Source organism: Ascaphus truei, chromosome 2, assembly GCF_040206685.1.
Source record: "Ascaphus truei isolate aAscTru1 chromosome 2, aAscTru1.hap1, whole genome shotgun sequence".
Classification (NCBI taxonomy): domain Eukaryota; kingdom Metazoa; phylum Chordata; class Amphibia; order Anura; family Ascaphidae; genus Ascaphus; species Ascaphus truei.
In genome coordinates this window covers 223,242,440-223,314,528 of record NC_134484.1, presented here as the reverse complement: position 1 = coordinate 223,314,528, position 72,089 = coordinate 223,242,440, and positions in this window count along the sequence as shown.

Sequence of the window (72,089 nt, the reverse complement as noted above, 5' to 3'; positions counted from 1 at the left end):
GACCTTGCTGCCTTTCACCTGCCTTGACCCCTTGCCTGTTGTCTGGACTTTGCACCAGTGCCACCTGCCCTGACCTTTTGCCTGTCCCCTGGACTCCGCACCATTGCCGCCCGCCCTGACCCCTGCTTCCATATCGACTACGAAAACTCTTACAGGACTCTGTTCCAGGGCTTTAGTTGGTTTATTTACATTCCTACTACAGCCCTACGGGTCCGCCTCCTGATTTGCAAAGAGCAACATCACATTTATTGACCCATAACACAGAGGAACCCAACCTTTTGGTTCCCAAGGGGACCTTTTTCAGGGTATTCAATTTTCTACATTTAAGAGCAGTTTCTAGAGCTTCAAGGCAGTTTTATTTCATCTACTGTAAGTAAGTAGAGACAGAGGGAACAGCTTTTCTCAATGCATCATAGTAAAAACTCTTGACTTGTGTGAGAAACATTATATGTTTTGAATTAGCCACATACACCACTGTAGGTAGTCAGTTTTAAAAGCGCCACTATGAGTCAATAATTCCTCTAATCCAACTTCTGAAAAAACGCTATCCGAATCCCAGGGAATCAGCAAGCTCTTCTCCAGTGAGTTACGGAACTCAATCCGCTGCCATCTTCGGTGAAGATCCTGACCAGGTAACAAAATTCTTCTTTCTTTCATCTGGTATCACCATCTTATTTCTTCATCTGTGGCCATTTCTTTCATTTCTTTATCTTCTTTCTTTATCATCTTTCTTCATCTTTCAATCCAACCCCATGTTAAATCCACAATGTTGCCTCGCCGGCTTCTTGAGTTCAAATGAGCAATCATGGCCTTAAATATGGCCTGTGATATCACATTTAATTGGCAAATGGTTCTCACGCCTATGACTGGCTGTGGGAATCATGTGCCTTTTTTTTTTTGGAAAGTGACATCATGTAAATGAAGGGAAGCCAGCCAATCATAATGGCTGTGCTTTCTTTCCCTTTAACATGATATCACTAAATCTAAAATGGCTGCCGTCACATGGTATTTCAGCCAATCAGATTGTGGGAACTATATCCACAATCTGATTGTCTGTAGTAGACCAATGTGACGTCATCTTAAAGGGAAAGGAAGCACAGCCATTCTGATTGGTTTTAAATTATGTGGGAGCATGGGGTGGGTTTTGTATTGGTGCTTACTAGATATTTAATATGAAACATTACAGAAATGTAGCAGGGGTCCCCGGAGCAGAACCGCATTGGTTTCAGGTCTGGGGAGCCCATATTTCCCGAGATACAGGCTCCGTTATGTGGTGCCGGTATCGCCTATGCATGGAAATGTCTCGCATCACGTGATCGGGACATTTCAATGCATGGGAGATACTGGCACCCCATTGTTTAAAATGAAATAAAAAGCCTGTGAGAGGCGCGCATTTAAAGTGACTGGTTCAGCCTCTTACTGCGCGTCTATTACTGAAAGGCAAACCTCGGTAGGACTCACACAGAAGGAACCCCTGCTGTGTTAATCCGATGGGCCATTATGTCTGCAGCTGCAAAACTTGTGAATATATCTCAACCTACATGCGGCACAATGCAAAATGTACCCGGGTAAATTATCAGATAAAGGCCGCTGCATCTGTACAGAAGGAACTTGGGAATCATTTCCTTTTCTAAGTGTTTGAGTGGAGGTTTTCTTACATTTACATATTCACTTATCACTACAGTATGTCACTTTAATTATGTTTATAATTCACTTTATTATGTTATTACTGTAATTCACTGCAATACATTTGCTTGAGATGTTATTCACTATTTAATGTATTTTATAATCTAATTCATTATCATGGCACATCACCCTATATATTTTATATTTAGAATCACTGAATATATTATATTGCACTTATTAATATTTTATATATAAAATAAGGTTTATATGTGGGAGTGCCAACATTGATGCCTTTTTTGTTGCCGCACATACAAACTGAAACAAATATGTACAATTCAATATATTTTTTGTTTGATCAAAAGAATTTCAAATCCAATAAGTAACCAACACTTTTTTGTCATTTGTTTGTGTGCTCTTACTCAGGATTCTGATGACCCAGTGAAAATAGAAACATTTCAAGTTCAGAAATAGTTATCATACTGTTACTTTAGAATAATAAACAATAGAATAAACAGCATTACTGTGAAAAATAATGTCAAAACAAAACATTTGTTCAAAATGCCTACCCTTGTATAGTGTTTTCTTTCTAACATTGTAACCTTTATGCTATTTTGAAATAAGCAAGAACTGAATTGAACCATTTTGGAATTTGAAGGTTTAAATAATAGAAATCAAGTAAAATGTTACAGTGGGGTTTTAAGGAATGACAAATAGAATGTCAACCTAGTTTTATACAGTATTTAAAAAGGTAAAGGGTAAAAACATATTTTAAATACTTCATGTATTCAAAACACACTCCATTGCATTAGATAGATATTTGACACTTAAAATCAAAGCATGTGTCAGTAGATAAGAGCCACTTGGACAATATACTGAAATGTGTTCATTTTAATATGTGATATCCACAAATAAAAAAAATAAAATCTTAAAACCTAGACATGCTAGTGTGGAGCTCATAGCTAAAAATCAATAATTCTTATAGTATTCTGGGACATGTCTAAATCTATAGCAGAAGAGAAAGAAACTTACTGCTGCGGCACATCTGAGTCTAACACATCGCCGGTTTTTCCCTGGCTTTTTCCTGGAATGCGACGCACTTCACCTGGCGCATGCCGCATTCATTTTGCATTCCCAGCCATGGGTCATGCACGGCTGATGCGTTTATTGAGAATGGTTCGGATTTAATAGGTTGCAATTCTTCGCGTGTCCGCCAGATGGCAGATATTCATAAATTGTAATGCGCATGCACTTCAGGAATGTGTCGACTTGCAGGTGTTTCGTTTAAAAAAGATACCACAGTGTGCTATTGTAACTTGGCCTTGAGACTGAAGGAAGAGGTTGCAAAAATTTATCAATTTAGGCTTTTCATATTAAAGAAAGACAAAGACCTTGAGTGTTCAAGTGCAGCCCGCTTTCCAAAAACCCGACAGAAGTTACGCGTATTTGATATGGGCCGCGATTAATGCAACAGAGGATAAGATGGCAACAGTTGTTCAAATTTATCAGTATTTTGTCGAAAACTATGACTTTTACAAATTTTCGCCAGCTCCTCATACGTGGAAGCGTGCAATAAGGAAAAGGTTATGTAGCGATCCCTGTATTTATCGTATTGAGCCACAATTTGTTGGAGGGTATTTGTGTGGTTCACCGGCTTTTTCCTGTATCTATGATCATGATGACGGCAAAAGGCGAAGGGTCGTGTTAAAACCAACTAAGAAACGACAGTCGCTGCCAAGCAATGCACCAGCATCGGCTTCCAATGACGGTCCCGCCGCCAGTGACAACCCTGAGCCTGAGCCGGATTTCGCGTGCAGTTTCGATCAAGCTTGCATGTACCTAAGCAATTTCCAGCCTCATCAGCTGACTACAGGTGGACTAGTCCCGCTGCAAACTATCGACGTGGATGATCAAGAACGCTGGACTGGCAGTGGACTGGCGCTGGCGCCAGCTGAATGGGAAATTCTATGGTGAGTATTGTTGCCGTATTATTTTCTGTGTTTTTTTTATTTTGACAATACAGTATCAATATCGGTGCGATTCAAAAGTCCAGCGATTCTCCTGTAAGCAATATTATTGGCTGAGTGGCTTCTACAGTACGGTAATGCAGATACTGAACTACTGTATTGGTGGAACGCTAGGCGCATGCGCATTGGAACCTTCTTGAAACGCATACAGTATGCGTGTCATTACATCGACTGTAGGCGCATGCGCATGTGAACAGGAGACGCCCCCGAGAAAATTATTGGTGGGACTGGCTGGGAACTTCTTTAGGGGGCTGACCATAACAGTAAAACCTTTCTTTTTGTTTTTCCTCAGAAAAGAAAACGGCTAACGGAGGGATTTCGATGGATAATATCGCTTTGTGTAACAATGCCTGCTGAATCGGATTTAAAAAACCACGTACCGGAGCCTACAGTTTAGCGGCCGTATTTATTGATTAGGATAGAATACTGTAATATTGTACCTGAAACAGTATGCTGATGTTTTCCGGCCGTACAGAATACTGTACAATACTTTTTTATATTCAGTACAGTAAGGGTGTAATAAACCCGAAAAAATAAAAACTATGCATTTATTCTATATGTATCACATACATTATGTGTCTTCTACAGTATACAGTGCCAGTACATACAGTACAGTTTGTGTCTTCTATTTTTTTTAATACTTTTATACTGAGCATGCCTACAGTATACAGTGCAGTATGCCTCGACATTCTAGAAACACTGTATTTTGTTACAGTAGCAAAGGAGCAAATGGAACAATGTAAAACAAATCAACATGTTCTTTTATTGGTGGAGTAAGAACAAAAACATTTATTTACAAATACTGTACAAGGTAGAAATATTTTAAGTGCACAGCAATTCAAAACATCAACAGGTGTATGGTTTACTGCTACATTTGTGAAAACATTTATGTCAGTTAGTATGGTTTACAGTCACATGTTTTAAAAACAAATTCTTTATTCATAAAATAATCAAAACACAACATCTCCTTTATTAAAGAACGGCAAGTCAAAACATATACTGTACAGTGGGATGGTGTGCAAAACAGTCTGCACCAGTACAGTCCTTGAGGGCAGAAAACAGGGCAGGTTTTCAGTACAACCTTGAAAACCGTGCCTGTTTGCGGCCCTCAGGGACTGGAATTGTGCAGGTCCTATGTGTGTGGACAGCAAGTTAAAACATTTCTGTATAAATACAAGTAAAAAAACACACAACAACATCTCCTTTATTTAAGTACAGCAGGTCAAATCATGTAGAGTACAATACAGTTCAGCACAACAGTATGGTCATACAGAAAGTCCTCCACATTGTCCGTCCATGGCCGATTCCTTGCATGGCGCAAAACGCCATTAATGCAGTCTCGAACGCCTTTTAGTACAGGATCTGTAATTGGATAAAAGCGCCGCATTTCATCCTGAATGTTCTTTCTTAAATTGGCAGGAAGCGCCTTTTTAACGTGATTTCCTTCGTAGTTCACTCTGAAGGCCTAGTCGCAGTACAACGAGTAGGAAACATGGTGCTTAAAAAGTAACATGGCATACTTGTGGGGTGCACCAGCACTCTTCACCCTATACTTCTCCCTGAGCGCCGGTGGCAGATCGCACAGGGTGAAGTCGGGCACAGTATCGAAGCGAGCGAATGTAGGTCTTTTGGGAGCGGGTGTGCTTGAGGCGACGGGTGATGGTAGGTTGTCTGGGAGGAAGCCTCCTCCAGTCTTGGTCGCCGTGTTGTCTCCTGGCGTGGTCTTGACGGGGTTGTCATGTCCTCCTCAACGGCATACATGTAGACTACATCTTCTGATGGAGGGGGTGCGCTTGGTGATGGAAGGGGGTCGAAGGACCCATTCATCACATCCATGTCACCCCCCTGCTCCAGCGTTGGGGAAACAGGGGCATTAACACCAAGCAAATAATGTATGCCCGCTATGTCAGCCTCTATCTTCTCCATCCGTCGATCCATCCGTTGATCCACATGTAGCATCCATTGATCCATATGTATCATCCGTTGATCCATATGTAGCATCCGTTGCCCCACATTTTGCTTTGTCTCCAGAAGCAGATCTATCATTGCTAGCACAATAGAATTCCCGGGGAGATCCACAGTTATCCCATTCAGCATCCGGTCTAACGAGCTGCTTCGTGTGCATGGCGTGTGAACATCTTGGTGGATTGGTGCAATGGAGAATGAGATGGGGGTTCCATGGAGAGAAGCGGCAGCGACGTCGAAGAAGAGTGGAGGAGGTGACCTGTGGATATCCGGTAGAGGAGAAGCGGCAGCGTCGTCGACGAGGGATGGAGAAAGTGACCTTTGGATTTCCAAGTGAGAAGCAGAGTCATCTAAGAGCAAAGGAGAAAGTTACCCGTGGATTTCTGAGGCAGCGTCGTCGGATAGAACCGGAGAAGATGGCCTGTGGGTTTCCGGTAGGGCGGCAGCAGCGTCGAGGACAAGGGGTGGAGAAGACGGGCTGAAGATTTCCGGGACAGCGGCGGCAGAGTCGTCGAAGCGTGAGTGAGGAAGTGGTCTGCGGGTTCGATGGGTTAGCTGCCAATCGTTTTGCGTCGAGAGTACATCACTGTATATCTTCTTGACATAATAAGGCTGACATCTATGAAAACCCTTAGTCTTTGGGGTTAGCAGAAGGTTTTCTTTATTGGCCTTAGCCTGTTGCTTTTGCCTTGGCGTGGAAATGGCAACCGCCTTTCGCTTTTTCTGCTTGACAGGCACGGCCGAGGTGAGTGGGTTCCTGCGTCCGTAGAATCAGGGTTGCTCCATGGAAGCAGGTGGCACAATGCAGTTTCTGGACAAGGGCAAGTTCAGATAAAGATCATCGAGTGGTGGGCTATGCAAAGGGTGTAACCTTTATGCATGACGACCAGGTACAGGTGTTGAAAGTGGGCGTACTCTAATGTGAGTCATTTCTGTATAAATACACCATCCATTTTGTGGATTCACTGCACATTGAATACACATCGACTAAACATCAAATATACATTCTTGTGTTTGAATTTCTTTCAACTCGCAGCAATGGTTGTTAAAAATATTTCCAAGGAGCTCAGCATGCGAATTAAGGACATGTTCACGAGCGGACAACGAATTGCTGATATCCAAAGTTGGTTAGCTACTTCTGGCATCGTTGTGCCTGCAACCACCGTGAGCTACTGTATCATGCACACGGAAAAAACAGAGACCGCAAAAGGGCACCAAGGGTAACTAACGCGTAAGTATATTTATGCAACTTAAAACATTTTTTCATTTTAATTAAAATCTAATATTTTTATTATTTTTGTTGATTTATATTACAACAGTATATTTTTTTTTATATTTATATTTATATCAGTACAGTATATATATTTTGTATATTTATATTTATATTACAACAGTATATATATTTTGTATATTTATATTTATTAAACTTTGATAAAAAAATGTGATCCAAAAATGTACTGTACATCTACAGTACTATATCTAATATTTTTGTTTTATATTACAACAGTATATATGTTTTGTATATTTATATTACAACAGTGTATATATTTCGTATATTTATATTTATATTACAACAGTATATATTTTTTGTATATTTATATTTATATTGGAACAGTGTATATATTTTGTATATTTATATTACAACAGTGTATATATTTTGTATATTTATATTTATATTACAACAGTGTATATATTTTGTATATTTATATTTATATTACAACAGTATATATATTTTGTATATTTATATTTATATTACAACAGTGTATATATTTTGTATATTTATATTTATATTACAACAGTGTATATATTTTGTATATTTATATTTATATTACAACAGTGTATATATTTTGTATATTTATATTTATATTACAACAGTATATATATTTTGTATATTTATATTACAAAAGTGTATATATTTTTTATATTTATATTTACATTACAACAGTGTATATATTTTGTATATTTATATTTATATTACAACAGTATATATATTTTGTATATTTATATTTATATTACAACAGTGTATATATTTTGTATATTTATATTACAACAGTATAAATATTTTTATATTTATATTTATACTTCAACAGTTTTATATTGCTGCATACTGTATTAATAGAACAATATATTGTATCCTCTTGATCTACTGTCTCTAATTTTTTTACTTACCGGAATGTTTTTCTTTACATTGTAGGGAGACAACTCTTCTGGTTGACAAAATAAGTGAGGAGAATGAGGAGAGGAGTGCATTAAGGGTCAAATACACTCTGCAGGAAAATCACAATCTCGCTGTATCCGAGACCAGCATAAAGAAGATGAGACGCAGCATTGGATGGAAATATGGACGTGTGAGGTTAGTACTGGACAGCACAGGAGGTAAAAGTGTTGTTTAGGAAACTGTACTGTACCGCTAAAATTATTTATTCCTTGTCATTACAGAGCGTACCCCATGATACGGGACGCAAACAAAATCAAAAGAGTGGTCCAGGCTCAGGCATGGATCGACAGTGGGGAGACTTTCCAGGATTCCATCTTCACTGATGAGTCTACTGTGTCGCTGGAGAGATTTGCAAGCTTTGCATTCCACAAAAAAAGCCGCATATCTTTCAAGCCGCAGCCAAAACTCCCTGTGAAGCTGCATGTGTGGGGTGCCATCTCTAGGCGTGGACCAGGATGAATTGTCATCTTTGAAGGTAAAATATATCAAATATAATGTAGCCTTATGCACTGTACTTTACTAATGTAACCTTACTGTATGCACTGTACTGTACTATTGTGCAGTTTTTTGAACACTTTTCTTTTCTTGCTATAGGAATAATGAATAAAGCTTTCTTCCAAGACAACATTGTCCCTGAGATAGTGCAATACATCACACGCGAGTTCCCGAATGGTCACCGCTTCTACCAGGACAACGATCCGAAGCACACCGCGTCAACAGCGAATATCCTTGAGCGCGGTATCAACTGGGTGAAGACGCCAGCGGAGTAAGTGCAATAGACCATGTCTCATTTCCCCCCCCACTGTTTTTACTGTGTACTGTATCTCTTAAACTAATTGTACTTTTTTTCCAATGACAGATCGCCAGACTTCAATCCGATCGAAATGGTCTGTCATCAGCTGAAGGACCATATCCGGAAAGTGTCGAAACCCTCCAAAAAGGATGAGTTGTTGAAAGGCATAATGAGTTTTTGGAACGATGTACTCACCATGGAACGCTGCAATAAATATATAGACCATATTGCGACTGTGTTGCCCACTGTGATCGCGCGTAATGGGAAAGCATCAGGAAAGTAGTATTGTGCAGTAGTATTGTAAGTACAGTATGATACAGGTAAGTATGGCACAGATTTTTTCTTTCCCAATAGTCAGAGTATACAGTAGAGTGGTTACAGTTTTTTTCTTTACAGAGAGAGCAGCACCAGCCATCAGGTTACATACAGTAGTATTTAACAGTAGTCAGAGTATACAGTAGTTCCAGTATACAGTAGACTAGTTTGACAGTAGTACAGTAACTGCCTACTAACTGGTCATTTTTTTTCTTTTCAGAGAAAGCAGCACCAGCCATCTAAATTAGTACTACATATCACACAATGCCATAATACAGTACACACATACAGTAACTAAACTAATTTTTTATTTTCTTGTCGTTTCAGGAAAAAAAGGTGGCCTGGGGGGAGGTGGGGTGTTGTGTCCAGTCTAATCTGCTTGTACAATCAAATGTACAGTATATAAATAGCAGTATTGATGTACACAAAACCTCTTCTCTCTCAATGAACTACTGTACTGTTCACGGAATGAGGAACAAGATAACGACGGAAAAAATAATATTACTCTGTACAGTATTCTATATATATAAATATATATATATATATATACAGTATACATATATTATACATTACAGTGTATATATATTATTACATAATATTCTTATAAATGTGCATAATTCATGTTTCTCTATGTTTTACAAATGTTTTCTTAATGTTTATCCAATTTCAATCTGCCAGAAGAACTTAATAAAAACTGCATTATGTATTATTCATGATTATTTTTATATTTGTATTTTTTTGTTCCTGATGAAATAAAATAAATATTTATTCACATTCCTGGTAACCATAATCATTGACAACAACCACCCCCCCCCACCCCTACAGTATAAGAATGAATGACAAAACAACATGAATCAGTTAATGGTTTTTTTTACTCTCAATTCTCACAATGCTGTGCAAATCAGATTTACATTTCAAATTCGAGAAGGGATTTTCCAAAGTGTTACCATAAACAAAGCCTCAAAGGGTTGGGGGGGGGGTTGGGTGAGTCATGTGCAGTAATCAGCTAGCTTCCATCTCAAAGAGGCTTAGAATACACGCAGGTGCAGTAAGGCGATTGACGCTCGGCTAGGGACGGATTAAAAATACAATGACTAACTTCAGAAAATGAATGACTGTGGAGGTGTCTGTCGAATTACTCTGTGGAGAGTTGGGGTTGGGTGACTCATGTGCAGTAATCAGCTAGCTCCCATCTCAAAGAGGCTTAGAGTACACGCAGGCACAGTGAGGCGATTGACGCTCGGCTAGGGACGGATTAAAAACACAATGACTAACTTCAGAAAATGAATGACTCTGTGGAGGTGTCTGTCGAATGACTCTGTGGAGAGGGGGGGGTTGGGTGACTCATGCGCAGTAAGCAGCTAGCTCCCATCTCAAAGAGGCTTAGAGTGCATGCAGGCGCAGTGAGGCGATTGACGCTCGGTTAGGGACGGATTAAAAACACAATGACTAACTTCAGAAAATGAATGACTCTGTGGAGGTGTCTGTCGAATGACTCTGCGGAGAGGGGGGGGGGGATTGGGTGACTCATGCGCAGTAATCAGCTAGCTCCCATCTCAAAGAGGCTTAGAGTACATGCAGGCGCAGTGAGGCGATTGATGCTCGGCTAGGGACGGATTAAAAACACAGTGACTAACTTCAGAAAATGAATGACTCTGCGGAGGTGTCTGTCGAATGACTCTGTGGAGAGGGGGGGGTTGGGTGACTCATGCGCAGTAATCAGCTAGCTCCCATCTCAAAGAGGCTTAGAGTACATGCAGGCGCAGTGAGGCGATTGACGCTCGGCTAGGGACGGATTAAAAACACAATGACTAATTTCAGAAAATGAATGACTCTGTGGAGGTGTCTGTCGAAAAGAGTTTGTGTGTGCGTGGGGGAGGGATGAAGGATTAGTTGTGCTGCAGTTCAAAGAAATTACATACTGTAGAGTAGAGTACAGTAATTTCAAAAGGCAGTTCATCATAATAATTTGATCAATCAACCCCCAAATACAACCCCCAAATACAGTACATAAAAAGCAAGTCACTTTATCTCCCTGTGCCTCAGGCACCAAAAACATACAGTAGATTGTGAGCTCCACGGGACAGGGAGGGACCTGTGCCTGCAAAATGTCTCTGGAAAGCGCTACGTATACTGTAACTAACAGCGCTATACAAAAACATGCTATTATTATTATTATTATTATTTTTATTATATCAAGGTGATGCTCTGTGCAAATCAAATTCGAGAAGGGATTTTCCAAAACGTTGCCGTAAACAAAGACTCAAAGCTCCTGTCTCAAAGGGAATTACACGCAGGCACAGTGAGGCTTTGTACTGTAGCTCGGCTATGGACGGATTAAGAACACAATGGCAAAATTCAGAAAATTAACGACTCTGTGGAGAGGGGGGGTTGGGTGACTCATGCGCAGTAAGCAGCTAAGCAGCTAAATAGCTCCCATCTGAAAAAGGATCACACACAGGTGCAGTGAGGCTTTCAAGCTTGGCTATGGATGGATTAAGAACACAATGGCAAGATTCAGAAAGTTAACGACTCTGTGGAGAGGGGGGGTTGGGTGACTCATGCGCAGTAAGCAGCTAAGCAGCTAAATAGCTCCCATCTGAAAAAGGATCACACGCAGGCGCACTGAGGCTTTGAAGCTCGGCTATGGATGGATAAAGAACACAATGGCAAGATTCAGAAAATTAACGACTCTGTGGAGAGGGGGGGTTGGGTGACTCATGCGCAGTAAGCAGCTAGCTCCCATCTCAAAGAGGCTTAGAGTACACGCAGGCGCAGTGAGGCGATTGACGCTTGGCTAGGGACGGATTAAAAACACAATGACTAACTTCAGAAAATGAATGACTCTGTGGAGGTGTCTGTCGAAAAGAGTTTGTGTGTGTGTGCGGGAGGGATGAAGGATTAGTTGTGCTGCAGTTTAAAGAAATTACATACTGTAGAGTAGAGTACCGTAATTTCAAAAGGCAGTTCATCATAATAATTTGATCAATAAACCCCCAAATACAACCCCCAAATACAGTACATAAAAAGCAAGTCACTTTATCTCCCTGTGCCTCAGGCACCAAAACCATACAGTAGATTGTGAGCTCCACGGGACAGGGAGGGACCTGTGCCTGCAAAATGTCTCTGGAAAGCACTACGTATACTGTAACTAACAGCACTATACAAAAACATGCTATTATTATTATTATAATATCAAGGTCATGCTCTGTGCAAATCAAATTCGAGAAGGGATTTTCCAAAACGTTGCTGTAAACAAAGACTCAAAGCTCCCGTCTCAAAGAGAATTACACGCAGGCGCAGTGAGGCTTTGTACTGTAGCTCGGCTATGGACGGATTAAGAACACAATGACAATCTTCAGAAAATGAATGACTCTGTGGAGGTGTCTGTCGAATGACTCTATGGAGAGGGGGGGTTGGGTGACTCATGCGCAGTAAGCAGCTAAGCAGCTAAATAGCTCCCATCTGAACAAGGATTACATGCAGGCGCAGTGAGGCTTTCAAGCTCGGCTATGGACGGATTAAAAACACAATGGCAAGATTCCAAAAATTAAAGACAGCCGCATGAAGTTCAAAGCTAAAGACATACTTTAATTTCAAAAGGCAGTTCATCATAATAATACACCCCCAAACACAGTACGTAAAAAGCACAGGGTCGCAGACAAAAGCTACTGTACAGCACAGATTGAATCTCGTAATACAATAAGATGGTTTCTGCAGGTTTGTGGTTAAAAAAAAAAAAATGACAATAAAAAAAAAAAATTTCACTCACTCAAGCAAGCAGTGGTGGGTGAATTTACAGGCGCATGCACAGTAAATTTCTGCTGTCAAGCAGGGATGTGATTGAAACCAGACACACGTTCAAAGGAATGGTGTGGGAGAGATGTACTGCATTGCACAGAAGATAAGAAGTTGAAATACCCTGCAGTGCAGTTAATTATCCCGAGCAAGGGGAGAGCGCTGTATATGCCGAAATGTGACACTTTTACAGTACAGTACACGCCTATGCGTTTCAACAATTTTCAAATGAGACACACTGTACTGTACTGCAGAACAGCACTGCAAATCCATGTATACTTTAAATATGCAAATTTACAACTACTGCACGCGCACACACAGACTGTGTACTGACGTAGGTTGAACCACGAAGGTATTAGACTTCCAAGACAACAGCTCGGAAACGCCCCCTGAGTTTTTACACAGCATTGCAGTATTGCAGACAGCGAGAATAAAATGCTAATATCACGAGCGCGAAAATAACACAGTTATCTCCGGGCGAAAACGACACAAAACCGCACATAACCGGGATAATCTGAAAATTGCGGATCTAGCCGATTTAGACTCAGGTCGGCCGCCACTGTAGTCAGTTTTTTCCCCCAACTTTTCAAACCTAATTTTTTACTGGGAGCAAAATCTTCTGACCATGCTGACCCGATTGCTGCTTTTTCCAATTTACCTTGTGCTGCTCCTAAATACTTTCCAAGTTTAATGATATATGAGAAAACTGATATAAATAATGTGACCCACAAAGGGTCATAGAAAGGGAGAGGGAAAAGAACGGAGCACTATCTCCAGTGCTGTAAAAAACAGCCAATAAACCACAGGGTATGCGTTCCCAAAATAAAGCTATTTAATGGGTCAAAAAATCAGGAACAAAGCACACCAACGCGTTTCAGACCTTAGTGGTCCTTTATCAAGGTGATAAAGGACCACTAAGGTCTGAAACGCGTTGGTGTGCTTTGTTCCTGATTTTTTGACCCATTAAATAGCTTTATTTTGGGAACGCATACCCTGTAGTTTATTGGCTGTTTTTTACAGCACTGGAGATAGTGCTCCGTTCTTTTCCCTCTCCCTTTCTGTGAAGATTTCTACAACGGAGGCACATTCAACCTGGAGGTGCTGGATATCTACAAGGACTTTCTCTTTATCGTGGAATCTGCTTTCCCAAGTGAGTCCATTCCAGCTTTGCCTCAATCAATATCCAGGGATCATCAACTGGTAACTATCCTTACCTCATTGCCTTGTGGGATAGCTTATTACCTGATCCAATAGGACATATATATATGAACAGGTTGTCTTCCAATGTATTGCACATTTTTTTCAAACTACACAATTGTCTTGAGAGCATCACACATTTTTTCTTCTGTCACAAAGGGTCATAGAATACAGATGTAGCAATCTTAGCTTTTCCCTTTTTTTAGGTACTGTATGCCATTGCATTCTGCATTATTCTGCAGCAACATTACTATTGAGTCCTATGAATGTATTCCTGCTTATGGAGAGGTAATTTATCTGGGGGAACACATAGGCCCTCTATATATGTAGTATTATTTATGGTATATTGGGAGATTACAGACGTAGTAGCAGTAAATATGCATTTTATAAAAGTCAGGAGGTCAAGTGCCTCTGGCGTCTGTTGTAGTCATACATTTTTTAAAGAGATGCTTATTCTAAGAGTTGAATTTTCAGCTGGGCTTTAAAAATTGAAAGTGAAGGGGCTTTCTCAGATTTTAATGGAAGATATTCTCTACTGTTTCAACATTCATTTGATAATTTACAGTTTGATCATTTAGATTGTTTGACAAAAAATTTCCCAACAATGCACAATAACAAATAATGAATATTTCACTATACAGCTTTCGTGAGGAACTATCATGGGCTCATAGATGGCTGAGAATGAAACAGCTTTTAGAATTGTACTGCTGCGCCAGCCTTTATTCTAAAACTTCTTGGAGCCGTTGACACATGTGCTGATGACGTCACCAAATGGCGCCGTCGGAGTTCTCACGTCGCGTCTTTTGCAGTTGAACAGAAAAGTGGCCAAAGAATGTCCCGAACACAGTCAATGTTGGCAATAAAAATAGACCTCAATAGGTAATGAGTTGGAATGCGCCCTCTTCCTTCCTATGCATTTCGTATAAGAATATACTTCGTCGGGGATTCCTGACATTCAGCACAGGTGTGGTGAACCGGAACCAGCAAGAGAATCCTTTTCTTCGTGACTGCGCCGGCGGCTATACCTTCACTTCACAATGAAGGCTCTAACCTACTCGAGTGGAGGGTGTACAAAGACTGCCACCACAGAGGAAAAAGAGAGACCCGATCCGGTTGCTGGGCTGAACAACTTGATCCACGGTTGCAGTTTGCCCAGTGGTAACATGTCCCTTACATACTGTCACGGCCCCTTTTATTCTCCAACATCTCTGATTTTGTTTGGGTATTTTTTCGAATGCCACGCACTTCACCGCATTCATGCCGAGACAGCGCTAATACAATACAGGCGGCCGCGGCTAAAAATACTGGAACATACCGCATCAAATACTACATATGCCCGTGGTTTTCAGAGTTGCGCCAATACGGCCGCACGAGGATAAAGGCGGCCGCCACTGTATCATGTTGATATATACTTTCTTTGTGCGTGTTTTTAATATTTGATCAAGATTTATTCTTATAATCAATTAATTTTAAGACACCCATGACACCCATTGTATTTCAAAGTGAGTTGTACCTCCCCCCTTAATTATCACTCACTTCATTATTACTCATTATTACTCACTCACCACCCCCAATGCAGTATACAGTATACTGTATACTGTATACTGTATACAGTATGACACACACACACATACAGAACACGTAATATATTATAATGTTACAGTATATTTATATAGCGGCAAAAGTGTATACTGTACCTGTACTGGTACATATACTGTATCCACAAAAAGGAAGATGAATGCTGCACTCCTCAACAAAGAAAATAATGATAAATACCGGTGCTCCTGGTTCAGGAATCTCTGGGTGGTATTCCAAGTGAAATAGGAAGGAAGAGCCTGGGCACTACGGATTTCTGCTTGTGAAAAAAAGAATTTATTAAGCCAGTATGATGACGTTTCGGCATTTGAGAAAGGCCATAGGGGCCGAAACGTCATCATACTGGCTTAATAAATTCTTTTTTTCACAAGCAGAAATTCGTAGTGCCCAGGCTCTTCCTTCCTACATATACTGTATCCCTCATACACTATACTGTATATACAGTTTATACTGTGTATAAATGACAAAGAATACAATATAGGGAATTTTTGTGGCCTACTTTAACAAATGTTTTTTTTTCCTTTACACTGTAGGGCAACAAAACATCTGGTTGACCAAATAAGTGAAGAGAATGATGAGAGGTGTGCACAAGGGTCAAGTACACTCTAGAGCAAAATTACAATATAACCGCATCTCAGACAGCATCAACGTGATGAGAAACAGATTGGGATGGAAATATTGACGTGTACGTTTAGTACTGGACAGTACAGTAGGTAAAAGTGTGGTTTAACTGTACAGTACCTCTAAAATTATTCCTTATTATTACAGAGCGTATCCTATGATAAGGGAAGCCAACAAGATCAAAAAAGTGGACCAGGCATGGGCATGGATCGAAAGTGGCAAGACTTTTCAGGTTTGCATCTTTACTGATGAGTCAACTGTATCGCTTGAGAAATTTGCCGCCTATGCATTCCAAAAAAAAGGAAGCATATCTCTGAAGCCGCATCCCAAACACCCAGTGAAGCTGCATGTGTGGGGTGCCATCTCTAGATGTGGACCAGGATGCATCATCATCTTTGATGGTAAAATAATGCACAAAGTCACATGCTATTGCCTTATGCACTGTACTGTACAAGTGTGCAGTATTTGGAGCACTTTTCTTTTCTTGTTACAGTAATCATGAATAAAGTATTTTTCCAAGAGGAAATAGTGCCCGAGATTGTGGAATACATTACACGTGAATTCCCAGCTGGTCACCGGTTCTTCCAGGACAATGATCCGAAACACACTGCGTCTATTGCGCATATTCTTGCCAGCGGTATCAACTGGGTTAAGACGCCACCGGAGTAAGTACGGTTTCTCATTGTTTTACACTGTTTATTCTACATCTCTTTAACTAATTCTCCTTCCTTCCCCCTCCAATTCCAGATTACCAGATTTCAATCCTATCGAAATGGTCTGGCATCAGCTCAAGGATCATATCAGAAAAGTGGTGGAACAGTCAAAAAAGGATGAATTAGCGGATGGCATACAGAGTTTTTGGAGCAACATACTCACCGTAGAAAGATGTAATAAATATATAGATCATATTGCAACCGTGTTGCACATTGTTTTACAGCATAATGGGCGGGCAACAGGAAAGTAGTAAGGTACAGTATAGTATTGTAGTATGGTAAGTACAGGTACAGCAAGTATGATACAGGTAAGTATGGCACAGATTGTTTTATATGCACTTTACAGCACTAATTTTTTTCCTTTTCAGAGCTGCTGCACTAAAAAACTTGTTATAAAGTAGTCATACAGTAGTTATAATGTAGTATAGAGTTCCAGTATATACTGTACAGTAATATACAAGAAAACTGGAGCGCTCCTCACAATTATACACACTGATACCCAAAATCTAGTTGGAGTTCAAAGGGGATGTAGATAGGCAGCAATGATGCACATAAATAATAAAATCATACAATACTAGCCGCTGGTCTTTGCTGCTGCTCAGCCGGTAACGGATCTCCCACGATCCTCACACAGTATGAAGACACAATAAGGCGAGCGCAAGCCAGAAAAAACAAAAACAGAAACAGCAAAATGTAAGTCACACAATAGCCTAAAATGCTAAAAATTGAATGGGTGATGGGAGGGGAAATAGGATGGGAGAAAGTAATACAAAATCACTTACACGGCCATGTGTGAGTGTAGACACATCACAACAAAGGTGGCTTTAGCCTATGGCTTGCTTCATTGATCACTGGTCCTGACGGAGATCTCAGGAGAGAAGGAGGGGAGAACAGCAATGTACAATACTGTAGTGTGTGTGTGTGTGTCTGTGTGTGTGTGTGTGTGTGTGTGCGTGCGTGCGTGTGTGTGTGTGTGTGTGTGTGTGTGTGTGTGTGTGTGTGTGTGTGTGTGTGTGTGTGTGTGTGTGTGTGTGTGTGTGTGTGGTGGGGGAGAGGGCTGTATGCTGGATTATTAGTTCAAAGAAATATTTTCAACATGTCATCATAATGTTGTGAGCCCCATACAGTACACCTAAATAAAAATCACAGTACTGTATGCCACCCACCTCATAAAGTACATACATACATAGTGTATAATTAAAAAGCTACAGTAGTGATTTATTCTCAGAATAGCAAAAATTGTTATGCAAGCCCATGTCGAGAAAAGAAAAAAAAGTTTTTTTTTCAGACTTGACATTCACATTGAATGAGAAGTCATACACGCATGCGCCTAAATGTGATGACACGCATATGCGTTTCAACAGGGTTCCAATGAGAAATACACGCATGCTTGCATACACACAGACTTGCAGAACAGGCTGTACAGTAGGTTGAATGGCTATTAGACTTTTTAAACAACAGCTCGCGACCGCCCACTTGAGTTTCCAAACGGCATTGCACACAACGCTAAAATGCAATTTTCTGCACCCACATACACAATATATTAGATGGCGCTCTAACACTATACTTCAGTGCAAATAACAGTGATAAACAAATATAATATAAATTATAAACTTCACCGTGCAAAAAAATAAAAGTAAAGACACTCAAACCCTTCTGGGACTGTTTCAAGGTCCTCAAACGAGATAGTGGAATGGAGTCAGGGGAGCGTCAATACCTGGAAAATATACAAACTACCATAGTGTATACTGTTTGGCAATATAAATGTGGTAATGCTCCAAGGAGCAAAAGACTATTGGATAAGGAACATGTCCATAAACAACAGAAGGGAGAAATAAATTCCCGAAGAGAGACAACAGAGCCAAAGATTAAAAAACCATATGAATTTATCCGGAATGGTTAAAATCAAGGCTTACAAGATACCGGAGTAAAACGGGCGTTGTGAAAGGTAAAGATGATACACCGAGTCGCGACCTCGTGAACCTCCAGCGCGTCCGCCTTCTCCACCGGTACTCGTCCTGTGCTGCAAGCTGGATGCCGATACGTCACTTCCGGGTTTCACGGATGTGGTTGGCGTCACCGGAGCTGCAAGCTGGATCTTAGTAGTATAAGAGTATGCCTGCCTGGACCTCCTTGGGACCTTTACTTATCTCCTGTGGATTCCGGAAGACTGGGACAGTCACTCTTATACTACTAAGATCCAGCTTGCAGCTCCGGTGACGCCAACCACATCCGTGAAACCCGGAAGTGACGTATCGGCATCCAGCTTGCAGCACAGGACGAGTACCGGTGGAGAAGGCGGACGCGCTGGAGGTTCACGAGGTCGCGACTCGGTGTATCATCTTTACCTTTCACAACGCCCGTTTTACTCCGGTATCTTGTAAGCCTTGATTTTAACCATTCCGGAAAAATTCATATGGTTTTTTAATCTTTGGCTCTGTTGTCTCTCTTCGGGAATTTATTTCTCCCTTCTGTTGTTTATGGACATGTTCCTTATCCAATAGTCTTTTGCTCCTTGGAGCATTATCACATTTATATTGCCAAACAGTATACACTATGGTAGTTTGTATATTTTCCAGGTATTGACGCTCCCCTGACTCCATTCCACAATTTTCGGCACCCGATAGAAAAACGTTAGTAACCCAAGTCAATTGCTATACATTTGGAAAACATAGTGCGTCATGACCCGGTATTCAGAGAGGTACGCCGGGCGAGGTTTTAGAATAAAGGCTGGCGCCTCTGTAGCAACATAATTAAAATTTAATTTCTTAAAGTGGTATATTTAAATGATGGTAAATACTTGTATAATGGCTTGTATTTAGGTAATGTATTGGACTTATTATGCAACATCTGTATTTATCTGTGTTATAAAGGTTGTGAAAAAATGATAAATCTCTTGGCAGGTAAAGCATTGTGATTACCACACATAATGTATCCCACAGGCAGGACCTGCTTAAGCGTATTCAATTCCCTAGGCAAACCTTCATCCTGAACCCACCAAACTTTCAGATTTTTTTAATGTCATTATAGCCCCATTCTCTCTCACCCCCTCCTCACCCTATCTCATTTCACAACACTCGTCCTCTCACATCTCACCCCATTACTCCTCCTCTCTCACCTCCACTCATACTGTCTCTAAACCCCACTTCCACTCCTCCTCAATAACCACCTCCTCCTTTTCCTCAATCACCCCCCTCCTCCTCCTTCATCTCTCACCCCCTTTAAACACCACGTCAGTTATGAGATTTACAGCGGTTGGACCCACAACGTTAATTATGAAGGGAATAGAATGAAGAAGGCTCTGCCAGAAAATTTAAAGAGAACGATTTTAGAGGAAGTGCAGCGTTATTTTACTGTTACCGATCATTTCATGAGAACTGTGAGAGACACCATCAATGGCCTTTTGAGGCTCATCCCTGGAAGGACAGACCGTTGGACTTTGCTGCTGCTTGATTGTTCTGTTGTTCAAAAGTTATAAAATAATGTTTTTACTCAATTTTGTTTTTTAAAGTTAAGTTGATTTTTTAAAATTGTTTCATTGTGTCACCTTTTATAAAACATAAGCATAATATTTAACAATGGTCACAATGGTTGGTTAAAATCAGTCAGTCCCTCAAGAAGGCAACAAGAATTTTCATGAATGGCTCGGGGGGGGGGGGGTGTTGATAAGCGGTTGCATTACTATTGTCTTGCTAGTAAGATGGGTGGGGGGTGGGGAACAACTACTGTAGAAGTGTGTGCAGGATTAGTTAGTAAAAAAAACGAATGAATGTGTTTGGGGGAGGATTCATTCCACAGCAAGGGCTTATCAGCCTACAAGAATTTTAATGAATGGCTCGCGGGGGGGGGGATGTGTGGTGTCTCTTGTTCATATACATAATAAAAAACAATAGGTAGCGCTAACACTAATATATATCAAAACATATGCGCCAAAATAAATTGAATAAACATAAAAAGTGTAGCAGCCTAGATACACCTCTGACCCCTAGTCAGACAATAGTAAGGGTACTGGATGGGTATCAATGGCGCTAAACACATTTGAATAGTAAATAAATTAAATATACAACCAGATGGGATGGAGGGATGATCTCAGCCGGCGTGAATCAAACATGAAAAAAGAATAAGAAATACATAGTGTAATACTGTTAAGATACTAAAAAAACAAACAAACAAACAAACAAACAAACAAACAAAAACTGGCAATGTTGCTGAACCACACACTAGACTAAAAAAGATGAATTTAATACATTATAAAAACATACAGTACAATTAAGCACAAATAGACAAAGTATAGGACCCAATCGATATCTGGCCGAATTGCCCGCTTACCGAAGCCAAGATGTTAAACCGCAGTGGATATTTTAGAGAGTATCCCCTCTCACAGTGGCTGGCACAGCTCCCAGATCGATTACCGGAATTCGCCGCGTGTAGAAGTTTGGTAATGGAGGACGCGTTCATCCACGCTGTAGCAGGGGCAGGAAATCACTGTCTGTTGGTTAAGCAGTCCGGGTATGCGCAGAGGCGCCTGACACAGTGTAGATGCTGCCTCCAAATCCCCTGCTCCTCGCGGTCGCGTGTGCTCCAAAGGCGGCAAATTCAAAAGATGCTTTTGAGTCACAAAGCCGCACGGCAGGGCTGGCAATGGGTAACGGCAGCTGATGGCAACGCAGGGATATCGGGGACCACCCAACGCGTTTTGGAAGCTGCTGCCTCCTTCCTCAGGGGTAAATTGAATTCAATTTACCTCTGAGGAAGGAGGCAGCAGCTTCCGAAACGAGTTGGGTGGTCCCCGATATCCCTGCGTTGCCATCAGCTGCCGTTACCCATTGCCAGCCCTGCCGTGTGGCTTTGTGACTCAAAAGCATCTTTTGAATTTGCCGCCTTTGGAGCACACACGACCGCGAGGAGCAGGGGATTTGGAGGCACCATCTACACTGTTTCGGGTGCCTCTGCGCATGCCCAGACTGCTTAACCAACAGACAGTGATTTCCTGCCCCTGCTACTGCGTGGATGAACGCGTCCTCCATTACCAAACTTCTACACGCGGCAAATTCCGGTAATCGATCTGGGAGCTGTGCCAGCCACTGTGAGAGGGGATACTCTCTAAAATATCCACTGCGGTTTAACATCTTGGCTTCGGTAAGCGGGTAATTCGGCCAGATATCGATTGGGTCCTATACTTTGTCTATTTGTGCTTAATTGTACTGTATGTTTTTATAATGTATTAAATTCATCTTTTTTAGTCTAGTGTGTGGTTCAGCAACATTGCCAGTTTTTGTTTGTTTGTTTGTTTGTTTGTTTTTTTAGTGTCTTAACAGTATTACACTATGTATTTCTTTTTCTTTTTTCATGTTTGATTCACACCGGCTGAGATCATCCCTCCATCCCATCTGGTTGTATATTTAATTTATTTACTATTCAAATGTGTTTAGCGCCATTGATACCCATCCAGTACCATTGTTCATATAAATGCATGCACCTAAATGTGATGACACGCATACTGTATGTGTTTCAACAAGGTTCCAATGAGACATACATGCATGCGCATTAATGTGATAACAAGCTCGGGAAGATTAAACTATTAATCTAAGCCACAAAGGCACCCATTACAAATGAATGGTTTGGGGGAGGTTTTGATAAGAAGTAGAAATATTTTAGCCTTGTGTGTGGGGGGGGGGGGGGGTGGGAGGGGGAGAGGGCTTTATTCTGGATTATTAAATCAAATAAATATTTTAAACACGTCATCATAATGTTTTGAACCCCACACCCCCAAATAAAAATCACAGTATGCCAACCAACTCATAAAGTACGTACATGACTAGTGTAGAATTAAAAAGCTACAGTTATGATTGATTCTCAGAATAGCAAAAATAGTTATGCAAGCCCATGTCGAGAAACGAAAAAAAAGGTTGTTTTTTTTCAGACTTGAAATTCACATTGAATGAGAAGTCATACACGCATGCGCCTAAATGTTATGACACGCATATGCGTTTCAACAAGGTTCCATGAGACATACACGCATGCGCATTAAATCAAAACAGTATTAAAACAATACATATAGAATACACATACTGTAGAATAAATACACACTGTATAGAATAAAAGATTATACATTTTTATTTTGGGGGTTTCTAAAGAGTTAATTCAACATGCAAGTGTATTGCTGTACAGTATGTAAAAAAGTATTGAATATGAAAACAGCAGCATACTGTTTAAGGTTTTCTATAAAGCTCACAATTATTCTATCCTAATCAATAAAAATTGCACTGTCACTAAATTGGTGCCTACAGTACTTAGATTTTTAAATCAGATTCATCAATGCGCAAGCAACGTTTCAAAAAAAGCAATATTATACTGTAGGTCCATCGAAATCCCTCATTTTGCCTTTCTCAGCTTGATGACAAAGATTCTTTTCTGAGGAAAAATAAAATTATTACTGGTACAGTATATTATATATTTCCGTTATAGCTGCTGTTTGATTGTTCTGTTGTTCAAAAGTTATAAAATAATGTCTCTACTCCAAAAAAATTAAAAAAGTAGATTTTTAAAATTGTTTCATTGTGTCAACTTTTATAAAACATACAGTACAGTGGCGACAAACTTTATTTTAACTCGGCTAGTTCCGTGAATTTCAGAATATCCCGGTGATGTGCGGTTTAGTGTCGTTTTCGCCTGGAGTGTATTGCGTTATTTTGCGCCTGTGATTTAAGCATTTTATTCCCGCTGGCTGCAATACTGCAATGCCGTGTAAAAACGCATGGGGGCATTTGCGAGCTGTTGTCTTTGAAGCCGAGGAATTCATGAATTGTAATGCAGTATATACTGTATATATACAGTATATACTGTATAACAACAAACCCTATAACCCCTAACATACACGTACAGTACTGTATATGCACATCAATGATACTATAGGCCGTCCCCTGGCGAAATGTGTTTGCAGCAGAGAGAGAACCGCTGCTCTCCCTGCGCAAACATCGGCACATAAAAAATTATTTAAAATACATTTTTATTCATAGTGTAGATGTGCAGGGGATCTCCGGAGCGGAGCCGCATTGGTTTCAGGTCCGGGGACCCCCTGCTTCCCGAGATACAGGCCCCTTTATAAGGTGCCGTTATCACTCTGCATTTAAAGGTCCCGATCACGTGACCGCGGCATGTAAACAAAGCAGAGGGATACCGGCACCCCCTAAAGGGGCCTGTATCTCGGGAAGCAGGGGGTCCCCGGACCTAAAACCAAAACGTTTCTACTCTGGAGACCCTCTGTACAGTATAAATAAAACACATACTGTATATAAATAAACACTCATTCCTTACCTTAGCGGCTATGTGCTATGGTAACGAAGCAGCATTTCTGTATTTTAATAATATTGTTCAGTGAGCAAGGGGTTCCATGAGCCAGAAATTAATGCTCAGGGGACCCCCTGCTCCTGCACAATATTATTAAAAACACAGAAATGCTGCTTCATTACCATAGCTGATAGCCGCTAAGGCAATGAAGGGGTTAACCCACCGTGCCCGCATTATTGTGGGTAGCGGGGGTGGGTGAAGGGGGTATTTGGCCCTTGGTGTGAGTTTAGGACTTGCAGGGGGGTTGCGGGTGCACTTAACCCCTTCACGACCGTAGCAGTTAATACCGCTACGGTCATGAAGGGGTTCACCCCTCCCGCTACCCCCCTGCAAGCCCTAAACAACCACCATTGGGGCTAATACCCCCTTCACCCACCCCCGCTACCCACAATAAAAAAAACTCACACACAGCAGCCGCCCAAAAAATAAATAAATAAATCTAAATAAATAAATAAATAAATGAATATAAATAAATACATTTAAAATACATTTTTATTCATAGTGTAGATGTGCAGGGGGTCTCCGGAGCTGAACCGCGTTGGTTTCAGGTCTGGGGACCCCCTGCTCCCCGAGATACAGGCCCCTTTATGAGGTGCCGGTGTCCCTCTGCATTTAAAGGTCCCGATCATGTGACCGCGGCCTGTAAACCAAGCAGAGGGATACCGGCACCCCCTAAAGGGGCCTGTATCTCGGGGAGCAGGGGGTCCCCGGACCTAAAACCAAAACGTTTCTGCTCCGGAGATCCTCTGCACATTTACAGTATGAATAAAACACACACATCAATAAAGAATCGTTCTTTACCATTGCGGCTATGTGCTATCTTAATGAAGCAGCATTTCTGTATTTTTAATAATATTGTACAGTGAGCAGGGGTTTCCCTGAGCCAGAAATTAATTCTCAGGGGACCCCCTACTCCTGCACAATATTATTAAAAATACAGAAATGCTGCTTCATTACCATAGCTGAAAGCCGCTAAGGCAATGAAGGGTTAAGGCAGAATAAACAATAAATAAGTTAAATACATATACTTTAACTTTAATACATATTTTTAATGTGTGTGTTAAACCTCCCTGAATTGACTGTAATCTGTGTAAGACCCCCTCCCCCTATTGTGTGTGTTAAACTTCCCTGCCTTGACTAATCTATGTAAAAAACCCTCCCCCTATTGTATGTGTTAAACTTCCCTGACTTGACTGTAATCTATGTAAAAAATCCTCCCCCTATTGTGTCTGCTAAACTTCCCTGCTTTGACTAATCTGTGTAAGCCCCCCTCCCCCTATTGTGTCGGTTAAATCTCCCTGCCTGTGTTTCTCTGAGTGCTGTGTACTGTATGTAAATGTGGGGAGGGGGATCCCGTGTAAATAACCACACCCACACCCACTACCCACTACCCACCTGCACATGGCCCCTCCGCTGCTGCAAAACAGAGACAAAAATTAAAACATACAAAGTAATGTCCCCTAACCCCTTAATCACCATAGCGGTTATTAACTGCTACAGTCATTAAGGGGTTAACCCACCCTCACCCACCACTCGGGATGCCTACATACCCTCCCACACTAACCCCCCCCGTGAGGTTTAACCACCCTCACCCACTACCCACAAGGGAGGCCTACCCACATATCCCCCCCAACCCCAGTACCCACAATAAAAACAATACAGTGACCCACAATAAACATCATTATATTTATTAAATAAACTACCCACCCCCTGTGCCCCCCATAAATACATGATTTATTCTTTTACATACAGGGTTCATAACGCAGCCCCACGCGAGTCCCCGGTGGGCTGGCGGGGCACCTGGACAGACCTACAGGGTACCAGCAGCCCTTTTTAAACAGGTTCTGGAGGGCTGCTGGTGGGTCCCGCCAGCACCATGGCCCCCAGGTGGTCTCCTTGGGTCACCGTGGGCCACAATTGGGTACCCACGTAGGCCCGCGGATGTCTGGGAGCCCCGGGTCAGACCCACGGGGGTCTGGGGAACTCACGAGTGCTCACTACGGGTCCGCGGTGCCCCCACAGAAGTGGGACCACACAGCTTCATCCCCGCAGAATACAGGTCAGCGGTGCCCCCACAGATGTGAGGCCACCGCTTCATCCCCGCATGTGTCACCCATGGAACCACCAGCCTGATACCCGTGGGATACCCGAGGAAACCACAGGTGGTCTCCAGAGGTCCCACGCAGAACCACGGAACAAACCCTGAATGTAAAAAAAATAAACCTGGCCTATACATTCAATACATACACCCCCCCCCCCCCAACACCTACAGTACAATAATGTGCAAAATAACTATTATCCAGATATGGATAATAGATTAATTGCCCATTATTAAAAACATTAACTAGCATATTAAAATAAATAAAGTACTACTGACCTCATCAATACTAAGTGTCCATCGCCAGCAACTTCCTTGTCTTGCCCAAAAAATACATAGCCAATACAAAGCCAATACATTGCAATTACATTCAGATATCAATTAACCCCTTAAACACCTTATCAGATAATAACCGCAAAGGTAATTAAGGGGTTAAGCCACACTGGCCCGATACCCACCCTTCACCCATGAATTTGTACAGTGGCTTCATCATGCAACTATATATACAGTATATATATATATATATATATATATATACACGTCATAAAGGGGCCTGTATCTCGGGGAGCAGGGGGTCCCCAGACCTGAAACCAATGCGGTTCAGCTACGGAGACCCACTGCACATCTACACTATGAATAAAAATGTATTTTAAATCATTTTTAATGTGCCGATGTTTGCGCAGAGAGAGCAGCGGATCTCTCTCTGCTGCAAACACATCTCGCCCCCGCCGGCCTATAGTATCATTGATGTGCATATACAGTACTGTATGTGTACAGTACTGTATGTTAGGGGTTATAGGGGTTGTTGTTATACAGTATATATATATATATACTGCATTACAATTCATGAATTTATGCCATCTGGCGGACACGCGAAGCATTGCACCTAGTAAATCCTTAACCATTATCAATTAACACATCAACCACGCGTCAGCCGGGCATGCACCTGGCTGGGAGTGTGGCATGCTCCGGGTGAACAGCGTGGCATTCCAGGAACATGCCAGGTAAAAGCCGGTGATTTGTTCGAATAAAAGCTGCCGCTGCTATAAGTATAACATTTCACATACTGTAATGGTTCCTTCAAGAAGGCTACAAAAATTGTCATGTATGGCTCGGGTGGGGGAGGTGTTGATAAGCGGTTGCATTACTGTTGTTTTATTACTGTAGTAAGAATTTGTGTGTGAGGTGGGTGGGGATGTGATGATACGCATATGCGTATCAACAAGGTATCATGAGACATACACGCATGCGCCTAGCTGTCCACCAATTGTTCAGTATCTATTGTAGTAACTGCTCAGCCAATAATATTGCTGGACTACATATTCTAGAATTGTGAATAAAATAATAGAACTAAATAACCTTGAGCAAAGCGATTGATTACAGGAGAACGGACCAATCAGCAAGAAACTAATCACTGTGTGCATAATGTATTGATATTTAAAAAAATAATAAAATACGTCAGCTTGAACTGCAGGTAATATAACACAGGGAGTGTAATACAGGTAGTTACTGTAGTAAAGTATACTGTATTTACGGTCATTATAAACTTTTCCAAATGGGTGGTGATGAGCCATTGTCAAACCTGTAGTCTTCATTATACACATAGTTGACAGGTGACAGTGGGCCTGCCTGTATTTGACAGCTGATGAAGCTGGAAATCTTTTTGGTACATGCAAGCTTGCTGGTATCTGTACGTAAAATCAGGATCAGGCTGGAAGTTTTGCAGGTATCCTGGCGGGGACAGATAGCAAGGGTTGCCGGTCACCAGGTTTTCACTGACGGTCGGACCGTTATTGTAAGCCAGTGCAGGTGCTGTTACATTGCTGAACAGAGATACTCAGTAAGCTCCTATTAAACCCCCAAAGTAAACACAATATATATATATATATATATATATATATATATATATATATATATATATATATATATATATATATATATATATATATATATATATATAATATATATATATATATATTATATATATATATATATATATATATTATATATATATATATATATATATATATATATATATATAATATATACATATATGGTCGGAATGGTTGTCTGTCTACACATCCCTTAATACACTTTTTTTTACCTTCTGGAAGTGAGTGCTGCCTCTGCTTTGCCTGACGAAAGGAGGGTAAGATCTTTTGTATATATATATATATATATATATATTTATATATATATATATATATATATATATATATAAATATGCATATATATGTAAGAGAAAATAAGGGGTAAGGGGGAGGGGAAGGAAACTCTCCCTTCAGCTCAATAAACAAAATACATTGGTAACAAAGGTGCAAAAGGGGATAGAGAACGGTTATGAAATTGGGGGAAAGCACACCCTTTTGAAAGCACTCATTGTAAAGTGTGATATGATCAAAAATTTAAAATAAAACTTTATTAATATATAAATATTTAAATTAAGGTCGATAAATGTATATAACTAAATCTACCTACATTATATATAAATGAATATATCACTACGGTGACTAAACATATAAGACAGACCAAAGTGCTAAATACATAAATAACTAAAACTGAAACGGAGGGGAAATCCTTAATGTTTAAATTAAATTAATAGTAATTAGAACCTCAATAGGTCACAGTTAATGGTGGATAACCCCTAGGTACAGCACTGGAAGTAATTAAAAACCTGTATATCATGAACAGGTAGCGTGAGACTGATAATGTTAATATTTACAAATAAATGCATTATATTTATTCCTACAAAAAACCTGCAGTTGGAACAATATATAGTAAAGTACATAATATGAAAGCTATATTACATAGGCGCATAGACTGTGTTGGAACGCCTTGAGGCACGAATCAAAGTTCGTATCAATTTATAGCCTCATTAATAAATGAACAAATTACTATGATACAGTACATGCAGTTAGGTCCGGAAATAATTGGACACTGACACAATTTTCATAATTTTGGCTCTGTACGCCACCGCAATGGATTTGAAATGAAATAACCAAGATGCAATAAAAGTGCAGACTTTCAGCTTTAATTCAAGGGTTTCAACAAAAATATCGTATTAAACGTTTAGGAATTGCAACCATTTTCATCCACAGTCCCCTTATTTCAGGGGCTCAAATGTAATTGGACAAATTAACACAATCATAAATAAAATGTTTATTTTTAATACTTTGTCGAGAATCCTTTGCAGGCAATGACTGGTTGAAGTCTGGAACGCATGGACATCACCAAACGCTGGGTTTCCTCCTTTGTGATGCTTTGCCAGGCCTTTACTGCAGCTGTCTTCAGTTGTTGTTTGTATGTGGGTCTTTCTGCCTTAAGTTTTGTCTTCAGCAAGTGAAATGTATGCTCGATCGGGTTGAGATCAGGTGATTGACTCGGCCATTGCAGAATATTCCACTTCTTTGCCTTAAAAAAAACTCCTGGGTTGCTTTCGCAGTATGTTTTGGGTCATTGTCCATCTGTAAAATGCAGCGCCGTCCAATCAACATCGCTGAATTTGGCTGAATCTGAGCAGACAATATATCCCTATACACTTCAGAATTCATCTGGCTGCTTCTGTCTTCTGTCACATCATCAGTAAACACTAGTAACCCAGTGCCATTGTAAGCCATGCATGCCCATGCCATCACACTGCCCCCACCGTGTTTTACAGATGATGTGGTATGCTTCGGATCATGAGCGTTCCAAGCCTTCTCCATACTTTTTTCATCCCATCATTCTTGTAAAGGTTGATCTTAGTTTCATCTGTCCAAAGAATGATGTTCCAGAACTGGGCTGGCTTTTTTAGATATTGTTTGGCAAGGTCTAATCTGGCCTTTCTATTCTTGAGGCTTATGAATGGTTTGCACCTTGTGGTGAACCCTCTGTATTTGCTCTTGTGAAGTTTTCTCTTTATGGTAGACTTAGATAATGATATGTCTACCTCCTGGAGAGTGTTCTTCACTTGGCTGGATGTTGTGAAGGGATTTTTCTTTATCATGGAAAGGATCCTATAATCATCCACCCTGTTGTCTTCCGTGGACGTCCAGGTCTTTTTGTGTTACAGAGCTCACCAGTGCATTCTTTTTTTCTCAGAATATACCAAACTGTTGATTTAACCACTCCTAATGTTCCTGCTATCTCTCTGATGGATGGATTTTCTTTTTTTTTTTGCAGCCTAAGGAAGCCCTGTTTAACTTGCATTGAGAGCTCCTTTGACCGCATGTTCGGGGTTCACAGCAACAGCTTCCAAATGTGAATGCCATACCTGGAATCAACTCCAGACCTTTTACCTGCTTAATTGATGATGAAATAATGAAGGAATAGCCCACACCTGTCCATGAAACAGCTTTTGAGTCAACTGTCCAATTACTTTTGGTCCCTTGAAAAAGAGGGAGCTACATATTAAAGAGATGTAATTCCTAAACCCTTCCTCCAATTTGGATGTGAATACCCTCAAATTAAATCTGATAGACTGAATTTTAAGCCCATATTCATTATTTAACTGTAACTTGAATTTATTTTGGAATACAGCCGAAATAACAAAACTTGTTCAGAGTCCAATTATTTCCGGACCTAACTGTACATATTGGTGTATCAAGTGCAAAGAGCCCACAAAGTGTGTTGATGTGGCTCTGAGGCACGGATCAGGTCCGTATCCAGTTATAGCCTCCTAAGTAAAAAATGTAATGCATTTTAAGTAATCAAAATCAATAGCTCATAGAAAGTCAAAAACATGTACAGTAGTGAGGAACAAATAAATCGCAGAGAGACAGGGTGAAGGCTCACACACACTTGGTAAAATAGCCAGCAACTGTATTAGTTACATACAGTGCCAAGAGGAGCAATCAACTAACATTGCAACAGTATCTATGCCAATATCCCATATGTTGCTATTACCATCGTCATGGTATAGCATTAGATACAATTAATTGTACTCATTTTGTTTAGTACAGTGTTATACAAATAATCTCTGTTGGCAATGTGTGTGTATCGTGTGTGTATCAGACCTGTATCATGGCGACTTGCGGATAGACCGGCACTCAAATGTGCCTCTCATCCTCGTCGCTGCGTGCATACGTCATGACGTCAGCCTAGTCCCGCCTCCCACCTGATGTACATTTCGCTTTGACAATACATATAGCCAATAAAGAATATCACTTGCGAGCACATTCACATGTCTTATACAGGTCTGCAACCCTGCCTTTCAACCATTATCACCAAGCATACAGTGCTCCCACTGCAGCAAAGGATTCTGGGAAATTACATGCAAATGAGCACACAATGTGTCACCTTTTGCCTGGAATATCCATTCACATGGAGCCAATTTAAGCTGATGTACACTGGCGACACACTTTATTCGAGCACGGCTAGTCCCGCGAATTCGGGTATACTCGGGTGTATTCAGGTTTCTGATATTTTTCAGCCAGAGTGCATTGCGTTATTTTCCGGCAGGAATTTAAGCTTTTTATTCCGGCTGGTTACAATACTGCAATGCCGTCAAAATACACATGGTGGCGCTTGCGAGCTATTCTCTGTGAAGCCGTCCCCTATAATGAATTGTAATGCAGTATACAGTATATATATATATACAGTACTGTATAACAACAACCCCTGTAAGCCCTAACATACAGTACTGTACAGTACTGTACTGTACTGTATATGCACATACATAAATGATACTACTGTATGGGCGGCGGGGGCGAGATGTGTTTGCAGCAGAGAGAGATCCGCTGCTCTCTCTCTGCGCAAACATCCACACATTAAAAATTATTTGAAATACATTTTTATTGATAGTGTAGATGTGCAGGGGTTCTCCGGAGCTGAACCGCGTTGGTTTTAGGTCTGGGGACCCCGTGCCCCCCGAGATACAGGCCCCTTTAGGGGGTGCCGGTATCCAGCTCTGCGTTAAAAGCCCCGATCACGTGACCGCGGCCTGTAAACCAAGCAGAGCAGAGGGATACCGGCACCCCCTAAAGGGGCCTGTATCTCGGGGGGCACGGGGTCCCCAGACCTGAAACCTGTGCGCTTCTGCTCTGGAGACCCTCTGCACATGTACACTATCAATAAAACACATACAATATACAGTATAAATAAACACTCGTTCTTTACCTTAGCGTCTATGCGCTATGGTAAAGAAGCATTATTTTAATAATATTGTAAAGTGAGCAGGGGGTTCCCTGAGCCAGAAATTAATGATTAATGCTCAGGGAACCCCCCCCCCCCTGCTCCTGATCAATATTATTAAAAATACGGAAAATGCTGCGTCATTACCATAGCGGATAGCCGCTAAGGCAATGAAGGGGTTAACCCACCGTGCCCGCTTTATTGTGTGTAGTGGGGATGGGTGAGGGGGGTATTTGGCCCTTGGTGTGAGTTTAGGACTTGCGGGAGGGGGGGGGGGTTGCGGGTGCACTTAACCCCTTCACGATCGTAGCAGTTAATACCGCTACGGTCATGAAGGGGTTAAGCCCTCCCGCTACCCCCCCCCCCCCCCCCGCAAGCCCTCCCCAACCATCGTTGGGGCGAATACCCCATTCACCCACCCTCCCGCTACCCACAATAAAAAAATACACACACACAGCAGCCGCCAAAAAATAAATAAATAAATGACAATAAATACATTTGAAATACATTTTTATTGATAGTGTAGATGTGCAGGGGGTCTCCGGAGCTGAACCGCGTTGGTTTTAGGTCTGGGGACCCCGTGCCCCCCGAGATACAGGCCCCTTTAGGGGGTGCCGGTAGCCCTCTGCTTGGTTTAAAGGTCCGATCACGTGATCGCGGCCTGTAAACCAAGCAGAGCAGAGGGATACCGGCACCCCCTAAAGGGGCCTGTATCTCGGGGGGCACGGGGTCCCCAGACCTGAAACCTGTGCGCTTCTGCTCTGGAGACCCTCTGCACATGTACACTATCAATAAAAATGTATTTCAAATGTATTTATTGTCATTTATTTATTTATTTACTGTATTTATATTTATTTATTCATTGTGCTGCTGCTGCAAGTCGTAAACTCACACCAAGGGCCAAACACCCCCCTCACCCCCAATAAAAAAAATTCACGCACAGCAGCCCCACAATTAATAAATAAATCTAAATAAATAAATAAAATCTATGTAAAACCCCCTCCCCTATTCTCGCTTTTAAAACGCCCTGCCTTCTCTCTAATCTATGTAAAAAACCCTCCCCCTATCCCCCTATTGTGTGTGCGTTAAGCTTCCCTGCAAGTTATGTAAAAAAACCTCCCCCTATTGTGTGTGTGTTTAAATCTGTCTGGCCTGTGTTTCTGAGTGCTGAGTGCTCTGCGTTTAAAGGTCCCGATCACGTGATCGCGGCCTGTAAACCAAGCAGAGCAGAGGGATACCGGCACCCCCTAAAGGGGCCTGTATCTCGGGGGGCACGGGGTCCCCAGACCTGAAACCTGTGCGCTTCAGCTCCGGAGACCCCCTGCACATGTACACTATCAATAAAAATGTATTTCAAATGTATTTATTGTCATTTATTTATTTATTTATTTATTTATATTTATTTATTCATTGTGCTGCTGCTGCAAGTCGTAAACTCACACCAAGGGCCAAACACCCCCCTCACCCCCAATAAAAAAAATTCACGCACAGCAGCCCCACAATTAATAAATAAATCTAAATAAATAAATAAAATCTATGTAAAACCCCCTCCCCTATTCTCGCTTTTAAAACGCCCTGCCTTCTCTCTAATCTATGTAAAAAACCCTCCCCCTATCCCCCTATTGTGTGTGTGCGTTAAGCTTCCCTGCAAGCTATGTAAAAAAACCTCCCCCTATTGTGTGTGTGTTTAAATCTGTCTGGCCTGTGTTTCTGAGTGCTGAGTGCTCTGCGTTTAAAGGTCCCGATCACATGATCGCGGCCTGTAAACCAAGCAGAGCAGAGGGATACCGGCACCCCCTAAAGGGGCCTGTATCTCGGGGGGCACGGGGTCCCCAGACCTGAAACCTGTGCGCTTCAGCTCCGGAGACCCCCTGCACATGTACACTATCAATAAAAATGTATTTCAAATGTATTTATTGTCATTTATTTATTTATTTACTGTATTTATATTTATTTATTCATTGTGCTGCTGCTGCAAGTCGTAAACTCACACCAAGGGCCAAACACCCCCCTCACCCCCAATAAAAAAAATTCACGCACAGCAGCCCCACAATTAATAAATAAATCTAAATAAATAAATAAAATCTATGTAAAACCCCCTCCCCTATTCTCGCTTTTAAAACGCCCTGCCTTCTCTCTAATCTATGTAAAAAACCCTCCCCCTATCCCCCTATTGTGTGTGCGTTAAGCTTCCCTGCAAGTTATGTAAAAAAACCTCCCCCTATTGTGTGTGTGTTTAAATCTGTCTGGCCTGTGTTTCTGAGTGCTGAGTGCTCTGCGTTTAAAGGTCCCGATCACGTGATCGCGGCCTGTAAACCAAGCAGAGCAGAGGGATACCGGCACCCCCTAAAGGGGCCTGTATCTCGGGGGGCACGGGGTCCCCAGACCTGAAACCTGTGCGCTTCAGCTCCGGAGACCCCCTGCACATGTACACTATCAATAAAAATGTATTTCAAATGTATTTATTGTCATTTATTTATTTATTTATTTATTTATATTTATTTATTCATTGTGCTGCTGCTGCAAGTCGTAAACTCACACCAAGGGCCAAACACCCCCCTCACCCCCAATAAAAAAAATTCACGCACAGCAGCCCCACAATTAATAAATAAATCTAAATAAATAAATAAAATCTATGTAAAACCCCCTCCCCTATTCTCGCTTTTAAAACGCCCTGCCTTCTCTCTAATCTATGTAAAAAACCCTCCCCCTATCCCCCTATTGTGTGTGTGCGTTAAGCTTCCCTGCAAGCTATGTAAAAAAACCTCCCCCTATTGTGTGTGTGTTTAAATCTGTCTGGCCTGTGTTTCTGAGTGCTGAGTGCTCTGCGTTTAAAGGTCCCGATCACATGATCGCGGCCTGTAAACCAAGCAGAGCAGAGGGATACCGGCACCCCCTAAAGGGGCCTGTATCTCGGGGGGCACGGGGTCCCCAGACCTGAAACCTGTGCGCTTCAGCTCCGGAGACCCCCTGCACATGTACACTATCAATAAAAATGTATTTCAAATGTATTTATTGTCATTTATTTATTTATTTATTTATTTATATTTATTTATTCATTGTGCTGCTGCTGCAAGTCGTAAACTCACACCAAGAGCCAAACACCCCCCTCACCCCCAATAAAAAAAATTCACGCACAGCAGCCCCACAATTAATAAATAAATCTAAATAAATAAATAAAATCTATGTAAAACCCCCTCCCCTATTCTCGCTTTTAAAACGCCCTGCCTTCTCTCTAATCTATGTAAAAAACCCTCCCCCTATCCCCCTATTGTGTGTGTGCGTTAAGCTTCCCTGCAAGCTATGTAAAAAAACCTCCCCCTATTGTGTGTGTGTTTAAATCTGTCTGGCCTGTGTTTCTGAGTGCTGAGTGCTCTGCGTTTAAAGGTCCCGATCACATGATCGCGGCCTGTAAACCAAGCAGAGCAGAGGGATACCGGCACCCCCTAAAGGGGCCTGTATCTCGGGGGGCACGGGGTCCCCAGACCTGAAACCTGTGCGCTTCTGCTCCGGAGACCCTCTGCACATGTACACTATCAATAAAAATGTATTTCAAATGTATTTATTTTTCATTTATTTATTTATTTATTTATATTTATTTATTAATTGTGCTGCTGCTGCAAGTCGTAAACTCACACCAAGGGCCAAACACCCCCCTCACCCCCAATAAAAAAAATTCACGCACAGCAGCCCCACAATTAATAAATAAATCTAAATAAATAAATAAAGACATGAAGAGAAATAAATATATACTGTACAGTATATACTTTGTATATATATATACACTGTATATATATATATATATATATATATATATATATATATATATATATATATATATATATATATATATATATATATATATACATTATACATATATACACTGTGTATATATATATATATATATATATATATCATACAGCTATATATATATATATATATATATATATATATATATATATATATATATATATATATATATACATACTGTATGTGAGTGAAAAGAGAAAAAAGTAACCCGTATGGGAGCACTCAGGTATGCAATTGATATATTTGTTTATTTATTTGACACAGTGCAAAAAGGGATGAATAAACAGTACAGTACATGATTTAAAAACACTTAAAAAAGAGGCATGGACCCTTAAACACTAATGAACAGCACTAGGGAACGACACACACTGTCAACCCTAAACATGAAAAGGATAGTGACTCAAAAAACACTAGGGAGAATCAAAGTGAATCACAATAGGTTACTGGGTTTAAAGGCACCTACAGTATACAACGCTAAGGATAATGCACACTACACACCAAAAGGTAGACTTGTCAAAGTATAAATGACAGTCTCAAAGCATCACACATCTGCATTAGCATACAGTAATATAACCAATGCCTAAAGCACAAATCATGTGTAGGAAAGGTGGTAAGGTGGAATGAAATCCCTAGATGTGTAGAGCAATGAAGTTAATGAATAGCATACTGTACAGTATAAAACATAACATTACAATCCACACAGTACATTGCATTTACAGTACATTGTATACTGTAAATGATGCATAGCATTAAATCTATGCACCATATACAGTACTGTACATTCTGCAAATGAATGTTAACAATATAATTGCAAGCTACTCTACCAGTAAATACTGTACAAACACTTCCAAACAAGTCAACTTAACTACAGTATTTTAACCAAGCAAGTAAACCAAAATCAATATATACTGTAAGTAACAACCAGAAAAGACAATTTAAAAACAAACTAACCCTTACAATACCAAGGATTACATCTATCTAATTGTAAAAAACCTTATACATTATACACAGCAGCATTGTTTAAAAACCCCTTCCCCCCTAATGTTTGTGTTAAGCAGATTACACTGAAGGGAGAGAGATATAAAGGCCTAAAGCCCCTTCCCCCCTAATGTTTCTGTTAAGCAGATTACACTGAAGGGAGAGAGATATAAAGGCCTAAAGCCCCTTCCCCCCTAATGTTTCTGTTAAGCAGATTACACTGAAGGGAGAGAGATATAAAGGCCTAAAGCCTTACCTGCATTGGTAAACCCTCCCTGCATTGGTAAACCCTCCCTGCATTGATGTCGTGTAGTGTACAGTATGTAAATGTGGGGAGGAGGGGGGCCCAATGTGCATAATGTACTGTGAGGTCTAACCACCCTCACCCCCTACCCACATACTGTACCGTTACCCCCCCCCCATCCTGGCCATGGCCCCTCACGCACAGCAGCTCCACAATTAATAAATAAATATAAATAAATACATGAAGAGAAATAAATATATACTTTATATATAAATGTGAGTTTATAAATAAAATAAAGAATATTATTTCTAGGGGCCCTAGAACAGAAGTTCCCACGCCAATTTCGCGCTCATTGCTCTTTTTTTGCTCTTTTTTTACAATGTTGCTGGTCTTGCGGCTTTGCAGTATGCAAGCAAAAAGCGCAGTGTATGAAGTCTGGGTGAGCGCTTTCCACATTTGATGCCTACGGCACCTTCCCATTTCTACACACTTCAATACCTGCACAGTTGGTAGCGCTTTCCATCCCAGCTACCATTCTGGATATTCACCTCTCACAGGCCATTCTTGCCCGAGTCTGTCCTATCAGACAGGGGCATTAACCTGTATCCACACCACCTGGACAATTTCTCTCTGTCAGAGACTTGTGCTATTTATTTTATATATTTTTGTGTAATTATTCATGCAAATTTATGCTCATTTCATATGTGGTTTTCAACATAAAGTGGCTGCTGGGCCTGATCCTAACTCATACAGTATACAGTAGCGCTTCCCTGTTTGTTTGTTTATTGCAAGCAAAAAGCAGTTTGTAGTACTGAGTGTGAGATAAATTACTGTATTTATCAGTGTTGATCAAAGAGAGTTGATCAGAAGGATTCCCCTTATATACAGTACGTAGAATTAATAAAATTGTATTATTTTCCGATATCCGCAGTGATTCTGGTCAACCTGACAGATTTTTAGTAATACAGTATACTGTACTGCAAGACCATGTGTTGTCTACCTTTTACTACAGTATACTGTACTGTATGAATGACAATAGAGTGCTGTATACTTTATAAGGGGAATCCTTCTGATCAACTCTCTTTGATCAATACTGATAAATACAGTATCATATTTATACCCCTTTAGCACCTGTCGTTCCATCCTATGCACCCATTTACTGTACAATGGTGATTGCGGTCGTATTCACGTACTTTATGTGAGATAAATTAACCAGTTCTTTTATTGCTGAAGTCGCCACAAAATACTTTTATTTACAAATACAGTACAATACAATGGTGAAACTTTTCAAGTTAACAGCAATTCAAAACATCAACACACAATAATACATACTTTACAGTACTGTACAGTATACTGTACTAGTATATTTGGGCCTTGTCTTTGGGGGTTTATTCATGCAATTATTAGGGTGACCTGGCGTTGGAAATACTGACACAGTACAATCCTACAGCTACACCACCCACCCCCTCCCTTAGAGTTTTTAATCCCTCCCTGGCCAAGCATCAATCGTCTGGCTAATCCAATCCAAGCCATTGTTTTGTTAATCTGGCCCTGGGCTGTTCAGAACAGCCACTGCTTCTAAATTACTGAAAATATACAGGATAAATATACAGTGATGTGAAATAATCCTTTCTGTGTGTCTGAGAGTGTTGAAAGTCACCAGGTCCTCATCTAGTATAGTACATTCTCGAATACCTTTAGAATAAAAATACAGTATATATAAATATACAGTATAAATATTGCACAGTATACTGTAATGTTAAATAACCCATCCTGTTCTTTTTCCCTTCATACTGTAACAGTATCCTCATTGTGTCTGCGGTACAGTAGTTCATTGAGAGAGGAGAGGTTTTGTGTACATCATTACTGCTGTTTATATACTGTACATTTGACTGCACAAGCAGATTTGACGAACACAAGGCCCCCCCTCCCCTCTGGTGCACCCTTTTTCCTGGAACGACAAGAAAACAAAAACTTTGTTCAGTTACTGTACTGTACTGTATGTGCGTACTGTATTATGGTAGACCTACTGTACAGTAGGTGGCTGGTGCAGCTTTCTCTGGAAAGAAAAAATGGAGCAGTTAGTAGGCAGTTACTGTAGTATGTCAAACTAGTCTACTGTACTGTATACTGGAACTACTGTAAACTCTGACTATTGGGAAAGCTAAAATCTGTGCCATACTTACCTGTATCATAGTGTACCTACTGTACAATACTACAGCACTGTACTACTTTCCTGATGCTTGTCCATTGCGCGCGATGACAATGGGCAACACAGTGGCAATATGGTCTATATATTTATTGCATCGTTCAACGGTGAGTACATCGTTCCAAAAACTCATTATGGCTGTATACAACTCGTCCTTCTTGGAGGGTTTCGCCACTTTACGGATGTGGTCCTTCAGCTGATGCCAGACCATTTCGATCGGATTGAAGTCTGGTGATCTGTGATTGGAAAGAAAGGACAATTAGTTTAAGAGATACAGTACACAGTAAAAACAGTGGGGAACATATAAATGGGACACGGTCTACTACACTTACTCCGCTGGCGTCTTCACCCAGTTGATGCCGCGCTCAAGGATATGCGCCGTCGACGCGGTGTGCTTGGGATCATTGTCCTGGTAAAAGCGATGACCATTGGGAAAGTCTTGTGTGATGTATCGCACTATCACGGGCACAATGTTGTCTTGGAAGAAATCTTTATTCATGATTCCTATAGCAAGAAAAGAAAAGTGCTCAATAGTACAGTACAGTGCATACGGTAAGGCAACACTAGTCAAGTACAGTGCATTAGGCAGCATTATATTTGAGAAATTGTACCTTCAAAGACGACAATGCATCCCGGTCCACGCCTAGAGATGGCACCCCACACATGCAGCTTCACAGGGTGTTTTGGCCGTGGCTTCAAAGTTATGCGGCCTTTTTTGTGGAACGCAAATCTTGCAAATCTCTCCAGCGACACAGTAGACTCATCAGTGAAGATGCAATCCTGGAAAGTCTCACCGCTGTCGATCCATGCCTGGGCCTGGAGCACTCTTTTGATTTTGTTTGCGTCCCGTATCATGGGGTACGCTCTGTAATGACAATGAATAAAAAATGTTAGCGTCACAGCGCAGTACAGTTTGCAAAACAACATTTTTACTTTACAGTACAGTACCTCCTGTACTGTCCACTACTAACCTCACACGTCCATATTTCCATCCAATTCTGCGTCTCATCTTCTTTATGCTGCTCTCGGATACAGTCAGATTGTGGTTTTCCTGAAGAGTGTTTTTAACCCTTAATGCGCTCCTCTCATCATTCTCCTCACTTATTCTGTCCACCAGAAGAGTAGTCTCCCTACAATGCAAAGAAATTATATTGTGTTATTAATATGCAGCAATTTAAAATGTATATTGTATACTGTACATGTAATGTTGTAATATACAGTAAATATAAATATACAAAAAATGTATACTGCTGTACTATAAATATAAATAGACAAAATATACAGTATACAGTACTGTTGTAATATAATAAATATACTATATAAATACGGTATACTGTTGTTATATCATAATAAATACACATCATATACTGTATATTCCGTTGTAAGATGAATTGCAATATACCAAAAGTGTATACTGCTGCACAAAAAATATAAATTGACCACACATACAGTACACTACAGTATATACTGTTGTAATATAATAAATATACTATATAAATACGGTATACTGTTGTTATATCATAATAAATACACATCATATACTGTATATTCTGTTGTAAGATGAATTGCAATATACCAAAAGTGTATACTGCTGCACAAAAAATATAAATTGACCACACATACAGTACACTACAGTATATACTGTTGTAATATAATAAATATACTATATAAATACGGTATACTGTTGTTATATCATAATAAATACACATCATATACTGTATATTCCGTTGTAAGATGAATTGCAATATACCAAAAGTGTATACTGCTGCACAAAAAATATAAATTGACCACACATACAGTACACTATAGTATATACTGTTGTAATATAATAAATATACTATATAAATACGGTATACTGTTGTTATATCATAATAAATACACATCATATACTGTATATTCCGTTGTAAGATGAATTGCAATATACCAAAAGTGTATACTGCTGCACAAAAAATATAAATTGACCACACATACAGTACACTACAGTATATACTGTTGTAATATAATAAATATACTATATAAATACGGTATACTGTTGTTATATCATAATAAATACACATCATATACTGTATATTCCGTTGTAAGATGAATTGCAATATACCAAAAGTGTATACTGCTGCACAAAAAATATAAATTGACCACACATACAGTACACTACAGTATATACTGTTGTAATATAATAAATATACTATATAAATACGGTATACTGTAGATGTACACTACAGTTTTCTATATTTTTTTTTGGTTAAGTTTTATAAATACAGTATACAGTACTTACGCATTTGTTACCCTTGGTGCCTTTTTGCGGTCTCTGTTTTTTCCTTGTGCATGATAGCACACAGTGCTTGATGGCACAACGAGGCCAGAAGCAGTTAACCAGCGCTGGATATCTGCAATTCGGTGTCCGCTCGTGTACATCTCCTTCATTCTCATGCTGAGATCCTTTGAAATCTTCTTAACAGGCATTGCTGCGAGTAGAAAGAAATACAAACACAAGAATGTGTATTCGATGTTTAGTCGATGTGTATTCAATGTGCAGTGAATCCACAAAATGGATGGTGTATTTATATGTTAATGACTCACATAACAGACCACCCACTTTCAACACCTGTACCTGGCCACCATGCATAAAAGGTTGTACACGTTGCATAGCCCACCACTTGCTGATCTTTATCTGAGCCATTGTCCAGATACTGCATTGTGTCTCCCGCTTACATGGAGCAGCCCCGGTTCTATGGACGAAAGAATCATCTCACCTCTGCTGTGCCTGCCACACTGAAAAAGAGAAAGGCAGTTACCGTTCCCAAGCCAAAGGCAAAGCGACAGGCTAAGGCCAACAAAGAAAACCTTCTGCTGACCCCAAAGGCTAAGGCTTTTAAAACACGTCAGCCTTATTATGTGAAGAAGAAATACGGTACTGTGCTCGGTACGCAAGACGCATGGCAGCCAACTCACCGAATCCGCAGACCACTTGCTCCCATATGCTTCGACGACTCTGCTGTAGCTGTCCCGGAAATCTTCAGCCCGGCTTCTCCACCCCCATCTTCTCCGGTTCCATCTGAAGATGCTGCTGCCTCTGAAATCAACGGGTCACTGTCTCCTTTGCTCTTGGACGACTCTGCTTCTCTCCCGGAAATCCAGCGGTCACCTTCTCCATCCCTCTTCCACCACGCTGCAGCTTCTCCTGTACCGGGCATCCCCAGGTCACCTCTTCCACTCTCCATCGATGCCGCTTCTCTCCAGGGAACCCCCATCTCATCCTCCGTTGCACCCATCCCCCCAGATCTCCAGATGCCATGCACAAGCAGCTCGTTGGACCGGATCCTGAATGGGCTAAGTGTGGATCTCCCCGGGAATTCTAGTGTGCTGGCAAAGCTAGATCTGCTTCTGGAGTCGGTGCTACATATGGAGCAACGGCTGGATCAACGGATGCTACATATGGAGCAACGTATGGATCAACGGATGGACAAGATAGAGGCAGACATAGCGGGCATACATTATTTGCTCGATGTTAATGCCCCTGTTTCCCCGACGCTGGAGCAGGGGGGTGACATGGATGTGATGCATGGTACCTTCGACCCCCTTCCATCACCAAGCACACCCCCTCCACCAGAAGATACAGTGTACTATGCTATTGAGGAGTACATGACAACCCCATCTAGACCACGCCAGGAGACAACCCGGCGACCACTACCGGAGGAAAGCTTCCTCCCAGACACCCTACCATTGCCCATCGCCTCAAGTACACCCGCTCCCAAAAGACTTCCTACACCCGCTCGCATACAAACAGTGCCCGACATCTCCCTGTGCGATCTGACACCGGCGCTGAGGGAGAAGTATAGGGTGAGGAGTGCTGGTATACCACACAAGTATGCCTTGATCATATTTAAACACCATGTTCCCTACACATTGTACTGCGAGTGGGTGTTCAAAGTGAACTATGATGGGAATCGCCAAAAAAATGCCCTTCCTGCCAATTTAAGGAAAAAGATTGTGGAAGAAATGCAGCGCTATTACCCTGTTACAGATCCTGTAATGAGAGGCGTTAGAGACTGCATTAATGGCGTTTTGCGCCATGCAAGGCATCGGCCATGGCTGGAAAATGGGGAGGACTTTCAGTGAGACCATACTGTAATGTTGTGCTGTACTGTACAGTACATGTTTTACCCTATAGTACCTGCTGTACTTAAACAAAGGATACTGTATGTTGTTGTGTGTTGCACGGTTTTTGTACTGTATTTGTAAATAAAAGTTTTTGGTGGCGACTTCAGCAATAAAAGAACTGGTTACTTTATCTCACACACAGTACTACAAACTGCTTTTTGCTGCCAGACTGCAAACCCGCAAGACCAGCAACATTGTAACAAAAGAGCAATGAGCGCGCAATTGGCGTGGGAACTTCTGTTCTAAGGCCCCTATAAATAATATTCTTTATTTTATTTATAAACTCACATTTATAAACCCCGTCACCCACCCCCGCTAAACACAATAAAAAATAATCACACACAGCATCCCCGCAATAAATAAATAAATAAATAAATACAAATAAATACATTTGAAATACATTTTTATTGATAGTGTAGATGTGCAGGGGGTCTCTGGAGCTGAACCGCACAGGTTTTAGGTCTGGGGACCCCGTGCCCCCCGAGATACAGGCCCCTTTAGGGGGTGCCGGTAGCCCTCTGCTTGGTTTAAAGGTCCGATCACGTGATCGCGGCCTGTAAACCAAGCAGAGCAGAGGGATACCGGCACCCCCTAAAGGGGCCTGTATCTCGGGGGGCACGGGGTCCCCAGACCTGAAACCTGTGCGCTTCAGCTCCGGAGAACATCTACACTGTGAATAAAACACACACATCATTAAAGAATCATTCTTTAGCTTAGCGGCTATGCGCTATGGTAAAGAAGCAGCATTTCTGTCTTTTTAATAATATTGTAGAGTGAGCAGGGGGTTCCCTGAGACAGAAATCTAATCTCAGGGGACCCCCTGCTCCTGCACAATATTATTAAAAGTTCAGAAACGAGGCTTCATTAGCATAGCGTATAGCCGCTAAGGTAATGAAGGGGTTAACGCATAATAACCAATAAATACATTCAATACACTACCCACTACCCATGGCAACCTCCGCTGCTGTACAGTAAAACAGAGAAAAAAAATAACACTTTCAAAGTAATGTCCCCTAACCCCTTAATCACCATAGCGGTTATTAACCGCTACAGTCATGAAGGGGTTAACCCGCCCTCACCCACCACTTGGGACGCCTACTGTACATACCCTCCCACTCTAACCCCCCACCCCGTGAGGCCTAACCACCCTCAACCCTCACCCACTAACTACCCACAAGGGAGGCCTACCCACATACCGTTGGGGAAACACCCCACCCCCACCCCAGTACCCACAATAAAAACAGTACAATCACCCACAATAAACAGCATTCTATTTATTAAATACATTACCCACCCCCTGTGCCCCCCCCCCATAAATACAAGATTTATTCTTTTACATTCAGGGTCCATAACGTAGCCCCACGCTAGTCCCCGGTGGGCTGGCAGGGCACCTGGACAGACCTACAGTTTACCAGCAGCATTCCACAGGTTCTGGAGGCCTGCTGGTGGATCCTGCCAGCACCATGGCGCCCAGGTGGTCTCCTTGGGTCACCGTGAGCCTCAATTGGGTCCACACGGTAGGCCCAAGGATGTCTGGGAGCCCCGGGTCAAACCCACAGGTGTCTGCGGGGCCTCGGGTGGTTCCCATGGGGGTCTGGGGAACTCACGGGTGCTCACTACGGGTCCGCGGTGCCCCCACAGAAGTGGGACCACACATCATCATCCCCGCACCTACGGCTCGGAGGTGCCCCCACAGAAGTGGGACCACACATCGTCATGCCCGCAGACTACGGGTCCGCGGTGCCCCCACAGAAGTGGGACCACACATCATCATCCCCGCATGTGTCACCCGTGGAACCACCAGCCTGCTACCCTTTAGGATACCCGAGGATTCCCCGCGGGTGGTCTCCAGAGGTCCCACGCAAAACCACGGAAGTAACCCTGAATGTAAAAAAAATAAACCTGGCCAATACAGTACATTCAATACATACACCCTCCCCCCCAACACCTACAGTACAATAATGTGCAAAATAACTATTATCCAGATATGGATAATAGATTAATTGCCCATTATTAAAAACATTAACTAGCATATACAAATAAATAAAGTACTACTGACCTCATCAATACGAAGTGTCCGACGCCAGCGCCTTCCTTCTCTTGCCCACACAAAACATAGCCAAAACCAAGCCAATACATTGCAATTACATTCAGATATCAATTAACCCCTTAAACACCTTATCAGATAATAACCGCAAAGGTAATTAAGGGGTTAAGCCACACAGGCACGATACCCACCCTTCACCCATGAATTTGTACTGTGGCTTCATCATGCAACTGTATATATATACTGTATATATATACATACAGAGAGACAGAGAGAAAGAGAGAGAGAGAGAGATATATACAGTATATATATATACACGTTATATACACACCCATGATAAACCAAATATACAGTACAAATAAATGTAGAAGGGTTATCAAAACCATACTGTTCTACAACCAAACACTTCTCCATACAGACACTACATTAAAAATCAATTTCCTTTAAAAATCCTAACTGATCTCACAATCTACTGTACTGTATATGATCACAAACCAATGAAAAAAGTCACATTCCAAAATGCATAAAATCTATGCACCATACTGTATACATTCTGCAAATTAATCAACGTAAACAAAAATCAATTAGCAATCATTATTTACATCCCTAAACATTTCACACTCAATCATGAACAATGAAACCATTAACAGATTCACGCCTAGAGCAGAACAATTAAGCCTTTGAAAAAAATATAAGTACCGACAAAAATACAACCTTTACAGTACAACCAAGGCTATCTATCCCTGACCTTCCTCAAACACACAATACAATACCAAGGAATAATACATCTATCTAATTTTAAAATACTTTAAACTCACAAAATAATTAAAAACACATCTAATCCAGCTTTTAAAACATCATCATTTCTTACCCTGAATGTATACTGTACAGTATATCTCTCTAGACATATATATTGTACATACATACATACAGTGGCAAGAAATGATATACCACAAAAAAAAAAAAATACACAGGTTAAAAAACCTTTTGAAAAAATTAACAAGTTAAATAAAATACATTTCTTTACTGTAGTTCACTTACCATTGCTTGCCCCCACCGACTCCCGTTGCCCAGCTTACTCACGAACCAATCCACGATCAGGAACCCATAAAATAATAAACCATTGAAAATAATAAACATTAAACTAAAAATCCAAACCAATCCACGGGTCTTCTACTTGTAATACACCTTCATCTGTATTCTTCTTTCTTCTATCTCCTTCCGGGCGGGGCAGGGCGTGGTCTTCTTTCCATCATCGGCCACGCCCTTGTCTTTTTCCTTCTCCGGAGGTCCTTCCTCCGCGGCGTCTGGCTGCAAAATGAGACGACATAGGCTTTTAAAGACCTATGACGTCACATTTTGCGTCATGGTTCCCACGGTCCTGATTGGACCGTGAAAACCATGTGTTTTGGCCGATAATAAAAAAATGATGACGTCACTTAAAGGGAATGAAAGCACAGCCAATCAGAATGGCTTTGCTTCAATTGCCTTTAAGTTGACGTCATGAAAAGGCACATGGCCGTGCACACATGGTACTAGAGCCAATCAGAGCGTGGGAACTTTATCCCTACTCTGATTGGCTCTGGTATACCATGTGTCAGGGGCTTGGGGGAGAAAGGATGTGACGTCAATAAGGATAAAGTTCCCACGCTCTGATTGGCTACCGTACCACGTGACAGGTTTTCATTGACGTCACATCCTTTCTCCCCCAAGCCCCTGACACATGGTATACCAGAGCCAATCAGAGTAGGGATAAAGTTCCCACGCTCTGATTGGCTCTAGTACCATGTGTGCACGGCCATGTGCCTTTTCATGACGTCATCTTAAAGGCAATTGAAGCAAAGCCATTCTGATTGGCTGTGCTTTCATTCCCTTTAAGTGACGTCATCATTTTTTTATTATCGGCCAAAACACATGGTTTTCACGGTCCAATCAGGACCGTGAGAACCATGACGCAAAATGTGACGTCATAGGTCTTTAAAAGCCTATGTCGTCTCATTTTGCAGCCAGACGCCGCGGAGGAAGGACCTCCGGAGAAGGAAAAAGACAAGGGCGTGGCCGATGATGGAAAGAAGACCACGCCCTGCCCCGCCCGGAAGGAGATAGAAGAAAGAAGAATACAGATGAAGGTGTATTACAATTAGAAGACCCGTGGATTGGTTTGGATTTTTAGTTTAATGTTTATTATTTTCAATGGTTTATTATTTTATGGGTTCCTGATCGTGGATTGGTTCGTGAGTAAGCTGGGCAACGGGAGTCGGTGGGGGCAAGTAATGGTAAGTGAACTACAGTAAAGAAATGTATTTTATTTAACTTGTTAATTTTTTCAAAAGGTTTTTTAACCTGTGTATTTTTTTTTTTTTGTGGTATATCATTTCTTGCCACTGTATGTATGTATGTACAATATATATGTCTAGAGAGATATACTGTACAGTATACATTCAGGGTAAGAAATGATGATGTTTTAAAAGCTGGATTAGATGTGTTTTTAATTATTTTGTGAGTTTAAAGTATTTTAAAATTAGATAGATGTATTATTCCTTGGTATTGTATTGTGTGTTTGAGGAAGGTCAGGGATAGATAGCCTTGGTTGTACTGTAAAGGTTGTATTTTTGTCGGTACTTATATTTTTTTCAAAGGCTTAATTGTTCTGCTCTAGGCGTGAATCTGTTAATGGTTTCATTGTTCATGATTGAGTGTGAAATGTTTAGGGATGTAAATAATGATTGCTAATTGATTTTTGTTTACGTTGATTAATTTGCAGAATGTATACAGTATGGTGCATAGATTTTATGCATTTTGGAATGTGACTTTTTTCATTGGTTTGTGATCATATACAGTACAGTAGATTGTGAGATCAGTTAGGATTTTTAAAGGAAATTGATTTTTAATGTAGTGTCTGTATGGAGAAGTGTTTGGTTGTAGAACAGTATGGTTTTGATAACCCTTCTACATTTATTTGTACTGTATATTTGGTTTATCATGGGTGTGTATATAACGTGTGTATATATATATACTGTATATATCTCTCTCTCTCTCTCTTTCTCTCTGTCTCTCTGTATGTATATATATACAGTATATATATATACAGTTGCATGATGAAGCCACAGTACAAATTCATGGGTGAAGGGTGGGTATCGTGCCTGTGTGGCTTAACCCCTTAATTACCTTTGCGGTTATTATCCGATAAGGTGTTTAAGGGGTTAATTGATATCTGAATGTAATTGCAATGTATTGGCTTGGTTTTGGCTATGTTTTGTGTGGGCAAGAGAAGGAAGGCGCTGGCGTCGGACACTTCGTATTGATGAGGTCAGTAGTACTTTATTTATTTGTATATGCTAGTTAATGTTTTTAATAATGGGCAATTAATCTATTATCCATATCTGGATAATAGTTATTTTGCACATTATTGTACTGTAGGTGTTGGGGGGGAGGGTGTATGTATTGAATGTACTGTATTGGCCAGGTTTATTTTTTTTACATTCAGGGTTACTTCCGTGGTTTTGCGTGGGACCTCTGGAGACCACCCGCGGGGAATCCTCGGGTATCCTAAAGGGTAGCAGGCTGGTGGTTCCACGGGTGACACATGCGGGGATGATGATGTGTGGTCCCACTTCTGTGGGGGCACCGCGGACCCGTAGTCTGCGGGCATGACGATGTGTGGTCCCACTTCTGTGGGGGCACCTCCGAGCCGTAGGTGCGGGGATGATGATGTGTGGTCCCACTTCTGTGGGGGCACCGCGGACCCGTAGTGAGCACCCGTGAGTTCCCCAGACCCCCATGGGAACCACCCGAGGCCCCGCAGACACCTGTGGGTTTGACCCGGGGCTCCCAGACATCCTTGGGCCTACCGTGTGGACCCAATTGAGGCTCACGGTGACCCAAGGAGACCACCTGGGCGCCATGGTGCTGGCAGGATCCACCAGCAGGCCTCCAGAACCTGTGGAATGCTGCTGGTAAACTGTAGGTCTGTCCAGGTGCCCTGCCAGCCCACCGGGGACTAGCGTGGGGCTACGTTATGGACCCTGAATGTAAAAGAATAAATCTTGTATTTATTGGGGGGGGGCACAGGGGGTGGGTAATGTATTTAATAAATAGAATGCTGTTTATTGTGGGTGATTGTACTGTTTTTATTGTGGGTACTGGGGTGGGGGTGGGGTGTTTCCCCAACGGTATGTGGGTAGGCCTCCCTTGTGGGTAGTTAGTGGGTGAGGGTTGAGGGTGGTTAGGCCTCACGGGGTGGGGGGTTAGAGTGGGAGGGTATGTACAGTAGGCGTCCCAAGTGGTGGGTGAGGGCGGGTTAACCCCTTCATGACTGTAGCGGTTAATAACCGCTATGGTGATTAAGGGGTTAGGGGACATTACTTTGTATGTTTTAATTTTTGTGTTGTTTTGTAGAAGCGGAGGGGCCATGGCCAGGATGGGGGGGGGGGTTAACGGTATGTGGGTAGGGGGTGAGGGTGGTTAGCAATGCAGGGAGGGAGATTTACTGGTAACAGAAACATCTCTCTCCCTTCAATGTAATCTGTTTAAAGCCCCCTCCCCCCTAATGTGTGTTTCTGTAAAATCTCTCTCCCTTCAATGTACTGTAATCTGTTTAACAGAAACATTAGGGGGGGAAGGGGCTTTAGGCCTTTATATCTCTCTCCCTTCAGTGTAATCTGCTTAACAGAAACATTAGGGGGGAAGGGGCTTTAGGCCTTTATATCTCTCTCCCTTCAGTGTAATCTGCTTAACACAAACATTAGGGGGGAAGGGGTTTTTAAACAATGCTGCTGTGTATAATGTATAAGGTTTTTTACAATTAGATAGATGTAATCCTTGGTATTGTAAGGGTTAGTTTGTTTTTAAATTGTCTTTTCTGGTTGTTACTTACAGTATATATTGATTTTGGTTTACTTGCTTGGTTAAAATACTGTAGTTAAGTTGACTTGTTTGGAAGTGTTTGTACAGTATTTACTGGTAGAGTAGCTTGCAATTATATTGTTAACATTCATTTGCAGAATGTACAGTACTGTATATGGTGCATAAATTTAATGCTATGCATCATTTACAGTATACAATGTACTGTAAATGCAATGTACTGTGTGGATTGTAATGTTATGTTTTATACTGTACAGTATGCTATTCATTAACTTCATTGCTCTACACATCTAGGGATTTCATTCCACCTTACCACCTTTCCTACACATGATTTGTGCTTTAGGCATTGGTTATATTACTGTATGCTAATGCAGATGTGTGATGCTTTGAGACTGTCATTTATACTTTGACAAGTCTACCTTTTGGTGTGTAGTGTGCATTATCCTTAGCGTTGTATACTGTAGGTGCCTTTAAACCCAGTAACCTATTGTGATTCACTTTGATTCTCCCTAGTGTTTTTTGAGTCACTATCCTTTTCATGTTTAGGGTTGACAGTGTGTGTCGTTCCCTAGTGCTGTTCATTAGTGTTTAAGGGTCCATGCCTCTTTTTTAAGTGTTTTTAAATCATGTACTGTACTGTTTATTCATCCCTTTTTGCACTGTGTCAAATAAATAAACAAATATATCAATTGCATACCTGAGTGCTCCCATACGGGTTACTTTTTTCTCTTTTCACTCACATACAGTATGTATATATATATATATATATATATATATATATATATATACAGTATGTATATATATATATATATATATATATATATATATATATATATATATATATAGCTGTATGATATATATATATATATATATACACAGTGTATATATGTATACTGTATATATATATATATATATATATATATATATATATATATATATATATATATATATATATATATATATATACAGTGTATATATATATACAAAGTATATACTGTACAGTATATATTTATTTCTCTTCATGTCTTTATTTATTTATTTAGATTTATTTATTAATTGTGGGGCTGCTGTGCGTGAATTTTTTTTATTGGGGGTGAGGGGGGTGTTTGGCCCTTGGTGTGAGTTTACGACTTGCAGCAGCAGCAGCACAATGAATAAATAAATATAAATAAATAAATAAATGACAATAAATACATTTGAAATACATTTTTATTGATAGTGTACATGTGCAGGGGGTCTCCGGAGCTGAAGCGCACAGGTTTCAGGTCTGGGGACCCCGTGCCCCCCGAGATACAGGCCCCTTTAGGGGGTGCCGGTATCCCTCTGCTCTGCTTGGTTTACAGGCCGCGATCACGTGATCGGGACCTTTAAACGCAGAGCACTCAGCACTCAGAAACACAGGCCAGACAGATTTAAACACACACACAATAGGGGGAGGTTTTTTTACATAGCTTGCAGGGAAGCTTAACGCACACACACAATAGGGGGATAGGGGGAGGGTTTTTTACATAGATTAGAGAGAAGGCAGGGCGTTTTAAAAGCGAGAATAGGGGAGGGGGTTTTACATAGATTTTATTTATTTATTTAGATTTATTTATTAATTGTGGGGCTGCTGTGCGTGAATTTTTTTTATTGGGGGTGAGGGGGGTGTTTGGCCCTTGGTGTGAGTTTACGACTTGCAGCAGCAGCACAATGAATAAATAAATATAAATACAGTAAATAAATAAATAAATGACAATAAATACATTTGAAATACATTTTTATTGATAGTGTACATGTGCAGAGGGTCTCCAGAGCAGAAGCGCACAGGTTTCAGGTCTGGGGACACCGTGCCCCCCGAGATACAGGCCCCTTTAGGGGGTGCCGGTATCCCTCTGCTCTGCTTGGTTTACAGGCCGCGATCACGTGATCGGACCTTTAAACCAAGCAGAGGGCTACCGGCACCCCCTAAAGGGGCCTGTATCTCGGGGGGCACGGGGTCCCCAGACCTAAAACCAACGCGGTTCAGCTCCGGAGACCCCCTGCACATCTACACTATCAATAAAAATGTATTTCAAATGTATTTATTGTCATTTATTTATTTATTTTTTGGCGGCTGCTGTGTGTGTGTATTTTTTTATTGTGGGTAGCGGGAGGGTGGGTGAATGGGGTATTCGCCCCAACGATGGTTGGGGAGGGCTTGCGGGGGGGGGGGGGGTTTAGCGGGAGGGCTTAACCCCTTCATGACCGTAGCGGTATTAACTGCTACGATCGTGAAGGGGTTAAGTGCACCCGCAACCCCCCCCCCCCTCCCGCAAGTCCTAAACTCACACCAAGGGCCAAATACCCCCCTCACCCATCCCCACTACACACAATAAAGCGGGCACGGTGGGTTAACCCCTTCATTGCCTTAGCGGCTATCCGCTATGGTAATGACGCAGCATTTTCCGTATTTTTAATAATATTGATCAGGAGCAGGGGGGGGGGGGTTCCCTGAGCATTAATCATTAATTTCTGGCTCAGGGAACCCCCTGCTCACTTTACAATATTATTAAAATAATGCTTCTTTACCATAGCGCATAGACGCTAAGGTAAAGAACGAGTGTTTATTTATACTGTATATTGTATGTGTTTTATTGATAGTGTACATGTGCAGAGGGTCTCCAGAGCAGAAGCGCACAGGTTTCAGGTCTGGGGACCCCGTGCCCCCCGAGATACAGGCCCCTTTAGGGGGTGCCGGTATCCCTCTGCTCTGCTTGATTTACAGGCCGCGATCACGTGATCGGACCTTTAAACCAAGCAGAGGGCTACCGGCACCCCCTAAAGGGGCCTGTATCTCGGGGGGCACGGGGTCCCCAGACCTAAAACCAATGCGGTTCAGCTCCGGAGACCCCCTGCACATCTACACTATCAATAAAAATGTATTTCAAATGTATTTATTGTCATTTATTTATTTATTTTTTGGCGGCTGCTGTGTGTGTGTATTTTTTTATTGTGGGTAGCGGGAGGGTGGGTGAATGGGGTATTCGCCCCAACGATGGTTGGGGAGGGCTTGCGGGGGGGGGGGGGTGGGGTAGCGGGAGGGCTTAACCCCTTCATGACCGTAGCGGTATTAACTGCTACGATCGTGAAGGGGTTAAGTGCACCCGCAACCCCCCCCCCCCTCCCGCAAGTCCTAAACTCACACCAAGGGCCAAATACCCCCCTCACCCATCCCCACTACACACAATAAAGCGGGCACGGTGGGTTAACCCCTTCATTGCCTTAGCGGCTATCCGCTATGGTAATGACGCAGCATTTTCCGTATTTTTAATAATATTGATCAGGAGCAGGGGGGGGGGGGTTCCCTGAGCATTAATTTCTGGCTCAGGGAACCCCCTGCTCACTGTACAATATTATTAAATCTCTCTCTGCTGCAAACACATCTCGCCCCCAGTATGTGCAGTAATTTACTGAACATGTACTGTAGAATAAATGCATAGTTTTATTTATTCGGGTTTATTACACAGTATACTGTATGGCCGGAAAACATCAGCATACAGTACAATATAATCCATCGAAATCCCCCCATTAGCCGTTTTCTTTTCTGAGGAAAAACAAAATGAAAAGTTTTAATGTACAGTAATGGTCAGCCCCCTAAAGAAGTTCCCAGCCAGCCCCACCAAAATAATACGGCAAAAATACAGTACTCACCATACTGTACAGTATTACTAAATTTCCCATTCAGCTTGCGCTGGCGCCGGCCCACTTCCAGTCCAGCTTTCATCATTTTGCAGAGGGACTAGCCCACCTGTAGTCAGCGGGAAATCGCTTAGGTACATGCAAGCTTCATCAAAACTGGCTGCGAAATCCATCTCAGAGTTGTCACCGACGGCGGGACCATGATGATAAGCTGGTGCTGCTGCTGGTTCTGGTTCTGGTTCTGGCGCATTGCTTGGCAGGGACTGTCGCTTCTTATTTCGTTTTAACACGACCCTTCGCCTTTTGCCGCCTCCATTATCATAGATACGGGAAAAACCCTGTGACACACACCAATACCCTCCAACAAATTGGGGCTCAATACGGTGAAAACAGGGGTCACTACATAACCTTTTCCTTATTGCATGCTTCCACAAATGAGGAGTTGGCGAAAATCTGTAAAAGTCATAATTTTCGATAAAATACTGATAAATTTGAACAACTGTTGCCATCTTATCCTCTGTTGCATTTATAGCGGCCCATATCAAATAAGCATAACTTCTGTCAGGTTTTTGGAACACGGGCTCCACTTGAACACTCATGTCTCTGTAGAATAGTGTAAGTGAAAATGATCTTTGTCTTTATTTAATACATTACTGTATGTAAAGCCTAAATTGATACATTTTTTGCAACTCTTCCTTCAGTCTCAAGGACAAGTTACACAATAGCATACTGTACTGGGATAAAGTAACTTTTTTTTGGAAACGAAACAACTTGCAAAGGCCACACATTACTTAAGTCATGAGTTTATGCCATCTGGTGGACAATCGAAACATCGCAGCCTAGTAAATCATTCTCATTATCATTTAACAGATCAGGCCCCCGTCAGCCAGGCATGAACCGTGGCTGGGAAGGCAAACGCAACGAAGCATGCAAGAGGTGAGCAGCGGCGGATTCCAGGTTTCTGCCAGGTACAAACCAGGCATTTGCTCGAATAAAGTGTGTCGGTGCAGTATCGCCGTTCACACCACTTTTAAACACAGCATGGGACTACAAAGCAAGTACAAACCACTCACAGACATGTTTCAACCTTGATGGGTATCATCAGTGTGAGGTTGGTTTATACTTGCTTTGAAATATTTCTAGGCTGGGTAGGTTTACCATATACATTTTAAGATATGGTGGGTGAAAAAGGCGACAGAAAACCTCCACCGTTAGCATATAGCCAATAAAGGATATCACTTGTGAGCACATTCACATGTCTGCCTTTCAACCATTATCAATCAAGCATACTGTGTTCCCACTGCTGTAAGGGATTCTGGGAAATGACATGCAAATGAGCACACAATGTGTCACCTTTTGCCTGGAATATCAATTCTCATCTAAGACGTGTGAATGTACTCACAAGTGGTATATGTTGACACTGATGGTTTCTTTTAATATATGTTTTTTTCCTTTGTATTTTCTTAATACAACTTTATTATTTTTGTGCAAGGGACACGTCTGCGTGTCCGTGGCAGATGACCCCCGGGTGCACATGCACCTCTGTCTCACTGTGCTCCTCTGTTCCCTGGTCATGCTGTGATATGTATTATGGTGAGGATGCCCAGTGTGGTTATTGTGCGAGCGCATACCTCCTGACTTGTCGTTGAATGATTGCGCACGACCTGGGTGGAGCAGGCTGGAGTGGTGCGGGGGCGCATGCGCATCATGGAGACATCCCATTGGCTGGGTTTATGTGCATGCGCTCATGTGCTTTAGCTACCTCCCTGCTTCATGAGTATCTTTTACTTGCTCAGAGTTGAGTATGCCAAGGGTTGGGTTGTCGTGCATGCACGGACTGCCCATGTTTGTGCTCACTGCTGCATTGGATTGGATGCCCTCGATGTGTCTGGTGTGCGCGCCGCGGGGGCACGCATGCGCAATTTGGAAATGCCAGAAGTTGACAGACAAGACATGGGTTGGATCCCGGTTACATTTTTATGATTGGTGAGTTATTCCACTATGTACCAATAAATACACTATGTTAGCATTATATGTATACCTTGAGAAAGCACTTTTTTGTCATATGACAATTAAATAATTATTATGGAAACGCACTTTCCTTCTCATGATTAATTTTATATATTTTGGATGCTATCAGTAGTGCTCTGTTGGTCTTTGATTATCCTTATATCCTTTATATTCATGATGGAGACACACTAAAGAACACTTTAATTTTGGAATAACGTGAACGTTGCAGCACAACGCTGTTGGCGCAAGGAGGAGCCGCGCGCATGCGCGGAGGAAGCGGGAGTGCGTGTGAGAGTGCGCAAGTCCTGAGCCCCATCAGTGGCCGTCAGAGCAGGTAAGGGAACTGTGCGCCTGTGCGTGAAGGGGCGTGGCACCTGGCTCCTGACAGTACCCCCTGACAGTACCCCCCTTCCAGCGCACCAGGTATTGTAGGGTTCTTCTAGAAATTCTTGAATCAAGAATGGACTGAATCTCGTATTCTTGTTGACCGTGTATGAGTCGCGGGTTTGGAGCCGATGAGGAAGGATCTGGGAAATGAGTACTCTGGAAAGCAGGTTTAAGGAAATATACGTGGAAGACGGAAGGAATCTTCATAGCGGGTGGGTGTTGTAGGCGGTAAGCTACCGGGTTGATCTTCTCCAGAATGGGTAGGGCCCCAGGTATCTGGGTGCTAGTTTGAGGGTAGACACTTTGAGTCGAATATTCTTCGTTTAAAGCCATTCCTTGTCCCCTGGTTTAAACTCAGGAGTCCCACGGCGGTGGCGATCAGCTTTGTGTTTCTGTCTAGAGATGGCCATCTCCAAGATCTTTGAAGGACAAGATCCATTCATCTACAGCTGGAACATCGGAGGATGAGATGTCGATGGGGAGTCGGGATGGATGAAACCCAAAGTTGATAAATAACCGGTGAATTTTGAGTGGATTCATTCCGTAGGGAATTGTGGGCGAATTCAGCCCAGGAGAGGAGGTCCACTCAATCATCTTGTGTATCCGAGATAAAACAGCGTAAGTACTGCTCCAGTGTCTGGTTGGTTCTCTCTGTTTGCCCATTAGTCTGTCGGTGATACCCGGAGGAAAAATGAAGGGAGATGCCTAGTCTTTGGGAAAAGCACGCCAGAATTTGGAAATAAATTGGGGACCCCGATCGGACACGATGGTTAATGGAACTCCATGAAGGCGAAAGACCTTTTGCACAAAAATATCAGCAAGGGAAGAAGAATTCGGTAAGCCTTTGAGAGGAACGAAATGAGTCTGCTTGGAGAAACGGTCGATGATCACAAGAATGGTATTCATACCCTTGGAGACGGGTAACTCCACAATAAAGTCCATGGCCAAGTGGTTCCACGGCCAATCGGGGACAGGAAGGAGGTGTAGAAATCCTTGGGGTTTGTTACGAGGCGTTTTGTTGTGAGAGCAAGTCAGACATACTTTGACAAATTCTTTAACATCTGACTTAATCCTAGGCCACCAGAAGGTGCGAGTGATAAGGTCGGATGTTCTCTTGGCCCCTGGATGTCCGGCGGATCTAGCAGAGTGACCCCATTCCAGAATCCTCTTGCGGAAGCGAGGTGCAGCAAAGAGACGACCATCAGGAACCTCTAGACTCTCCAGGATGTTGGCCTGATCAGCGAGGATTTTGTCCAGCACGTCAAAGGTATTAGCAGCAAGAATGTATTTAGCTGGAAGGATGTGCTCCAATTTAACCTCCGGCTTATCCTCGACAATAAACTGGCGGGAAAGTGCGTCGGCCTTCAAATTTTTTGATCCTGGTATAAACGAAATTATATAATTAAAACGGGGGGAAAAAGTGACCATCTGGCTTGACGGGCTCCTAGACGCTGGGCAGTTTCAATATAAAGTAGGTTATTATGATCTTTAAGAATGGTTATAGGGGCCTCCGTACCCTCAAGTAAGTGTCTTCACTCCTCCAGAGCAAGCTTGATGGCTAGTAACTCACGGTTGCCAATGTCATAGTTCTGTTGGGCTGTGGAATTTTTTTTAGAAAAAAATGCGCAGGGGTGCAATCTGGCCTGGGGAGACTTCCTCTGGGATAAGATGGCTCCAGCTCCAATGTCCGAGGCATCCACCTCGAGGGTAAATGGGAGGCTGGTGTCTGGATGAGTCAAGATGGGTGCCGAGACGAAGGCCTCCTTAAGGCGCTTGAAGGATTGAGTGGCTGTAGAAGGCCAAGAGGTTGTATCTGCCCCCTTCTTCGTAAGGGCAACAATGGGAGCAGCAATGGACGAGAAGTTCCTGATAAATCTCCTGTAATAGTTGGCAAAGCCCAGGAATCTTTGAATGGCCTTGAGAGACGTAGGAATGGGCCAATCCAAAACCGCTTTGAGTTTGGCGGGGTCCATGGAAAAACCAGCGTCCGAGACAATGTAACCCAGAAATGATGTAGAAATTCGGGGAAATTGACATTTCTCCAATTTGGCATACAAGTGATTCTCACGGAGGCGTACTAGTACCTGCTTAACATGGTTGATGTGCTCCGGGAGTGATTTGGAAAAGATGAGAATATCGTCGAGATATATGATCAGGAAGTGATTGAGAAGGTCTCTGAAAATCTCGTTTACAAAATCTTGAAAACCGCAAGAGCATTGCAAAGGCCGAACGGCATGACCAAGTACTCATAGTGGCCGTCTCGCGTGTTGAATGCTTTTTTCCACTCCTCGCCCTGCCGGATCCTCACCAAGTTGTAGGTACCCCGAAGATCTAGCTTGGTGAATATTGTTGCTCCCTGTAAACGGTCAAAAAGTTCTGAGATTAATGGTAGGGGATATCGATTCTTGAGGGTAATTTTGTTCAAGCCTCTATAGTCGATGCAATGGTGGAGGGTGCCATTTTTTATTTTTACAAAAAAGAATCCTGCTCTGGCAGGGGAAGAAGACATGCGTATGAACCCCTTTTTTAGATTCTCCTGTATGTAGTCAGACATGGCTCTGGTCTCCGGGAGTAAAAGTGGGTATGATCTCCCTCTGGGAAGAGTGGAACCGGGCAGAAGGTCGATAGGACAATCAAAGGAGCGGTGTGGTGGTAATGCTTCGGATTTAGCCTTGTCAAAGACGTCATGGAAATTCTGGTAGACCTCAAGTAAGGAGGGCTGCTCCACTAAGGGTGTCGTCAGACTGAAAATTTGTTGCATCGAGGGTGCACAGGACGTGGCACACTGGGTGTTCCAAGTGATGGACCTCTTGTCGGTCCAGTTGATGAGAGGATTATGGCGTTGAAGCCACGGAAACCCCAAGATAACCTCTACAGAAGGCGAGTGGTTGATGTCGAGTGAAATCCTCTCCATATGGGTCCCTTCAATAGAGAGAGACAGTTCAATGGTCTGAAGGACAATAAAGGCTTGTTGGAGTGGCCTTCCATCGATGGCCTCTAAGACCACGGGGCTTTTCCTCTTGATGAAGGGAATGTTGTTCTTCTGGGCTAATACTCGGTCTATAAAGTTGCCTCCGGATCCGGAGTCTATGAAGGGCAAGGCTGGAATGCAAAAAGTCCCGGTACTGAGAGAAACGGGAATCAGGATCCTACTTGGGAGGATTTTGTTCTTTTTTAATGGGGGATCAAGAGATTATTTCCCAATGAGACTCCCCTGGCTGGCGTTTCCCAACTTGAGGGGACAGCGAAGGGCCTGGTGTCCACGGTTGCTGCAGTAGAGGCAGAAACTGGCGGAGCGGCGGCGCAGTTTCTCGGCGGGAGATATCTTACTCCCTCCTAGTTGCATGGGCTCAGGGGCATCCGAGGGAATGCGTTCCGGAGAAGGAAGACGGAAGGCGTGCGGTCTGATAGGAAGCTGTCGGTGTAATGAACATTCTGCTCTTTGCTCCTGGAGGCACTGATCCACGCGAATATAGAGCGCAATGAGCTCCTCCAAATCAGATGGTCGTTCTTGAGCAGCAAGTTCGTCCTTGAGCGACTCCGAGAGACCTTGCCAAAAGGCGGAGGACAGGGCCTCGGTTTTCCAGCCCATCTCAGAAGCAATGGTTCGAAATTCCAGCGTGTACCTGGCCACTGGACGGCTCTCTTGGGTGATGTGAAAGAGGGAAAAGGCAGCCGTCACTGTACGCCCAGGGGTGTCGAAGACACGACGAAATTCCTTGGCGAATCGTCTGATATCTTGTGTGAGGTCGATCATCTGCTCCCAGATGGGGGAAACCCAAGCCAAGGCACCACCTGTGAGAAGGGAGACAATGTAGGCTATTTTGGATCTTACATTGGTTTAAAAACCCGCGACATTCCAATGGGTCTCCAGAATATCGGTTGGGTGCCGGGAGTCTGGGTTCAGAAGACGAAGCACCTACTGTGATTCAGTGGGAGGAATTAAGGTAGTGGGGGCGGAAATGTTCTGCACCTGGACCGTAAGGGATCTAACATCCCGCTGCAGTGAATCCATGCGGCGGCTGGACTGATCCAAAAATTTCTCCAATTTGGAAAACATGGTGGCATGAGACGCCAAGATGTTTCCCACCTTAGAAGGATCTATGTCTGTGGGGCTGAGCATACTGTCATGCTGTGCCCACCACAAACTAGACGAGACCCTCGGAACTGAGGTGGGAATAGAGAAAACACCAGCGACAGGCACGGGGATCCGGTCTGGAGTGTGCGTAGTTGAACTCACTGGGTCAGGATCAGGGAGAGTAGAGTTGTCGTAATACTTGCCAAGGTGAGGGTAGGAGAAGTCGCAAGGGTCGGTGCAGGAGAAGGTAGAATGGTCGAGGTCCAAGAGCCGAGTTCAGGTTTGGAGAGTTGCGGAGGGTCGAGGATAGCCAAGGTTGGGGTTCCAGAGAAGCGGTGGTCCAAAGGCAAGCCAAGGTCGGTACACGGGAGATCAAACAAGAAAAGGCAGAATAACTAGGATACAAGAGAGGTAAGCACAGGAACAGGAAGCTTATGCTCAGCCAATGTGCTAGTAGCACTGCTAAGCCTAAGTAGGTGAGACGGCCCAATCCGAGCAGGAGGCGGAACAAGGGAGTGTCAGTGCTGAGCCTGTAATTGGCTAAGGTAAGGAAGCCAGGTGAGGGTGCTGAGGGCAATCAATGCCTGTTGCCATGGAGCTCGGGTGCGTGGTGCACGTGTCACGCACGTGTGCCGCGCAAAGGGAGTGTGGGAACTCCCGCTGTGACCCCAGCCCGCGTGCGCCCGTGTGAGGACACTGTCTGCACGAGGAGGAGCCGCGCGAATGCGCGGTGGAAGCGGGAGTGCGTGTGAGAGTGTGCGAGTCCTGAGCCCCATCAGCGGCCGTCAGAGCAGGTAGGGGAACTGTGCGCCTGTGCGTGAAGGTGCGTGGCACCTGGTTCCTGACAGTACCCCCCCTTCAGGAACGACCTCCGGGCGACTCCGGTAAGGTTTTAGGGGAAATTTCTGTTGGAACCGTTTGAGAAGAATGAAAGCATGGATGTGATGGTGAGGGATCCAAGATCATTCCTCAGGTCCGTATCCCTTCCAGTGCACCAGGTATTGTAGAGTTCTTCTAAAAATTCTTGAATCAAGAATGTACTGAATCTCGTATTCTTGTTGACCGTGTACGAGTCACCTGGCTCCTGACACTCATGACTCATTTTCTCCTGAACATTTCTTTTAATGTCTGTGTATCATTTTTAGCAATTTTGTATTTTTCTTGGAAAGATACCAACACTATTAACAGCATCTTCAAATGCTCTCCACAGGAAATTTTTGCATCCTATCTGCAACAACTGTGACAGGTTATGAATTTGGAGGATATAACGTTGCTTCCACTGGGACTTTCTGTTCCCTGTCTGGCTGAAATCTTCTGCCATGCCTCTCTGCCATCTCCTTCTATACTCTTACCTCCGCCCCTCCAGTACTTGTATCCTGTCTTAACTGTTGGCTCACCTGGGTCCCACGTATTCTAATGTCCTCACCACCATTCCTCCGCCCACCAGCACTCCTCATGATCCTCACTATATTAAATCTGATATCTGTTGGAGAGCATACTGTAACAGCATACTTTTGAGCTCCATTTCTCAGTGCTAACAGCCATAGTTACCTCCTTCTAGCTTCGTTTAAAAGTACACCACTTCCTGGTTGCTATTTTAATATCCCTTATGCACATCCAGATATACCAGGTGTGAACAGTAGAGCTCAAAATTAACCATTTAGTGGTCATATGTCCCATTTTTAATGGTTTAATGCTGATTGCATCTCTGACTTATCTACTGTATTTGTCCAGGGTTTGTAGCACATACCATTGAGGTGTATGCTGTGAAAGTTGTGCTACCCAGCAGCTGGTTTAGCTGACACTTGTTCTGGTTCTGTTATGTCTGAACCCAGTTAACCCTTCCTAACAAGGTGCCTTAGGGGTCTCTCTCTATCTCTTTTCACCTAAGGAGTAAGTAAGGCTTACTACTGTATACAAGTCTAGGTTGACAAGAGCATGTGTACTGAAGTGACAACACCAAGTTGTCAAGGGAGACAAGGCATTTACAACTGTGTACTGGGATCATTCACTGAGCAAAACAGGTTAGTAAAACAAATTGTCATTTATTTCTTTGAAACAGATGTACAGAGAGTGGATTACAAAATAAAGAAGAAAACACACTTACTGGGGGTCTGGGTTACAAAACTAGACTTTCCTAGGTAAAATAGAATATAACAAAGTATTTAGGTTGACTGGGACTTGTCCCGAAATGTCCTGGAACTCAAATCGGCATGAAGTTCCTGATGCCACTGCTCTCTTTCTTTAAGATGCTGAAATCCGTTGACCGGGAGTTAGTCCCAAATGTCCTGCTTTTGTCTTGCAACCCCAACCGCGACCACTACGTTCTATTCTCAGAACTTGTCCCCAAAAAGTGGGACTTTTCTCGCCTTGAAATTTCTGAAGCAGGCTTGCTGTTATTTCTCCAAGAGCATCTTTTGATAATTTCAAATTTACCGCTGCTGTTCTTGCGCTTGAAATCTCTCCTGTGGATTGGCTGCGGGTTTCTTATAGTATTTCAGAGTTCATTCATGAACTACAGCCAATGCGAGAGTGGGAAGAATCTATCTGAGTGCTTCCAGTCTATCTAAGCTGGGCAAGAATCTGACAAGGGCATGCGCCAACCAGGCACCTCTGCCACTTGTCAGTCAGAAGCCACCTGCAGAGTTATGCTCCTCAAAGTCTGGGCTGGGCAAATGGTGGTCCGATGACTTCCATTCATCCCAGGACTTGGGTACTTGAAGCTCACTTCGCTGCCCAAAGGGTTTTTAACACCTCGCAACCTCTCAGTCACATCTGGGACCTGAGCAGAATTGATGGCACCAAGCTTGGTAGCCACATGGTCTCTTGGAACCGTGGACTTGGAAGTCCCCAGCTCATATACCGTGAACAAGCATTTATACACTTTAAACATAACTGTTTTATAAAATATACTTTACACTGTTATACTTTCTAAGATAGAATGAGAATCTGCACTTTTATTCCCACTAGCCATATCCAATCCACACACTGCAAACCTGACTTCTCTTTTACAACATCTCTCTAACCTTATGTATGTTTGGAGTATCCCCAGAACTCCTATACCAGGTTCTGGATGATTTGGGCATTAACTGGACATCCCTTCTTATACTAGGGACCCCTTTACCATTCCAGGGATACCACATATCCCTATGCCCAATTAATCTTTCTCGCCTGTGCTGAAGCAGGGAATCCTAGCGTTCCAATCTCTACTTGCTGGCACACCTGGAAAAGTAAAACACAGACAATTCTTTATTGTTGCACAATTTTATACAATGCGTTGACAAACACTGGGCTCAAGAGCTGAAACGCCCGAACCCCAATACATGGATCAGGGGTAAAAAGACAAGCTAACCTTTATTGTGAGCCCGGTTACCCCCCACCATCACACAAGTAATGAACTAAAAATATCTTCATTTGTGATTTAAATAAACAACTACTGCTGTTTTTAAAACAGGAGCCAAAATTGGTTACACATTTTTTGCTTGAACAAGTTTTCATTTAAATAAAATATGCTGTTGAAAAACTCTATACATATCTTTAAAGAAAAATAAATCAGATGTTAATTATTTTTCAAAAGTACAGTTCAGTTCAGTATAACGGCATATTTATTTAGGTACAGAGATCCACAGAGACAACAGGAAAAGCAAAATACTTTTCCGAAGAAAAGAAAAGACAGGTTTCTTGTTCCATTAATTGATAAGAAAATTTTTTGGCTGCACATATTTCATTTAATGGGAATCACAATGCTATCACTTGAATCTAGTCATATTGACAATCACATACACAGCAAGCATATACTTTATTGTATTAGTATAACATAATATAAAATAAATATTTCTCACCATATCCTTTGAATCAACTACAATAAAGCCCCACAAAATCAAAAGTTTAGTATTTAATACATAAACAAAAAGAAGCACATAAATGTAAACTCTCAAACAACTGAAGTTACAGTAGACAGCATGATACATTATATTGGAATGGTGATGTCATCGGCAGCATCCAATGAGTAGGAGAATCCTCAGTCCTTCAGCACCACATGTCTGCGTTATGATGTCACTGCACTTTACGACCTTCCTCATTGAACACTCCACTCCTATGTCCACTCCACTCCACTCCACTCCACAATGCCTTAAAAAACTGTCCAAAAATAAGCTACAACTACGCATTTCACGGAATTATCCTCTATATCAGGGAGTGTAGCTCGCATGTTGCCTTCAGCAAACTTAAATACCTCTGATTCTCTAAGGAAATCAAATAATAATGTTGCCATAGTAACTGGATGTCTGACTGATCATGTTATCCATAGAGAGGACAGGAATACCTCCATAGATAGCAACATAGAGCTCTATTGTTATAATTCCAATATAGATTAGATACGAATTTAATAACTGTATTATAGTAATTTATTAAAATATATGATTAGAGATTGTATGAAAACAAAAAAAGACCAAAATATCTCAAATTAAAATGCAATAACAACATTTGTATGTATGTACTGTATGTATGTATGTAAGTACAGTATGTATGTATGTATGTATATATGTGTGTCTTTATTTATATAGCGTCATTAATGTACATAGCGCTTCACAGTAGTAATATACGTGACAATCATATTAACAACAAATAATACAAATAACAAATCATGGGAATAAGTGCTTAAGACATAAAAGTAACAATTCGGAAGAGGAGTCCCTGCTTCGAAGAGCTTACAATCGAATTGGTAGGTAAGAAGAACGTACAGAGCCAGTAGGAAGTGTGTCTGCAGGGGGCCAAGATTTATGTATCATGTATAGTGTTAGCCACGGGGCAACTCGTATGCTTCTTTAAGCAAGGTGGGTATTAAAGGTGGATAGAGAGGATGCTAGTCAGATATTGAAGGTAAGGGCATTCCAGAGGTGTGGGGCAGTCATTGGGAAAGGTTTAATATGGGAGAGGGGTTTAGATACAAAAGGGGTAGAGGGAAGACATCCTTGAGCAGAACGCAAGAGTCGGGATGGTGCATAGCGAGAAATTAGGGCTGAGATGTAACAGGGGGAAGAAGAGTGTAAAGCTTTAAAAGTGAGCAGGAGAATTGAGTGCGAGATTCGGGATTTGATAGGAAGCCAGGAGGGTGATTTCAGCAGGGGAGACGCTGAGATAGATTTTGGAAATAGTAGAGTGATTCTGGCAGGGGGGACAGGTGAGAGGCAGGAAGGCCGGAGAGCAGGAGGTTACAGTAATCGAGGCGGGAGAGAATGAGGACCTGAGTCAAAGTTTTAGCAGTTGAGCAACAGAGGAAAGGGCATATATTTGTTATATTGTGGAGGAAAAAGCGACAGGTTTTAGATATGTTTTGAATGTGAGGGTGAATGTGAGGAGAGAAGCTGAGACAGATATAGGAAAGAGTAGAGTAATTCTGGCAGCAGCGTTTAGGACATATTGTAGGGGAGAAAGGTGAGATGCAGGAAGGCCGGACAGCAGGAGGTTACAGTAATTGAGACGGGAGAGAATATGAGGGCCTGAGTCAGAGTTTTAGTACTTAATAAACAGAGGAAAGAGCATATCTTTGTAATATTGCAGAGGAAAAAGCGTAAGGTTTAAGATACATTTTGAATGTGAGAGGAGAATGTGAGAGAGGGGTCGAGTGTGTCCCTTAGGCAGCGTGCTTGGGCTACTGGGTAGATGATAGTACTTCCAACAGTAATGTGGAAGGAGGTAGTAGGGTCAGGTTTGGGAGGAAGTGTATGAGGAGCTCTGTTTTTGCCATGTTCAGTTTAAGTCGGCAGAGGGCCATCATGGAAGATATCGCAGAGACATTCAGAAACTTTGGTTTGTACAGCAGGTTTCAGGTCAGGGGTTGAAAAGTAAATTTGTGTGTCGTCAGCATAGAGTTGATATTTAAATCCAAGAGAAGTGATTATGTCACCTAGAGAAAGTGTGATAACGTGATTGGTGAAAAAAACTGGCGCTAATTAAGTGCTAGTGATCACTTAAATTACAGTGAATATATATAGCTCATAAATAGTGATATCAAAGAAAATCGTGACTCAAATAGTGCAAAGGTGAAAGTATAATATAAGTTGCAACCCCCTGCTCAGACCCTCTGGAAGGGACTGTCTTGACTGGTCCCAGAAGATCAAACGATATTTTCTCAACCCAGGGGGAGCATGTGGGAGAAAACACAACAAGAAAACACACTAAGTGCAGACTGGAATGTACAGGTGTGAGATGATTGTGATGCTTGGCCTCTAAGTGCTGCCTACTCACAGGATGTAGGTAGGATATGTATAGTGGCGTGATCAGTAGAATCTGGTGGGTCCCTCTGAGTAAACACAGGAGGTGGCTGGAACTGGGGTATCATTAGCAGGTGTACATGGAAAGATAAAAACAGACCTCCATGGTGCAGATCAATGGTATACAAAAAACTTTATGAAAGGATATAAAATGTGCACTCACAATATTTAAAAGCAAAATAAGCGTTTTTCACTATATAAGTGATGGGAGGGTAGGGATGGTTGCCTCAGCTCACCGCACCGCCGATATCCTGGATAGACCAATCCTCTCACCTCCTGGGCGGGTCCACTCTACGCGTTTTGGTGCCCGCGAACTGCCAATCAACCGCCGAACCGGAAGTGACGCGACGGAGCTGATCGTGCAGACCGGAAGTGACGCGACGCACCGGAGAGACCGCAGCTGGAGATCCCCACACTGCCTGGGTGTAGCAGGGAGCCTGCGGAGGAGAACTATCCAGGATATCGGCGGTGCGGTGAGCTGAGGCAACCATCCCTACCCTCCCATCACTTATATAGTGAAAAACGCTTATTTTGCTTTTAAATATTGTGAGTGCACATTTTATATCCTTTCATAAAGTTTTTTGTATACCATTGATCTGCACCATGGAGGTCTGTTTTTATCTTTCCATGTACACCTGCTAATGATACCCCAGTTCCAGCCACCTCCTGTGTTTACTCAGAGGGACCCACCAGATTCTACTGATCACGCCACTATACATATCCTACCTACATCCTGTGAGTAGGCAGCACTTAGAGGCCAAGCATCACAATCATCTCACACCTGTACATTCCAGTCTGCACTTAGTGTGTTTTCTTGTTGTGTTTTCTCCCACATGCTCCCCCTGGGTTGAGAAAATACCTAGAGAAAGTGTGTACAGAGAAAAGAGAAGAGGTCCAAGGACAGAGCCATGGGGAACCCACACAGAGAGATAGATAGAGGAGGAGGAGGTGATAGCAGAAGAGACACTGAAAGTATGATGTGAGAGGTAAGAGGAGATCAAGGATAGAGCTTTGTTACGAATACCAAGAGAATGGATAATGTGAAGGAGTAGAGGGTGGTCCATGGTGTCAAATGCTGCAGAGATGATGAGTAATATGAGCAGAGTGTAATGACCTCTGTCTTTGGCAGCATGGAAGTCATTAGTTATTTTATTGAGGGCTGTTTCAGTCGAGTGAGCAGTGCTGAAGCCAGATTGTAGTGGGTCAAGGAGGGAATAGGTGTTGAGAAATTTGAGCAAGTGAGAGAATACAAAACGTTCAAGGAGTTTAGAGGCAAAAGGCAGGAGGGAGACAGGTCGATAGTTAGAAATAGGTAGGGTCAAGCTTGCTGGTTTTGAGTAGTGGTATAACTGTTGCATGTTTGAAGGCGGAGGGAAAGGTACTATAGTAGAGGGAGGAGTTTAATATGTGTGTGAGTGTAGGGATTATAGAAGGAGCAAGAGGTTTTTGGAGATGGGAAGGAATGGGGTCAAGAGGGCAAGTGATAGAGGGAGAAGAGGAGATAAGCAGTGAGAAATCCTCATCTGAGACAGCAGAAAAAGAGTCAAGAAAGGCAGGAGGAGAGTTAGAAAGTGGTGCAGGATAGGAGAAGGAAACATACAGTAGGGGATGTTCTGACGTATGAATTCCACCTTTTCCTTATGTAAAGGATTTTGCTTGATGTGTGCTGGAATTTCACTTCGGTCCTGGTTTTCTGTCTCTCTTGCCCTTTCTGCTCTCTGTGGCCATTTTGAGTACTGGAAATCTGCTTTATAAGGCTGCAGTTACCATAGGAGTCGCCGAGCAAAGTTTTGTGTGTTTGCAGCTCCTGTTTGTCTTTGCAGTTACGCCTTATCCTCTTGCTTGGTTTTTTTTTATTTCAAACGTTTTTATTGTTTTTTATAGTATCACATTAACACTTTGAGCCAGGAAGAAAAATGTACATAGATTTAGTTCGAACAACAGACTATCTTTCTTTGTATTTAAACATATAATTTGGTCATAAGTTCTTAAGATATTTCATTAAAGCCAACACGAGCTCCATCTAAGCTTTAGAACATTTAGATACTTCAAGACCTCCAATCGGGAGGCGGATACCTTCAAAGTCTTCAATCGCTTTATTACTTGAAAGGGGAGGAAAGAACAGAAGAAGAGAGAGGGAGAGGAAAGGGAAAGAAGGAGGGGGGTAAGGAAAGGGAGACAAGGGAAGGGGCTCATCCCCTTTATCTCCCCAGCGTCGACTCCGGTATTAGGTTTTACCTTTGGTTTAGATATATTCCTGGGCTCTATTTTTCTAATTCTCAGGCCATGCGTCCCAGACCTTATAATGCTGGTCTGTTTTCTGCGTTAGGAGGGCTGAGAGCTCCATAATTCTGATCTCCTTAACTCTTCGGATAACCTTTTGCTTTGATGGGGCTTTCAGTTTTTTCCATGCAGCTGCTATTGAGCAGCATGCCGCGGTGAGAAGGAATGCCGTCAATTTCCTTTGAGAGGTCAGGAGTCCTTCTATGGGTTTGGCTAGTAGAAAGGACAGCAGGTCCATCTCTATGCTTTCCCCAGTAACATCTTGAATCATATTTCTAATCATGTTCCAGAAAATCTGGATCTGGGGACAAAACCACCAGATATGTACCAGATCTCCTTTTTGGCCACATCCTCTCCAACAAAGATCAGGTAGGCCAGGGGAGATCTGGCTCAGCCTACTCGGGGTTAGGTACCATTGAAATAGTATTTTATATATATTTTCTTTTATAGTAGTACAAATTGAAGTTTTGGCTGCCGATTCCCAGATATCCTCCCAGTCATCTTTATCTATTTCCGTATTGAGGTCCTCAGCCCATTTTTTCATATATCTATTATTGACGGCTGCTATTGGCAGTGATATTCCCGAGTAGATCTCCGATATCAAACCCTTCTTATATATACCGCTTACACATTTTGGGGATATAGCTAATATAAAATGTCTGATCTGGAGAAAACTAAATAGCAGAAACTGATGGGGGTGGAATTTATGTTGAAGATCTTTGAATGATATTATTGAGCCTTTGTCCATTAAATCCGCCACCTTTTGGACATTGGCCTCTTTAAAATGTTTAAAATCATTGGTGGTGCAACCCGGAGGGAAATTCGGATTACCAAAAATGGAAGTCAATATGGAAAGAGAGGTTGTCAATTTATATTTTTCTTTATTTTTGGTCCATATCTTCCACGTACACCTCATTGCTCCAAGGCATGTCTTGCCCGGAACCATCTCCCCCACCCCTCGGGACCATAGGATCGCTGTGAGAGAGAGGGGAGAGATATAGGAGAACTCAATCTCCAACCAGCAACACGAAACTGGATTGTTACACCAAACCACCGCTTGTTTTAAGTGGACTGAGTAAGAGTATTTAATAATATCTGGTACTCCTAGGCATCCACAAGCCTTAGACGCTAACATTACTGATCTTGCCACTCTTGGTCTTTTGTTTCTCCATATAAATTGGAACATTTTATTTTGCAAATTTTTGAGTTCCGACAAGGGTACATTGACTGGTAGAGTTGGAAGAAGTACAGGAGTCTAGGGAGAATATTAATTTTAACCGATGCTACTCTCCCCAGCCACGATATTTGGTATCTGTTCCAACATTCTAGGTCGTCTTTAATTTTGGCAAAGAGGGAAGGAAAGTTACATTTATATAAAAATTTGTTTGAATTAGATATTTTGAATCCCAGATATTTGATTTCTGAGTAGCTCCATTTAAAACTAAAGTTAATTTGTAATAATTTTACTTCAGGGGGCGAAAGGACTTATCATTATTGATTTTATAACCTGAAACATTACCAAATTTTTCTAATTGGAATTGTAAATTCGGGAGGAATGTCAGAGGAGAAGACAGAGACAGAATCACATCGTCGGCGAATAGAGACATTTTGTACTCTTTGGGGCCTATGCAGAGAGCTGCGAGAAGCCCAATCTCGCCAGTTTGTAGCCAAATACGCCTATAGCAATTTAGTAAATGGCGAGAAACTGGCGAGATGAGTAAAATGCGCCATTTTTTTTTGTTTTAAAAACTCACCGCGCGGGTGGCGAGAAGCAATATCTCGCCAGTTTTAAAAAGGGCCGTATGCAGGAAGCCCCGATCACCATCTCGCCGCTGATTGCGCCATTAAAATGGAGATATGTTCTCCAAATAGCTCCGCCAACAAAAGTTGGCAAGAAGCTGGAGCTGAGCGGCGAGAGGGACCATAAAAAAAAAATCATCCCCTTTCCCGGCTCGGATTGATGCCGGGGGGCTCCAGAGCTGATACCCAGGAATATCAGCACCGAAGGCCCCCGGCATGCATCCAAGGCAGGAAAAATGCATGTACAGCCCACTTCATTAACTTAGCGGGTAACCGTTAAGGCAATGAAGGGGTTAACCCACCGTGCCAGCTTTATTGTGGGTAGCGGGTGTGGGTGAAGGGGGTTTGTGGCCCTTGGTGTGAGTTTAGGGCTTGCGGGAGGGTTGCGGGTGTACTTAACTCCTTCAGGACCGTAGCAATTAATACTGCTACGGTCATGAAGGGGTTAACCCCTCCCGCTACCCCCCGCAAGCCCTAAACAACCACCGTTGGGGCTAATACCCCCTTCACCCACCCCCACTACCCACTACCCACAATGGAAAATAATCACACACAGCAACCCCACACTAAATAAATAAATGTAAAAAAAAAAAATGAATATAAATATATATATATATATATATATATATATATAGAACACACAAAAGGAGAAGTTGCTCAACACATAATATATAAGGTTAACTCAAGCCCTTTAATAAAACTAACTATAAGGGTAAAATAAAATATATACCCCAATTAAAGTCAGTATATAAATTAAATAGGACCTGATGGTGCTAGGGGATAGTGAAAACTATATAAGACACACAGATGAAAAGAACATAGACAATCCCCTTAGTAGCACTCTAAATTACACCTAAAC